This window comes from Xiphophorus maculatus, chromosome 18 (genome assembly GCF_002775205.1).
Source record: "Xiphophorus maculatus strain JP 163 A chromosome 18, X_maculatus-5.0-male, whole genome shotgun sequence".
Classification (NCBI taxonomy): Eukaryota; Metazoa; Chordata; class Actinopteri; order Cyprinodontiformes; family Poeciliidae; genus Xiphophorus; species Xiphophorus maculatus.
The window spans coordinates 28,689,929-28,742,036 of NC_036460.1; the positions used below are offsets into that span (position 1 = coordinate 28,689,929).

The window sequence follows — 52,108 nt, forward strand, 5'->3', positions numbered from 1 at the left end:
CTTGATTAAGAAGCAGCTTTGTTCTTTGTAATTTCTGTCCAGTAAAACTATTAATCTATAAATCAATAGTCAGGTCTATATGAAGATATAATCCATTTTTCTGTCTCATATTTGTATGGCATTAAAAGGGACTTTTGTTTTTCCACTGAAAGCTCTGGTTTGCACAGTAAATGTCATGTGGGTGAAATTTTATGGATGATACTCTGATGTCCCATTCTCCTGAAGGCAGCACAGAGCTGCACCACCAGAAACTCACAGAAACACTGAAGAGAAGAAGATTTATGATTAATGCAGTTGCAGTTCTATACATGTTTTAATGCTCAGTCTTTTGCAAATAGTTCAGAGTTTAAATTGGTATTGTTGTAGATCTTTCATCTGGACATTTTGTGGAATATTTAACAGCTAACAATAGAAAATGGCACAGAACAAGAATACTTATTTCCACTCCGATTGGCTGCTCTACCGATTTTCAGTTGAATGTCCATTCATTGCATTTTTCTTAGACGCCTGTAAAGATAATTTCTATTCACATGGCTTTTTTGTTCTCTGGGAAATTATTTTTGACGATAACTCCAGACACAGCCATAAAAATCTAAACATCAAGAATAGTGATATATTAATATTAAAATAATATTCAGTGCAAAGTAGCCTACATCTTCTTTGATGCGGGGGGCAGTGAGAGACGTGGATAATGGATAAGGGGGGCGCTGGCCCAAAAAAGGTGGAGAAACACTGTTCTAACCAGATACTGCATGAAGTAGAAGAATTCCTAAAACCACCTATTTTTATTGCTTCTATAATTACATTTACGATTTTGCAAGACCGACAGAGGAGGCTCCGGAGCGCCACGTGTGGCTCTGGAGCCGCAGGCTGCAGATCCCTGATCCAGGCTCCTCTGCTCTGTGCCAGCCTACGTCATGCCCTTGGGGCGTTGGACACAATGTTACCTACAGGAATGTCTGGAGTCAAAGGAGAGCGTCTGCAGTGAAAGGCCAGGGCCAAACTCCTTCACCAGGTTCCCTCTGTACACCAATTTATTATTAGACACCAAAAACCCAAAGACAGTTCTACTCAAGAGCCTAGTGGAGATAAAAACTGAATTTAAATCACTTTTTTTTTTAAAGTGATTCATCTAAAATAAATAAAAAAGGAGAAACAGAAAAAAATACTTTTGGAAGACATAATTTAACATAGGTACTATTTTAAACTTGTGTCAACTTGAGCATTTTATTCCCTTTACACAAGACCTATCTTTTTGTGCTGTGTGATATTGTTACAGGTTTATTAAAACCCAAACAAAGACGTTTCTCTAAACAGTTTGGAAAAACTCGCCTTGACCTTGACCAGTGGTACTACTTGTGATAGTGGTGCTAAAAGAAGCTTTAGAAAGCCAAGAGTGAGTAAGGGACCTTTAACATAATAGCCCTTTCTGACTGCAGAGTCAGAAAGAGACTGAACAAGTTTAGATTTCATGGGAAGTTTAAATAAAAGATCAAACATGTTGGCCTGACAAAGATCAGGACTTCTGGACTGACGGTGTTTGGTCAGACGAGTCTAAAACGGAGCACAGATCTGACCTGAACGTTCTCAGGAAGCAGCTTCGGCTTTTCATATTCAACACCTGCTGTCAGCTTACCTTTACCTTGAATTCCTTCATTTGGTGAAGGTAGCATTTCATTTTAAGAAGTGTCTTTTCTGTAAGAGAAAACGTTTCCTATACATTCTGGGAACAGAACATTATGTGGAATGACAAAGTTAAATGCTTTTTTAATAAGACTTTTTTTCCCCCTGATGAATCAAATTCTGGCTCTTCTACCAAATTCTATTAAGCAAATATAATTGAAGCAACTTTTGCTAAATTTCAAGCTTCCTGTTCCACATTTGGCACGAGTTAGTGGAGTCACTCTTCAAAACGGCAAAGCAAAGAAACATGCCGAGCAATAAGAAAGCTTAAGATTCGTGTTGTTAGAGGGCCAACAAAAACTCAAGCGACCATTAAAGTAAGTTAGAGTTCGGAGTCGAACATGAACTCACCTACAAACTAACTGACCTACTAAGAAAAAAAAAAAAAACAAATTTGTAAAATTTGAAGAAGCAGCATCTAGTCTTTATAGAGTAAAATATTAACAAATAACAAATATTGGACATTTTTCATTCATTCCCACTAGATGTTTTTTTTTTTAGAAGTAGAAAATGTATTCTAAATGCTTCTGCTTCAAAAATAAAGATTTGCTGTAACTTTGTTATTCCACGTAATTTTCTGTTCCCAGAATGTATCGGGGAAGTTTTCTTTTATTGAAAGAGAAAAAAGAAAAAAAAAAAACCCGAGATGTTTATGTTTGCACGAGCTACGTAGCAGCTGGAGCCCGCAGTTCAAATTGAACAGGCTGAGGAATAAAACTTTGTGTCGCCCCCTGCTGGCGCTACCTCTTCACTACGACTCAAACTGATCCGATTTGGATTCTTCTTTCACATTTTTCATCAATAGGTAATAAAAATAGCCTTTTTTGTTCGTTATGTTCTCTTACATATGTCAGCTAGATATAAAGTATCTTGAAACCAAAGTCACAAAATGAGTCCTAAGAACACCTGCAAGCACCTGGAGTTGGATTTGAATCTTTGGGCCTGACAAAAGCTAAAATCCATCTGTCTGATGTTTTTGTGACATTTTCATTTTGTGTTTTATGATAAAATCTCAAATTATTTTCATTCAACATCCGATTTTAAATCAATTTGTTTCCCCCCTCGCTTTCTTTTCTAAATAGACATGAAAAATGACAGAAAACATTTCAAAATGGGTTTTATTTCAATCATTTCTGCTGCTATTTCATACGACGGAGTATTTCTTGCTTAAGTACAAGAATACAGAAAACAGGCAGAATTGAACCAAAACATCTTAAATTAAGGGAGAAAAACAAAGTTGATTTGAGAAAGGAGAAAAAAAAAGCTTTGTTGATGAAACAGCTGTGGACTACACAAATTAAAACATGTTTCTGTTGAACTAAATTATTTATGAACATTTCTTTCATTAAGGCTACTTGAACACGTTATTGGCTGCAGCTAGCAAAGCAGCCAATCCCAGCAGCTGAATTCAAGAACAAGACGCTGATTGGCAGCGAAGAGCAGAGATAAGAACGGCTGTAGAAGTTAGCTTCTCTGATGGAAATGAACTCATTTCCTCTAGGGGTGCACCGATGTAACATTTACAGACAAAAACAAATTGGTATTGGCCAATATTGGAATGGGTAGGTCAGGCTTTTTAAATGACGGACTGTAACTGGTTAGTCCAGAAAACTGCAGTCGGTGCACCCCCAGTTTCCACTGTGCATTTTAAGGTATATTTGCTGTTATATTTGCCAAACTAACTAACCAGTTAGTTTGGTTGTTGAAGTTAGTGTGGTCCATCGTGCTGGACTAGACTTGACTTACTCTTCTCAATCTCTGTGACAAGGAAGCATCTCACCAGTGTTGATTCTCATGCGGACGCTCAAATTGCCACAATCCAACTAAAAGCCTTTTCAGCCCTTAGCTGCTGCGTTTCTATCAACATTTGGCTACGTCAAACAAAAGGGTTGCTCTTGGCGTGGACTTTCATGTGGCTCACCAAGTGGTCCCTTCTACTCAGGCCTTTCCCGCAGACGCTGCAGGGAAACGGCTTCACGCCCGAGTGGATCGACTCGTGTCGCTTCAGTCGCGACAAGTGACTGAACTGTTTCCCGCAGGTCTTGCAGACGAGCGGACAGTCACTCTTGGTGTGGTGCAAGAAGCAGCGGTGTCGCGTGAAGTGTTTCCCGCATGTTTGGCAGGAATAGAGCTTCTTGGCCGCGCGGACGGCCCTCCGCTTCATGGCGGGCTGCGGCGGGTCTCGCGGTTTGGCCGAATGGGATTTCGTGTGGGACAGCAGGTGGTCCCTTCGACTGAAGGACTTCCCGCACGCGCCGCAGGCAAACGGCTTCTCTCCCGTGTGGACTCTTGCGTGTCTCTTCAGGATAGAGGGGTAACTGAAGCCTTTCCCACATGTGTTGCAGAGGATTCGCTCAGTCTCGGCGCGAGTTGATAAGCCGGCCTGTGCACCGAGCGGTTTTCCGCCGGAGCCTTTGGTTTTCTTGTGGTGGACCAGCTGGCAGTTCTGGCTGAACGACTTCTTGCCAACGCCGCACCTCAACTTGCTTTTGCGCATGTGGATGCCCACGTGTCGGATCAGTCTGGATCTAAACTGAAAGGTTTTCTCACAAAAGCCACACTGAAAAGACTGCGTGGCCGCCTCAACCGTAGAGCCCGACACCAGAGGGAGGTCTGTGTTTATATCGTCTGCATGTTCACCTTCGCAAGATTCCTCCTTAGGCGCAAACACGGCGAGAGGCTGGATCCGGTCGCCTACGCTGGTTTGAAGAAGAAGACCGGCGCATCGTTCTGACACAGAGCTCTTGCCTTCCTCACAACTAGGAGTCGGCAAGAATCCGTTTGTCTCCTCCTGCGCTTCCAGCTTCCGTTCCTCCTGTTCCTCTTTGATTTGTGGAGGTTCTGGCTCCTCCTTGGCTCCAGTGCAGGTCCTGTCCTGGCCAGAGAGCAGCTGGTCAGTGGGAGCGTTCTCCTCCACGCAGAGCCGTTGCCGTGGGAGGACTGTAGCGACAAAAAGACAAAGCAACTGAAAGACGGAGGAGAATCTGGTGGAAAGGAGTAGTTTCCATTTAAGAATCTTGTCAAATGAAGGAAAAATAATCTGATACTTTGCATTTTCAAGACTTTGATTTTGAAAGTCCTTGTCAGGACCACTGGCACCAGTCTGCGCAGGAAACTGGTGCCACATTCTTTAGGAAAAACCAGCCATACTCTGGATAGAGATGCACTGATAGGATATTAATATCTGTATCGGTGCTGATATCGAAGAAAGTCTAGTTTGTGTATCGGTAACAATGTGCCAGATCTATAATGGCAAATCTATTCAGTCTAGCTCTATGCTTCATGCTCTGATTGACGTCATGCTTTATTATCTATTTGAAGTTCCTAATTGCACTTTCTGAGCCATTTGAAAGAAGGGTTGTTACAGTTTATTTTTTACATGTTGTAGGTAGTCAACTATTGTCATCAGATTCAATTTCTAATAACTATAGTAATAATAATAATAATAATAATAATAATAATACTAACACCCATGTCTATACAGTACAGTATACAGTATACTGTACTGTATATACAGTACAGACCAAAAGTTTGGACACACCTTTTAATTCACTGAGTTTCCTTTATTTTCATGACTATTGACATTGTAGATTCACACTGAAGGCATCAAAACTATGAATAACACATGTGGAAATATGCACTAAACAAAAAAATGTAAAACAACTGAAAATAGCCCTTATATTCTAGTTTCTTCAAAGTAGCAACATTTTGCTGTGATTACTGCTTTGCACACACTCTGCATTTTCTTGATGAGCTTCAAGAGGTCGTCACCTGAAATGGTTTTCACTTCATAGGTCAACCTGCCCTGTCAGGTTAATAAGTGGGATTTCTTGCCTTATAAATAGTCATGAAAATAAAGAAAACCCATTTTAATTAGAAAGGTGTGTCCAAACTTTTGGTCTGTACTGTATATAACAATAAAATTCCGAATATTCAGAATGTGATTGGATAGAACTGGAAATAAAAGAAAAATAGGTCTAAGTTTACATCAGAGTGCAACAAATATCCTCCTATAAGACCTTTTAGTTCAAATATAACAACAGAGACTAACTCTAAATTGTGTTATTTTGTAATTTTCATTTACTTAGATGTTAACCTTTTTTTTTTTTCTAAGTTAAATGTGATTAGAACCAAAATGCATCAAATGCCACTTGCCCCCCTGTGTTAGCTAATCATTCAAATGTTCTGGGGGAAAGTTAGAAACTTATCTGACTGGAAAGAGCATCCAAATACTTAAAAAGAAACTAATAGTCTTGTAATTCTTGCTCATAATCCAGCCAAGGTCAGACTCTAATGCGTGGTTTTGTGCTGTTGTGGTAGTGAAACTTAGTCTCTGTCCTCACTGTAAACCAATCAAGCCTTTACAAATCTGAAAAACTTTTAAGAACGCGGTTCAATATGGTGGAATCAGACAGTGCATAATGTTAAAACATTCTAACTTTAGTCAAGAAATCCAGGAAACTAAAAACTGATAAAAATGATTAAAAAAAAACAAGTGTCCACTAAAAGTATTGAACAGCGTTTCCACAGTAGAAGAGTCATAACGGACTAGTTCGTACTCCCCACCTTCCTCATGACAAGCATGCAGTGTGTGTCTGTGTGTCTCCTCCTTCTGCTCTGCTTCCTCTTCCTCCTGGGCGCTGCGGCAGTCCTCCTCTTCGTGTTTCACCCGTGGTTCCTCGGGGCCCCGGCTGCAGCTCGTCCCCCCGTCACTGGCCAGCTGCCCGGCAGAAACCTCCTCCGCCACGCTGACGTGTTGCTGCGGGAGGCCTGGGAGGAAAAAGACAACGAACGACGACAAAGTTCAAAGGGCAACGACAAAGGAAAAAGTCGGGAGCCTGGAGACGATCAGAACAAAAGTGGGTTTACGTTGTTATCTATATTGAGAAATATCTACCAGTTCCCAGTGTGAAGTGTTCTTTGCCAAATTAAAAGTTTATTGAACTTTGAGAGGGCCAACTTGCATTATTTTTGCCATTATTGTTGGAAGTGAACTCAAAACAACAGTATTATCGTTTGTTGCAATAATTACTGGGACAATTTATCGTCCAGCGGAATTATTGTGACACACTTAGAAGTTTTAAAACAACATGAAATTTCTAAAAGCAACATTTAAATCTTGATTTTATTTATCCGGGGAGGAAAAAAAAAAAAATCCCAATCACACTTCATTGTGTGACAGCAAGTCATTTCTCCTCTTGTTAAATCCTGTTTGGATGGATGAGTTCAGTAAATCACTTCAGCAGAACCCAGAACTGGAAACTACCTGAAGCTTTTCCTGCTGCGCTGAATGCAGCTGAAATTGTCCCTGTGCTGAGCTCACCTGCTTAGCCTTTACCAAAAATGATTCAAATGTTAAACAAGTGACTCAGACATCTTGTGAAAATAGAAGAATATGTCCTTCTGTGTCTGTCAGAGAAGTGCAGAACGCAGTGAAATGCATCTTAAATGATTGCATCCTGAATCACATACAGTACAGACCAAAGGTTTGGACACACCTTTCTAATTAAAATGGGTTTTCTTTATTTTCATGACTATTTATAAGGCAAGAAATCCCACTTATTAACCTGACAGGGCAGGTTGACCTATGAAGTGAAAACCATTTCAGGTGACGACCTCTTGAAGCTCATCAAGAAAATGCAGAGTGTGTGCAAAGCAGTAATCACAGCAAAAGGTTGCTACTTTGAAGAAACTAGAATATAAGGGCTATTTTCAGTTGTGTTACACTTTTTTGTTTAGTGCATATTTCCACATGTGTTATTCATAGTTTTGATGCCTTCAGTGTGAATCTACAATATCAATAGTCATGAAAATAAAGGAAACTCAGTGAATTAAAAGGTCTGTCCAAACTTTTGGTCTGTACTGTATGCAATTTGAATACAACGTACTAAAAAAGAAAAAAAAAATTAAAAATTAATTTAAAAAAAAAAGTGCATTCGAGGTATTGAGAAGCAAATAGTTGTTTTAGATAAAGATGCCACACAGATTCTAGATCAGTTTGTTTTTGTCAGCTCCGCCCACCATAAAGCAATTTACTGAACTTTAAAGAAATTTCGTTCTTTTAGTTTCAAATGTCATTTCTGAAGTACATATCGACACACTATAAAAAACAAAGAACAAACAAACGCCATCATGGCTCTTATTGTGACTCCGGGAGTAAAAGAAATCATCCTCGCCTCCTCGTCACGGAGACTTTCTTACATATTAAAAAAAAAAAAAAAAAAAGCCCTCATCGGGTTAAAAACTCGGTGTCCATACTTAATCTGTGCAGCTTCAACTGCGGTTTCCAGTAGGCATTGAACCGCCTGACCTCTTCCTGATGCCGGATGATGTGCTTTTCAAACTCTGAGAAGATTTCCTCCGCAGCAGCAGCCAGCCTGTCTCTGATGAACTCTCTGAGATCCTGACATGAAGACATTGTTACTACACAACCTGGGATATACGAGAGGGAGGAAATAACACGAGACGCCTCTCACGAAACACCGTCTCCCACCCAAACAACCACTCAGAAGATGCTGCTTCTTCTTCTGTTGTTTTTTAACAGTTCCCTCACTTGTGTTCCCGCACAAGTGAGGGAACAGCGCTTTACCGCCACCTGGTGGTAAAGGTGCGGGGTTCGATCTGGAGCTCGAGTTAATAGAACAACCTGCATTTAAACCCCACCGTGCTTTGGCTTTTAGTTCAAGTTGAAGTTATTTTTCCTGTTTCTACACAACCTTTGATCTTGTCTAGCTATGTTTTATTTGTTTTTCATTGGTTTATTGAAGTTTATATTTTTACTATTATTGTCGTTGTACTTTGTGCAGCACTTTGCCCGGCCGCTCTAAATATGTCAGAAATAAACTATAACTCGCTCCGATTTGAGCTTTGACTCGAAGTTAACTTGTATGATCAGTTTCGATGAACAAATAGCAAAATCAAAAAAAGAAAAAAAAAAAAAACGGTCAATGAAGAGCTTGGAATGCTAAACAAATTCCAGCCAGCTAAACGTTTTGCATAGTTAAGATTTAAGATATCCCAGTCAGGAAAACAACGAGAGTCCACCCTGAATCCGGATGTCTGCCTGGGAAAGTCGCATTTTGTCCATGTCCATATCCAATATGGCTGCCATGCATGATATATGTTGAAATTCTCCTGACTAGACAACTTCTATCAGTTTTTAATCTTATTAAACCACTGACACTCAAGAGGCTGCAAAATATCTATATCTGAAAAACGGACCGTCACCTGAAACTGGGCTTTGGCGTCATGCTGTTCATGCTCTCCCACTTTAGAGGTAAACGGAATGCAGCAAGACTCCATAATCTCAGTTTAACCAACTTTCCTTTTATTCATTTCACTGTTTGGACAGGAAATGGAGAAGGGTATTAGCGCGGTAATAAAGTTTGCGAGCAAAGGTTGGACAGTTGGTGACCTCTGACCTGGCCTAATGTTTAGATTAGGCTCCGGAATCATCTGGGAAAACGAGGATAATATTTTAGTTTGTCACTGAAGTTCGCACATAGGCGTTCTCTCCCTGTCAAAGGTTATAAAAAGGTCAAAACGATTACCACCTTCAGTCCCAAGAAATTATTCTTCTAGAACAAGAAATCTTAAGCTGCGACGGACTGGCGACCTGTCCAGGGTGACCCCGCCTCTCGCCCGAAATGTCTCGCTGGAGATAGGCACCAGCACCCCTGCTGACCCCGCTAAGGTCAAGGGTGTAAGAAAATGGATGGATGGAAGAATTCTTCAGAGTTTAATAACAAGTACCAATGAATGCTAAATTTTTCCGAGTACCACCGTGCTGTCAAGACGTTACAATCTAGTAGAGAAGTTGGGACTTTCTACATTTTAAATTTGAATGAAAACAAAACAGAGGTGATGGTGTTTGGACCCAGTGGCTCCTGTGAGTCCTCCTCTGTTGACCTGGGACCCTTGGAGGTTTATTTTAAACCTGTTATTACAGATCTTGGTTTTAAGGTGGACAGTGATTTTAAATTGGACAGCCAAATCAGAGCCGTGGTTAAGTCCAGCTTTTATCATTTAAGGCGATTGGCGTCAGTGAAATCTTTTCTTTCCAGGCAGCATTTTGAAACAGTGGTCCATGCTTTTATTTCAACTCGGTTGGATTACTGTAACGCACTTTATCTGGGAGTTAGTCAGTCGCTGCTCTCACGTCTGCAGCTAGTACAGAATGCTGCTGCACGACTGCTGACAGGAACTCGAAAGAGGGAACACGTGACCCCTGTCCTGGCCTCACTTCACTGGCTGCCTGTATATTTTAGGATTCATTTTAAAATTCTTATGTTTGTTTTTAAATCACTACATAATCTTGCCCCGGCTTACCTCTCTGAGCTTCTTCGCCCATATATACCTTATCGGTCTCTTAGGTCCGCAGATCAGCTGCTTTTGGAGGTACCGAGATCAAGAAGGAAGCTCAGAGGGGACAGGGCTTTCTCTGTCATGGGCCCCAAATTATGGAACAACGTGCCTTTGCAGGTCAGGGAGGCCCCTTCACTGTCCACTTTTAAAGCTCGTCCTAAAACCCATCTATTTTATTTGGCTTTCAACTCTAGCGGGATCTAGTTTTAAATTGTACGTTTTTGTTTTTAAACTGTAAGTTTTTATTTTATGCTTTTTTATTGTTATGTTGTGTTTTGATGCACAGCACTTTGTATCGGCTGTGGTTGTTTTAAAGTGCTTTATAAATAAAGTTGGTTTGGTTTGGATTTGTTGGGTTTTATCACAAAATGTTGTCCTTCTAACACTAAAACGACTGGTCGCTCGGTACAATAACATAAAAATGTTGCAGATTTTCTAACTTGTATGTAAATAGATACACTCATTTCTCTGATTGGCTGCCAAATTCATCAAGCTGCTATGCTACTCAAGCTAGCGTAGCAAGTGCAAAAGATGGCACTCCTGTCCAACTAAAACCAGAAGAGATGAGGCAGCATTCATGCTAATCTACTGTAGCAACAATGAATAGTGAATTAAAAAAAAACGTTCCAAAAGTTGATGTTTCTTTACATATTTTGTAGCATTGTGTGTGGGGTTTGAAAACAGGGTTCCCCTTTTGATATTTTTTTTTATTATTGTTTGTTCTCTTATCTAATTTGCTGCTTGTTCTTTTGTAGATCAAAACATGTGTTTGATTTTTGTTTTGTGTGCACTAATTGGTGAATTAATACAAATAATTACATTTTTTAAAAAAAAAAAAGGATATGGGGGGGGGGGGGGGTGAGGAGTTCCCCAGCCAGAAGCTGTTGGGTGGGGGGGGAGGAACCCTAACTCCAGACTCTGAATGTTGTAGATGCGGCCCTGCTAAAAACAGCTGAAGACACAGCAGACACTCCTGTCTCAGTTTGTCATGAACGTCTGCAGTCAGCCATTCATTACACTCAGTTATGTTGAACTAAAAAAACATCTAAAACATGAAGGTTACGACTCCTGAAGAATGGACCCCGACCGCTACACTCTTCCTACTTCGCCGCGTTACAAATACAAACTTTTATTTTTTGGAAAACACTGGCACAAAAAAGCAACAGCTTTTACCTTTCAAATCAGACTTTTATTAGTTATAATAAATCGATGAGTTTTACTCATCCCACAGACGTGGTGAACAAACCACGTGAAGCATTAGCGACTGAGTTCGGCAACTCTACGACACTTGCTCAACTGATCGCATCTGAATGTCTCCGATCTGAACCAGAAAAAAAAAAAGAATACAGGGAAAAGGTCATTTAAAATTGTGTAAAGCAGGACAGAAACGACAGGAAAAACAAAACAGAACAAAAACAGTTTCAAAGAAGAATAAACAACCTGCACATGAGGAGGAGCGCTTAGGACGTATACGACAGCGTTAGCGACGTCTAATGCTTCCAGAGCCTGGGGGGGGGAGAGGAGGAAACAAACAAACAGTTTAGTCATTTCAGCTCCGCTGAAGTGAAACAAAATAATCCCACTCGACGGTAGCTGTCGTACTTTATAATAGGAGTAAACTGACGCGGCTTTCTCTGCGTTTTGGCTGTAGAGGCGCGGAGCGAACTCCGTCTCCACTAAACCCGGAGAGATGCACTGCAGAGAGAGAAACGGCGTTGAGCACCACACAGTACACGGCGCGTTCCCCGAACCCCCGCCTGGAGGGGACGAGCGGGGGGCGGGCCGGGGCGGGGTGGCTGGGTTTACAGAGCGTGTGACACTTTGTGGTTAAGCTGATGAATCTGCTTTGGTTTTAATGATGCACTCCCGACTCAATGAGTATAAATCACGGCTTTAAAATCCGCACAGGGAGCGACGGGGCCTTTACTGTGGCTCTGATGTGGGTCTTGGCGTCTCGCAGCTCCTGCCTCAGGCCCTCGGTCAGGGCGGTCACAGCATACTTGGTTCCCGTGTAGAAATGGATATCAGCGTTGGGAAGAACACGGTGTCCGCACATGCTGCAACAGAAGATGGAAGCTTGAGGGGCCAACGTCATTTCAAACAGACAGGAACGGCGGGGCAGCTTTTCATTCGTAACGCAAAAGGTCAGGGTCTTATTTCGGAAAAATATTCTTGTTTGTCTTATTTTTCCACCCCTCGAGTGACAGGGCTGTTTGAAGCAAAAACAATCCAAGTTCCATTGGGATTAGTACATTATTATTATTATTTTTTTTTTATTTTAATTTGAACTAAATTCTGAATGTAATATCTCTGGACTGTGGAATTCCTTGTAAAGTTGAAACGCCTTTTACAATTTTTTCACACTATAACAAAACTTAAATGCATTTTATTGGGATTTATATGTAAAATCAGTAAAAATTATACATGATTGTCAAAAATCTTTGGAAAAACTCTGAAAATGTGGCGTGCAGTTTTAGTCAATCAGAAACACTGACTGCGATCAGAAGTCAGCTAATAACTAGATACTTTTTTCCACTTCCGATACCGATATCTGACACATAAATGTGCTAAACTATAAAGATATTTGATAACTCTACACCAGTAAAGCACACTTAATGACATAAACAGCTTCACAAGTCGGGTCAAACATGTAAAGACAACACAACTTTAATTTGTTCGGTTGGTGTAACCAGGAGTATAACTGTCAACGGAAAATAATTAATGAAGAACCTGAAACTGTCAAAACTGACAACCTTCAAACATGTCAAAAAATAAACAGCAACAAAACTTCTTTCAAATGGTTCAAAAAGTGCAAATAGGAATTCTAAATGTGATGTAAGTCAAATAATAAAGCGTGACGTCGCTCAGAGAATGAAGCATAGAACTAGACTGAACAGATCTGGTCACCTATATTGAATGTTCTTCAATATTGGGGCCGATGCAAATATTAGTATGTCAGATCGGTGCGTCTCTACTAATTAGTAACTTAAACTGTGTGTCATTTGATCTTGGTATAAATCCAGCGGCCCACAAATCTCGCTTTTATAGAGAAGCTGCAAGAAGAGAACCGTTACTGAAGGAAAACCGTGTGAAAGGGAGAAAAGACTCAACAGTGAAGCCGTCTACAAGAAGAGACGCAGCAGACCTCACTTACAGAAGAAGCTAAAGGTCTCCAGTGTTCGGCAAAAAGATGCTGCAGATTGTGTATTGGTTTAGCAGCATCAGAGTAAGTAAAAAAGGCTCAATAACCCCATAAAGAACGCTGAACACAACCAGGCTGATCAGATTTCTTATTTTAAATCATCTTGAAAACGCGTCAATTCTCCTCATCATCCGCTACTTTGAGTTCGATTGAATTCGTTTTATTGCAAACCAGTCATTTCAGTTCACTCACAAACATTCCACGAAAGGTCCAGCAGGATACAGATCAGTTTACTGACGCACGTCTCCGTTTTGGAAGATTATTATCATTACTATCGTTATTAACTAGAAGCTTACCTGTTTAAGTTGATGATGTGTCCGTCGTCAATTTTCCTTTCCTTCATTGACTGGTACGCCTCACGACTGCAGATGCTCAGTGCTACAATGTTAACCTGTGGAATCGTGAAAAAATGTTGTAAAAAAAACTCACAGGTGGAATCAGCAGCCAAACTTCCCTCTGATCCGGGTCGGATCAGAACCGTCCTTACGTCCAGCATGTTCTTCCAGGCGCTGGTTTTGCCGCTCAGCAGAGGCTCGGGGTGAGCCAGGCCGGCGTTGTTGACGCACACGTCCACGCCGCTGTGCTGCGCCTTGATGGCCGCGAACATGGACTGGATCTCGTCCACGCTGGTCAGGTCGCACTTGAACGGGATCAGGACGCCGCCGTAGCCGGCACTCTGACACTCCGCAGCAAGGCTCTGAAAGTCAAAGAAAGAAGAAAAAAAAACGGACAAACAAAAAGATGATCACTTTCAATATTTTACTGCAATGAAACGTCTTTATTTCAGCAACTTCACCGGTGCATTTAAAAGAGCTTCAAAGCCGTGCCATCAGAGGTCAGCTAAAGTCAAGGAAATTTATGCAAGTTTCTCTGGCAGGCTCCTCATACAACATATTGTATACAATAACGTTTGATCTAAAGTGCTGCCTGTGCAAAAAAAAAAAAAAAATAGGGGTTCACCGATCACCAGTTACCAATTTTAAAAAAACCTGACCTGCAGATTCAGATTCTGGCCGTTAAAGATTTTATTGTCTGAAATAGAGTCAAAATCAAAATCAAATACAATTTGAAATGTACAACACATTTCAGGAAATGTGCTGTACATACTTGTGTGATGTGTTTACATCACAAAAACACGGTCATAGAACACACAGTCAACAACTGAATCATTACATTTTGCCGTCATTGCACAACAAATTGTTGATTCTTGCTGCGTATCTCAAGAAAGTCGCTGAGTTGGCAACAGTGGGGTCACTATTGTTATCTGCAAACATGCAGACCTGACCTGGTGGGCCGGTCTGTCAGTCAAACCTCAGCAGTTGATTTTTAGATCTTTGGATCATATCTGCTTCCCATGTAAGCATCGACCGATCGCCGTTCTCCCAAAATGAACGAAACCAGGGGAGTGGGAGGGATTTATCGGCGCACCCATGAAAAAAACGTAAAAAATTGGAAATGCTGTTTTGCATGTTTTCAAAGACAGAAACTGGTGTTTATAAAATCTCAAATCGTGTTGAAAAGAATGTCAAGGCATGAGAATCACACAATCCTTGAGTAGTCACTTCAACACTTTCTTTTTTTTTAACTCTTACTGCAGTCACTTTTTGGCACAACTACTTTTTACTTCAACTTGATAGATATTATTTTTAAGAGATGCTACTCTTACGTGAGTGAAACTGTTGCCCCATCAACCCACTTCTGCATGTACAGGTCAGGTCTGAACAGCCTGACCTGTTCAAACCTGTCTGAAATAAAGTTAAAATCAAAACTTTATTTGATTTTAATGAAGTCAAATGAAATCACTTTCTATTCTGAACAGTCAGAAACTGTCCTTCAGTGGAGAAACGAGGGAAAAACCGATTGCGGTTTTCTGGCCGATCACCGATCTTTGTAAAAGACTGATCTGCCACGTCCAATTTTAAAATTGATTATTTTTGTTTTTGGGTAACTGACAATGTGGCATAAGGAGAGTCATCGCTGATGCCCGGAGAATAAGAAAATCTGAGGTGATTTATCTTTTCCCTAGAGCACAGTTATACACTGGTAAGAATCACGGTCGTATTTTGTACAACACAAAAAGCTATTGAAAACTTGTTCGGCAGAGACACGGATACCATTCATTTTTTATTTGCCCCCAACAGAATGTAGCCCTGGGCAGAGGGCCACATCATCCTCATCAGTAACCGCAGCTGCCTGAGAAAACACAGCCCAGATTTATTATGTTTTCCTATGTTTTCAAAATAGCAAATACTAAAAAACCCCCAGATAAAATCAACTCCAGGGTTTGTATGCACTTAAACTAAGTTCACACAGCCAGCTGCAGGCTCTTCTTTTTATTGTGCAGTAGCAGATTTGAGAAGAACTCAAGATAAATACGGTCACAAGAAAGTCTTGTGATGAAGCTCATGCCAAACTTTAATCCTTAATTTAAAGGGGTTTCTATGCAAACAGTTCACAGCTGGGTTTTAGTGTTTGAAAGAGGGTGAAGAGCGTCAAATTCTGATTAGATTAATAGCTTATGAAAGAGTTATTTAAATGTGTCGTTAATGTAATAAAACTGGAAAACATCGAGAAATTATTTATTAAATATAGAATTAAGCAGTGTTGTATAGTAACGAAGTAAAAATACTTCACTACTTTACTTAAGTATATTTTGGAGTACTTCATACTTTCCTGGAGTATGAAAATTTTTGATGACTTTCACTTTTACTTCACTATATTTCCGAACTTAATTGCGTACTTTTACATTTTCAATGTGTGGTTTAGTTACTCGTTACAAAAAAGCGAGAGAGAAACAAAGTGTTTTGATCCCACCTACTGATTAGCAAGTAGCAAGCAGGCTACCGAACAAAGTCGGTAGCCTACTTGCCTGGGCTTGTTCATCACCTCCAATAGGATACACCTGTTTCGCTTCTCCCATTAAACACAAAGCAAGTCTCGCAATCAGCAGCAGCCACATGGAGGAGGAGACGGAGACCACAACGACTGCAACTACGTCGGACACGGCTCCAGGGGAACCACCAGCTGGTGATGAGAGCCCATGGCCTTATTTAAACACAATATACTCTTTCGTGGGTGTTAAAGATTCGTCGTACTGCATGCAGTTTATGTTATTCCTGCCCGAAGATGTGGAAATTCTATCTTACAAAAACTCCCCGTCCAACTTGAAGAAACACATCGAGGTAACGTCTTATGAAATGGTTATAATCCTCCTGTTTCAGTAACTATAGCTTGGTCACTAGGCACTATTGTGAAATCTTGACCATAAATGAACTTTGTTTGGCATTGTTTCAGTTCCACACTTGGTGTATTTAGCTTAGGCCTAATGTTGACTGTAGCAGGCTACCTAGACTCCTCTGTTCAAGGGGGGACAGAAACCATAGCGATAGCAATTTAGACTAAATTTAACAAATATAGAAAAGGCAAGCAAGTTCAAAACCATTAACATGTGCTACTCTTTAAAACTGGAACAATTTATTAGCAGGTTTAATTTTGCCTGCACTTGGTTGGGTACATTATTTTAAGTGTATTTGACAAGTTTACCAAAATATAAAAAATGTCATTCAAACTGCATTTGCTTTGTTTTACTTTTTACTTGTACTTTTCAACTTGAGTACATCCATTTTTACAGTAATTTCCATACTTAAGTACAAGAAGTTTCAGATACTTTAAGACTTTAACTCAAGTAACATTTCAGTCAGTGACTTGGACTTTTACCAAAGTCGTATTTTGGAGAGGTACTTATACTTTTACTTGACTCTGAGATTTCAGTACTTTATACAACACTGGAATTAAGTTATATGGGTTTCAATTACATGCATTGATTTCATTTTGAAAACGGGACATAATTATGTCATGATTTAATACATTTTTACTTAGACATATTTAATGAAGTTATTGAATGAAACTGCTAGCTTCACCCATCAAAGTCGGGAGGCGGGATTAGGGATGCTTAAATTCTTATTTCCACTAAAAGTGTAGGAATAAATTCAATAAATCTTTGCAATTTATTTGCTACAAATTCTGGCTGAGTAACTCCGGCCTTTATGTTTCTGTTTTGGTCTGAAATATCTCCAACAGGACAACGAGAGAGCTCACTGTGGAGGAAGCTGCCACAGACTTCCAGGCAGGATCAGTGTTAGCTAACACCGGCTAACATTCATAAACGTACTTGTTTATTATAGTATTGAAGTTATTTCTGTACTTCCCGGTGAAGCTATTGACCTCAAAGTCGTAGTAAATGTGGAAGAAGTTCACTTGACTTCCTGTCTGAAGTAGCCAATGAGACGTCTGGCTTCCCCTAATCCCGCCCACTGAGTTTGATGGGTGAAGTTGACCCAGGAACATGGAATATTTTATAAAATCATGAAATAATTACATCTTGTTTTCTTTTTTAATATAAAAATTATACATCTAACTGAGACACATGTACTGGCTTTTGATGTTTTTGATGATGGCACTCGTCAAAATGCAATTTTGTCACTGATTTCTCAATTGTCAACTGTATGTTGTTTTGATGACTTGTGTTTTTTTGATGTAAAGCACTTTGAACTGCCTTGTTGCTGATATTTGCTATTCAAATAACCTCGATTGATTGACTGCTTCACATAATAAATTATTTCCATAATTATTTCTAGTTTTGAAAAATAAATGCCACATGTCAATCATTATTCCACGAGTCATTTATTTATTGGAATTTGGCACTGTTCACTCTCCATACACACAGACCATTAGTTTTTATTGGACCACTGGAGGAAGTTGGGGATTTCTACTTAATTTGTGATCCACTTGACATGCTCACTGTTCACCTTATGTAAGATGGCTAGCGCTGAACAGCGTTACGATAAAGTTGAACTTGAAACAAACCTTTATTTTCTCTACGTCCCTTGCGCAGCCCACCACCTTCATGCCGAACCGGACCAGCTCCTTAGCCGTAGCCGCTCCAATCCCGACCGAAGCTCCGGTCACCAGAGCCACTCTGCCCTTCCAGCGGTCCATCACAGCTTCTCACCGGAACGTTCTTTAGCTAAAAAAAAGGCGACCATAGAGCATGTGACAGGGCAGCGGAGCGACCTGCGAGTTTCTATAGTTACAAACCCGTGAACGCAGCACGCTGCTGGTGACGCAATACGTTGCCTATGTGGCGCGTAAAGACAAAAACGCAGGGAACCGTTGCGAATTGTATGGAGGCCAGTTTCTGCCACTGTCACGAGGAAAAAAATATATAAAAAAAGTAAGAAATATGCGGTCCATGTATGTTGTATCTTATAATACAACATACATAAATATGATCTAATAATGATATTTATGTCGTACTGCTTGACAATTCTGACTGCAATTCTGTACTATTAAGTCATGAAACAGTTTCTCATAATTAAAATAAACAATTTATTTTCTTTAGTACAGCAGTAATAAATTATAGTGGAACCCCAGTACTCATAGGGATTAGGGAACACAAACACCGTGCATAGCAAAAATCTCAGGATACATATGACCCCTTTAAACTGATACGTTTATTTAATTTAAAAAAACAACAAAAAAAAACAATCATACTTTAACATGCCTTAATATGCACAGTGCAAACCATTGTGTCTGGTTTCTTCACTCAACATTGTTAATGTTGTTTGCTAACACTCCTTACCAAACCTCTGGGTCACATAAATTAATATTACTTTCTGTCCCGGTGTCCATTTTGTGTTTTTGATTTGAAACTAAAAGGGAAATATCATAGATCTACACAGTTAAGACAGGGTGCAACACAAATATATACATATACATAAGATTATTAATGTTAATTTAGCATTTATTTAAAAAAAAAAAAAAAACTCCTTAATTTTTAAATTTCATCTTAATTTTTTTGTCATTCAGAGGTGAACTGCTGCATGAGTTTGCAAACTTGGGGATGGACGCTCTATTTCCTGGCAGATTGCATGATTCCTTGAAACATAAAACTATTCAAAGAAATTAGACATTAACCTTGAATAATAAAGAGACATCAATATTACTACATGTAGAAAATAGTGACTTAAAAAGCTTTCTGTCTCTATCAACCTTTATCCACAAAATTGGTTGAATAACTCTTCTCATACACTGCGAATTTCCAATTTCACTCTTGCGGTTTAAAGTTGAACATTTGACACATGTTATCACCGTGATTTATTGTCATGGCTTTTCATGGTGTGCGCTGTCAGAGACAGTGGGTAGACAGACTGTACTCGCTTGGTTCGATCAGGGACCATCCACCCACTAACTATTCAATAAAGATAGTTTTGCGGGTGGATTCTAACATCCAACCTCGACCACAATCCGCCCCCCACCCCATTCCACAGTCCTCATCCTGAAGCTTCTCACCTCACCTCATCACGTAATGACCACATCCGGTCTTGTGAGAAGACTTGTCTCAGAAATATGAACAAATGGGCCTTTTCTTCCGTTACTGCTAAGCTACTTACTAGCATTTATCGTATAAAAAGAAATAAAACTTCTTTTCCCCCTTTTTGTCTGATATTAAACAAAACTAACATCTTTACGTAAAAGTATGTATAATAGAATTGTTATAGATAACAAATAGATTAGCTAACTGAATTTTCCTCTGTAAAAAGTATTGAGTGTATTATTGTGTACTTTTTAAAAATATGCTTACCTTAAGGTGAGAATATGTTTCCTTATCTTTGTCAGGGGTTTCGCTATGGAGACGGCCAGGAGAAATGGACTGAAGAGACAAGAGGACAGTCTGTAAATGTTAGGACGGAAAAAGACACTTAAAGACATCTAAAAACATTGGCCTGAAGCTTTGAAGATCAATTTGAACGTTTTTTTAAAAACTGCAAGAATAATAAGTCGTATTCAGCGGCAAGCCATGCATTTCAAAAACCAATAAATTTGTCATTTCAGAAACAAAGCGCCTTGAGTTATGAACTTTTTTGTCAACAAACACACCTTCACAGGGCTCTGCTACACAAATAGGAATGAAAATATGAAGGATCACCTTAGCCATAAAGGTGCAGTATGTAACTTTTATTATATACTGCTCAAAAAAATAAAGGGAACACTTTAAGTGTGAAACACCTGTTTAAGTGTTCCCTTTATTTTTTTGAGCAGTATATATATATATATATATATATATATATATATATATATATATATATATATATATATATACATATATAGGTTCAAAGGGTTCAAAGCTGTGTTCTTAGGCTGAAGGGAATAGTAGAACGGGAATTTGATTTCTTTGTTGTGTTCACCAGTGTATCCCGTGAGTGTGTTTTTCTTGGTGAGCACCTTGATATATTTATTTATCTTACTTTTTATTTCTCCCCCAATCGGTCTACTTTACTCAAACATTTCCGCTAAGAGGTTCCCAGGGCCAGCATCGTCTTCTGTTTTTAGCTGGGGGGGGGTTTCCCCTGTATAACACAATGTTTATACAGAATATTTATTTATACTCTGATTACACTTTCTCTTAAATCAGGACATTTTTGTACTTTGTGAACAAAATAAAATGTATCTAACTGTTAATTCTTAAACTAATCTGTGTAACGGTCTGGTGAAAGGAGAATTTGAGGTTCTACAACTCACTATACTTAGTGGTAATTGTACCTCAGGTCACAATCTGGCGTTGCTGGAAGGACTGCAAGGCAGTGGGGGTGTGCTTGTAGTAGTTCAAATCTAATTGGTTCATTGAATTGGACAGGGTTAAGATGGAATTTGGTTCCCTTTCTTTCCGTGTAAGGAATTCTCTGCCGAGGAACCATGGGAGATGAGAACTGAAGGATACGAGTCGGCATCTTCAAGAGGAGAATCAGGAATTTAAAAAAAAGCATTTCAGATTGAAACTCTGTACCATCTACTTCTACCAGAAGTAGATCTCCCTTTCTTCAGCAGTCACGGAGCGGCTGTCTTAGATCCAGAGGGAACATAAATGTCCTGTTTTCAGAGGGTTATAGGTTGGATAGAGAAGGTCCGATCTGGTGTACGGGCTGTACATCTATCGCCTCTAGATCTCACATATTTTGTGTATGATCACCTGAAAGATGAAGTTAAAGAGGAGATAAGATATAGACCTGACAAAGAAAGCCCCCCCCCCAACGCATTTTCTCAATTCTGCAAGAACCCTGTGGTTGGTCTAAGTCTTATGTAACTTTGCAGGGGCTTTTTTTGTCTAGAAAACAGGAAGAGGATGAATCATTGCAGGAGTTTTCCCATCCACTGTTTTATTATTGGAAATACTGTTGCTAATGATGCCATGCTTTTGAGAGACCAGTTTGCTGAACATGTTCATGATCCTACCTCATGTAGAAAGTTGCAAAGGCTGATTGGAAACAATCCAGATTTTTACACTTTTGGACATAAGGAAATAAAACAGTCAGGTGGGAACAAGAGGGACACACAGCCAAAGCGAGAAAAAGGAGCTATTCTGTGCCATCATATTGTGCAGTAAAACTTTCCTAAAGAAGCAGGCCAAATTTAGAAGTTGTTCCAAGGGCTTCTGATTCGTCAGAAATAAAGAAAATGCTGTTAAATCAGCAGGAACAGATTAACATGCTCTCTCAAAATCTGTTGATCGTACATCCCTCCTCTAGGTCCCCACAACCGAACAGAACGACCCCTACTGTTTGTAGGCGTTGCCAGAAACCCGCTCACATAGCCAGAAACTGTTGTCAGCCAAGAGGTGAATCATGTCTCGCAGCATCCCATTCTCTTATAAGGAGAGGCTGCAGCTGCATATCAGCAGGCGGGAATCCAGTTCCTTCTGCTTTGTGGAGCCACATTTCAGAAGGGGTAGGTCATGGGTGAAGTGGTCCTGAACTCAAGTGTTTGGATTAACTGCTGATTGACACAGTACATTTTCAAAAGTACCGTGTCTCTCAGTACTTTTGAAAATGAGGGATGTCCCATTTCAGTGCCTTTTGGACGCTGTTTCTAGGGTGTCAGAGTTTCTCTAATCAACATTGTCAGGGGACCTTACATGCCTGCTGCTGGCTTGAGCTTCATGCAGCCTATGAGCTTAGCAAGGTGGCACCTAATCAAAATGCCTCTGTTGTTAAGAACCCCTTGGAATATTCTTCTCAGTCGACAGTAGCAGGTTTATTAGGTATGAAAGTCATTAGAGAATTGTAAAATGAGTTCCTTAAACAACATGGTGTGGCATTGTTTGTGTTACCAGCTGTCAGTCAGGCTTCGTCTTTATGGCACATGGCTTTCCAACATTACCAGAAAGTGCCAGTACAGACAGTCTTTACTGGGTACTGTTTGAGTAAGTGGTCACAGGCCAGTTAGTGTGCCGGGTGACAGTAGAAGGGTTATCACTGCTACATGTCCTGGAGCTGAGCTTTGCCCCACAGAATCTGGGCTATTTAAGCCACTTGCCACTATACTTTGCCTCCCAGCAGGATTGTTGGTGTCACCAGCAGAAGTGACAGTGGTCAGCGGGATCGTGCACATTCCTATTGTTAATGTAAGTAATGTGGATGTGTTGCTTCCACCCTGGACTCCGGCAGGTCCTACTAGCACTGTAAGTCTTCCAGGAGGTGTTGCAGAGGCGGTTCGATCTGGACAGGCAACCATTTCTGCTCAGCTTAGCTCTGCTGCACCTCAGTCAGATTGTCTACCAGATGTAGATTTGCCAACTTTGAACAACATGGAACAAGAGAAAGGTAGCTCTCTGCTGGGAAAATATGTGAGTGTGTTTTCTGCCCATGGGGCCATAAGGCCGACATTCGGGAGCTGTTGGATAGTCAGGTGGTCCGTGAGAATAGAAAGCCCTATGCCTCCTGTGGTGGAAAATTACTACAAGTTAACATCTGCTGATCATGTAATACTAAATGCTTGTGAACTCTCACCAGAAGAACTATTTTGGGTTACATGTACAAGGTTGGAAGTTGTTTTGCTGCAGCTGCAAGGGAACCAGACTCTCTCCCATGTTTTTATTCCTTACCTTGGTTTAAAACCTGTGTGTTGTCTCTGCCTGGAAGAGCTTTTCACCCAGAACTCCTTCATTATTGATTGTGCTCCAAGCTCTCTGTATTGTGCACAATATGTGAATAAACCTGATTGAGTGATTTCGTCTGACAGTGCTTGGTAATAGTTTTTTTTCCCCCCCACAACACTCCCCAGTTGTAGTAGTTAAGAAAGAAGGAAGGGAGTATCCGTCTGTGTTTTGTCAACCACTGAAAGCTCAGCAGTAAGATCCGAGGTGAATTGAGGAATCCTTGGATGTCTGTCAGAAGCCCAGTGGCAGAACCTGATAAGATGAAGACTGCCTTCTGTATGCCCTTTGGGTTGGTTGAATTGAACAGAATGTCATTTGGACCGTGCAATGCCCTGGCGCATTTCAGCGACTAATGAAGTGAATGTCTGGGACTCAGCATTGTCAGTCCCTGTTACTATTTTGGGATGATGTTATGGTTTTCTGTTCTTCAGTCGATGAACACTTGCATCATTTGGAAGCTGTGCTGGGTTGCATGAGGCTCAACAAATGTACTTTCCTGAATAAAGATGGAAAAATACATTGGCCATGTTGTTTCCAGTGACGGAGCAGTTCATTGATTTCCACTTTTATCTTCACACTTTCCACTTTTTAATACCCAGATAGGACACACATTTAACTCCAAACCTTTGAATCATTTGATCGCTTTACAATAACATCTAACTCAACCGAGAACCAAAATGAAGCCTGCTGCAGACATTTACGTCACAAGGCTCAGTACAAACTACAAACAGGTCCCAGTGGGTTTATTTCTGTAAACTGATCTGTGCATCCTATTTCATAATAGAACCTTTGAATATTTACAGGGTTTGTTGGCTTATATTACATTTAAAACACCCCTCGATTCTCCAGGTTATGCAACGATGACATAGCTTAGAGATCACATAAACATGGTGTAATCGCTAATTGAATACATGATGTAAGTTCTCTGAAACTTTTCCTTTATTATACTTTAAATACGTTCCCATCTTATCTCACATTTTTAAAAAAAGAAGGAAAGAAAGAAAGAGAAAGAAAAAGGAAAAGTGTAACAAACCTGAATTTTGTTACACTTCTCGCGCAGTCCACCACCGTCGTGCCGTACTGGACCAGCTCTTTGGCAAAGCTCCGGTCACCAGAGACACTCTGCCCTTCCAGCAGTCCATCACAGCTTCACGGCACTACAGGTAAGGAGGACAAGAGACAGAGGGAGCCGGGAGAACACCGGCTTCTTTATAGTCCGGAGTTCTTCTGCACCATTCTGTGCAGTGCGTTCAAGGCCACTCCTCACACTAGTGATGGATGGACGGACGGACGGACGGACGGACGGATGGATGGATGGATGGATGGATGGAGAGCCTTTTGATAAAGTACGTGAGAGTTGAAAGGGAAGAATTGCATAGTCATTGTAGACTCAACACGTTTTGCTGTTAACAGCCTGGATCTCACGCTCTGCTGGATCCAGAAACAGGATTGTGCAAGTTCCGACTGTAGCAGAACTTTATCAAAGTTCAATCAAGCTAAATCAGGCTTAAAGTCATTAGTCATAACAACAAAAAAGGTATTAGGTAAGAAGTACTGAATAACTGAACATCAGTTATGTAACATGAAAAAATTACATCATCAGACAGACCAAATTGTGAATATCAAAATGGAAATAATTCATATAAATAACGTAATCACTAAACAAAATGAAGCAAAAGATCCCCCCCCTCCTCCCGCCTCCTCCCAAATCAGTTAATTCCAGTATAAAACATACTAAACTTTCACAAAAACTGCAAGTGTGTCTCTGTGGCTCGCTTTCTTTTTTTTTTTAGTTTTTAAAAATACTTGTTCTTCATTCATTGAAATTACTTAAGAGTATCCAGAGATTTTACTCAAGTAAACTAATGCTGCGTCATGACACAACTACTCAAATAAAAGTAAAAAGTGCAGTAAAAATAACCACAAGCTTGAAGCATTTGTAAGCGATTAAAAGATTCACTGAAATCCTTTTTCAGGGAACAACGTGTTCACTTTTATAGCCAAATGAATTTCGAAACATCTATAAGTTTAAGTTCCCCTCCCCCTTTGTTTTCATTTCCTCATAAACATTTGTTGCTTATACAGTGGCTTCATACCCCTTGAACACGTCCATGTTTTGTCGCATTACAACCACAAGGTTAAAAATATTTCATTGACATTCAATGTGAAAGACCATCACAAAGTGTTATACTTGTTGATGCCAACACCATTCCATTGTAGCCCTTGGCTTTAGGTGGTTGTCCTGCTGGAAGGTCAGGCTCTGCCCAGCCTCATGTCTGTCTGCTTCTGGATGATGGGTTGAGCAGTGATGTGTTCGAAGCTAGGGAAATCTTTTTACTGCCTCAGCCTGCTGTAAACTTTTCCACATTGCTGTGTTCCTTGGACTTCATTTGCTCCCTAATATCCTCTGAATAATCATCTGGATTTTGTACTGACATTAGATTACACACAGGTTGGCTTTACTTCATTAGCACTCATCAGGCAACTTCTGAAGACAAATGGTTGCAGTCGGGGAGCTGAATACTTTTGCACTTTTTCCAAAGTTTTCAGTTTTTTATTTGTAAAAATAAGTGTTTTGAATCATGTATCATTTTCTATTTCATTCTTATATGCCATCTTATGTTGCTCTTTCATATTCAAGTCCGATAAAATATATTCATGTTTGTGGTTGCAATGTGACACAAAACGGTATGAATACGTTTTCAAGCCAGTGCATGTTTGAAATCAAGATTTCATTCATTTCAACAAAAGTTATTATAATCTTTTCAAGTTTATTGTTTTAATATGACATAAATGTTGGAAAGATCCAAGGGCAGTGAAGGTTCATCCAAAGCACTTAAAAAAAAACAAAAAAAAACACTCAGCAGCGACCACGTTCCACCTTAAAATCAGACTTTTATTCTTTTAATTGGAGATTAACTTCATTAATTTCACAGATGGAGATCATCTGAAGAGTGAGCGGTGTGTAAATGCAGCCATCACACGGTTCAACATCACATCTGCTGCTCCACAGGTCGCAGCACAACATCTCCCACCTGGAAAACAAGGTGGAGGCGCTCAGACAAAGAAAAGCAAAAGACAATCCTTTAGAACTGAAACATGTAAAGAAAGAAAAACCAACTACCTGAACATGAGGCGGGGCACTCAGGACATAAACCACGGCATTAGCAACGTCTATCGCCTCCAAAGGCTGTTAAATAAGATAAAGGCTTTACTGCATTCCTCTGTAAAAAGTATCGAGTGTATTATTGTGTACTTTTTAAAAATATGCTTACCTTAATGTGAGAATATGTTTCCTTTGCTTTGTCAGGGGCTTCGCTGTAGAAACGATGAGCAAATTCAGTCTCTACTATGCCAGGAGAAATGGACTGGAGAGACAAGAGAACAGCCAGTTAACGTCGGGACGTAAAAAGACGTCTGTCCTATCAGAGCCGGTCGGACCCGAATCTTTGAGGATCGATTCCAAAAACTGCTGCATGAACGGAAAGATTAATAAGTCGAATTCAGCAGCAAGTCGTGCATTGCGAGCGCCAACAAATGTGTCAAGAGACAAAGCGGCTCGAGTCGTGAACTCTTTTGTCAACAAACACACCTTCGCAGGGCCGCGCCACATAAATAGGAATGAAAAGATGACGGATCGCCTCGGCTTTAAACCTGTTCACCGCTACGATGTTCCCAGAGAGTTCGTTATTGGGCGTGGTGGATCTATCATCATAATCTGACTCATTGGAGGCTTACTGTATGCAAAAGGTGTGTTTTCAGTAGTGGTGGGACACGACTCAGATTTTTTTATCGAGTTAAATATAATTAATAGCACTTTAATCAAAACCATAATGAGACAAAATAAGCTAAATTTTCAATTTAAAATACTTTTGAGCTATAAAAATAAAGATATTTATTATGTAATTATATAACATGTTATTTAGGTTATTCAACCATCAGATTGGTACAAAATGATGTTATACAAAGTCAGTGTTTTAAGTACCTCTCTGATCATACAGGTAAGTTCTTTCAAAAGTCTTTTAGAAATGCAGAATGTGGACGACGAAATTACCATTGGGAACGTCTGTGGTGCTGCTACATGATTAGCATTCAGATGCTACGTTAGGCTGGAACAGCTTCGTTGATTAGTTAGCTCCTTTTAGCACAACTCGAACACAACAGACTTTTCTATGTTCCATCTTACCGAAATTTTTTTTGTGTGTTTTTTTTTTTTTAGATGGAGAAATTAACCTTGAGTTGGTTAAGACAAGCAGCTTTGTTGTTTGTGGATGTCGCTTGTGTCAGATTTACGGGCGTACCAGAAACACGTGAATACAAAAGGTTCCGACTGGAACCTTCCCACGCTAAGCTAATCACGTTATAATTTACACGTTACAATCGACAAAATCAATTTATCGAAGTTAAAGCGTGAAAGTCCCAGCCCCAGTTTCTAAATGAAAGGCACTGAAACCTCACTGTGGCTCTGATGTGAGTCTTGGCCTCTCTGAGCTCCTGCCTCAGGCCTTCGGTCAGGGCGGACACGGCGTACTTGGTGGCCGTGTAGAAATGGATATCGCCGCTGTTAATCACAATGTGTCCACAGATGCTGGAACAGAAGGGGAGGGGGGATATTTGAGGGTTACGCGAGTCAAACACGTACAAAGAACTACTGATATATCCCCACCACAAAAGTAACAAAACCAGCCCAATAAAATGACTGAACAGAGTCAGACATTCTGTGCCAGAAGACACTCATTTTACTCAGCAGTGTTTTCATAAGCAACCAAATGCTTGGATTTTGTTTGCTGTGCTTGTTCATCAAAACATTTCCTGTTGCTGCCATTAACTGTGGGAGGTTGTGATTTCCCATAGAAAGTAGTCTTCATCGGTGCTTTTGGGTTTAGCTCCGTTGTTCTTCTGGCAGAACAAACGATGGCATTAACTTCATACGGACTATTTGTTTGTCTTTTCTATTAAATGTACACCTGACTTAGTGCTTCCCTGTTGAACTCTGTACCTTTTCTGTTTTTTTTGTCCAAATTTTTAAAATCAATTTTCCATTTTAATGAACCTACATTTTTAAACACATCAGTTTGACACTCAAAAAGGGACAGAAACAAAAACATCCACCTCCGCGCCCTAAAGCAGATCTACAGCACATCTATTATATAAAGTGAAATATTAATAGCAATTCCAGTCTGAGCACCATAATAACACCATCATGCATCAGAAGTCATCCACTACATCTCTGATTCCACTAAGCAATAATAATAATAGTCCAGCCGTGGAATTGATTATATAAATCTTTCAAAATTCTCCAACTTTTTCCTTTTTCCGTGTTATTCAGTTTTAGCATGTCTCTTCTAAACAAAAAAACATTGGTAGAGTTATCACTGCTATTAACTTTATTTACTTCCTTTGATTTTATTTGCCCTTGAACTTAATATTAATTCAGTACTGCTATTAACTATTAGCTATTTAACTATAACTGTACTCTTTTTTTGTTTTCCTTCCTCATGTAAAGTATTCTTATCTCACTCTTTGCTCTCCACTGCAAAAGACCCGGTCAGTTATTATCATCGTCTGCAAGGCAAAGAAAACAGATGAGTAAAATGAAAGCGTACCTGTTCAGGTTGATGATGTGCCCATCATCAATGTTCCGTTCTTTCATCGACTGGTACGCTTCACGAGTGCAGATGCTCAGAGCCATAATGTTCACCTGCAAAACAACAGGCGTACGACGGTTATTGCAGACCATCTCGTTTTAGGTTTGGTAGAGTTATCAAAATTATTTCTATTTACCAAATGCCAAAAAACTAGGCAAGAACATTCTTAGATTTATTTATTTACTTTTTTGTATCTCCGTTTGGTGTTACTGCATCGCAGCAGGTAAGGAAAGGTACGGTAATTATATCTGCATGGCACATTTTCAGCAACAAAGTGCTTTACGTGAATTAGAATGAAATGCGACAAAACAACAAACCAAAGGAAAGAGCAAAAGAAAAAAAAAGGATAAAATTACAAATTAGTTCCCCATGTTCAAGAATAAGTAGTCTGTAATTTTGTTGTGGATCTCCGGAGGACTGGAGGAGGTTCCTGCGGCCTTCTCCACCAGGGGGCGTTCAGGAACATCGTGGTGGGCGTGGTCGGCGGATCCTACCGGCACACCTGCTGCCACTTACCTTGTTGGGAGGAGTATTTCAGGAGGACATCGTCAACACTCTTGTGCCAGAGTGTTAGCTCGTAAATGGTAGATCCAGTTTTATTGCTGACCTCAGACCACCTGCTCTGTTCTAAAATTCTGCTCTTGTGGCCTCGCCTCAGGTTTCGTTGCCGCGGAGCTGCCGGCATTTCTGTCCGTCTGGATTCCCTGTGGCCGGAAGAATCATCGAGACCACACGACCTGATCCTCCTTGTTTCCCGAAGACCCTGTCTCACCTGTCCGCCCTCCAACGCCGCCGTCGCCCGTCCTCTCTGCTCCAACCCCTGATCCACCGTGCTGCCTATCCCTCTCAGCTCCGCTTTATCCACCAGCAAGTAAGGCCTCGAACCGCTAAACTTCCGTTTCCCTCCCGTCACTCTGTTCTCACTTCTGTGTTCCTCTTCAGGAAGACCATTGGTCTGGTTCCGCCCTCCCGAGTGTCCCATCCTGGATGTTTTTTCACATTTTGCACCGTGTTTATAATAAATCACTGATCTTACTTTGGTCTCTCTAGTGTGTTCTGCGCATGTGGGTTAATCAAGTAAACCAAAACATGACAAATTTAGGGGTTTCTCTGGATTCTTGTACTGATAAAACTTAATGGTACTTTCTAAGTTTGTTCTAGATTTGTAAACTAACAGGAGTTTCTCTGGGTCTTGCTCTGTTATGAAAAGTTTAATACTAAATGCTGAATGAGTAGTTTCTCTAGAGAAACTAACAAGAGTTTCTCTGGATTCTAATCTTGTTCTCATTCCTGCTCTGGGCTCAGTGAAGTATCCTCTGGCCTCACTAACTTAGCTTAACGACCTCTAACCTCTTTAAACTAAAAATAATTAAATCATTAAAGTGGTTAACCTCTGGTAGATGAACTAGCCCATCTTAACCTCTGCTTATTTCGCCCTTCTCCTCCTCATTCTCAGACATAAAATATTTTAACTGTCCCTGAAAGCCTCAAAACAATGTTTCATCAGATTTTCTGAGCCACGGTGAATCCTTACGTCCAGCATGTTCTTCCAGGCGCTGGTTTTGCCGCTCAGCAGAGAGTCGGGGTGAGCCAGGCCGGCGTTGTTGATGCAAACGTCCACGCCTTTGTGCTGCGCTTTGATGGCTGCGAACATGGACTGGATGTCCTCCGCGTTGGTCAGGTCGCACTTCATCGGGATCAGGACGCCACTGTGGCCCGCGCTCTTACACTCTGCAGCCAGGGCCTAAAACGAAGAAGTAGTTTGGTGAAAACATTTGACTGAAGCTTCTGACAATGTGATGACTGAAAATCTTCTTGTGCTTAAGACACTTTTTTTCAGTTTTATTTAAGGATGGAAGTTTAAATCCAAGATGGCTCCATAAAGGACGTGGGAAGGCTACACACATCTAATGTGTAAATCTGCTTCCTTAGTTTCCAATGTGGTCAATTCTGGCTTTTTCAAAGATTAGGCTAATATTTGGATTAGCTAATGTTGAGTCACATGTGGAAGCTAATGTTTGGTGAACAGGATCTGATTATACGGATCAATGAACTCCAACGTTAACAGCAGCCTCACTTAAAGACATAAATGTAAAATGTAAAAAAAAACCCAAAAAACAAACCCAGTCATTAAATAAATAAACATATATACACATCTATGCTTTGAACGCAATTAATAAAAGCATATTTATTTTATATGCAGAGGTTTTCTCTGACTCAGAACATCTACTGGCATCATTTTACTATTTTACCACAATGTCATATAGTCAATCTGAATGTGTTACAACATATTCAAAAATGAGCAGATGGGTTTAAATGTTTGGTTTTGGGGCAGTTTTTTATTTTTATTTTGTTTTTTTAGATTTGCATAACAAAACAGATTCTTATTGAAACAAATTGCAAATCAACCCCCACACCTCCACAGAAAAAAGAATAAAATATGAAAAATTGCAATTAAAATAATTTCTTACTTTAATGATTTATTTCTTTTTAGTTTGAAGATTAAAAAATATATTTTTTAATCTTATTTTGGCAGATTTTTAAAATGTATCTTTTTAACTGTAAAATATGTTACCCAGACTTTTAGAGAATGAACAACTTTATAGTATTATGAGTGAATAATTAACTATATTTAAACAGTTTAATCTCAAGAGGACTTTAACCTTTATAGGAAATTACTCTGTGTGTTGGGGTGACATGCAGTTTCTCTTTTGTCTTCACAATTTGCTAGTTTTAACACAGAGACCTAACATATTCCACATTTAATTTCAAGCTTCTGGAGCGTGCTCCAGAAGCTTTTTGAATCATTTGACAATTTTCCAACGACACCCAACTCAATAAAGACCCTGCATGTAGCCTGCTGCAGACATTTACATTATTGTGTAACTCATGAGGCTCTGCGGAACTCCCAGTTTTCTACAAACCAGTCCCGGTGGATTTTAACTGTAAACCGATCTGCTTATTCTATTGCATAACAGGACCATTGTATATCTACAAGGTTTTGTTAGCTTATATTACGTTTAAAACGCCCCTCTGTTCTCCAGCTTATGCAATCACGACACAGGCGAAAGAAATCTTAAACATAAATCCGACTCTATACATATATAAATATTTTTGTTATTACTAATTTCATGAATAATCTAAGCTCTCTCCAACTTTTATTTATTACTATTATTATTATTATGTAAAAGTATTCTCATTTGTTTTGATAAAGTTGCGTAAAGTTCGAACTTTATATCAAATTGCTCATAATTTTTTATTTTATTTTATTATTTTTTTTTATTTTATTTATTTATTTTTTTTATCAAAGTGTAACAAACCTGAATTTTGTCCAGGCTTCTCGCGCAGCCCACCACCGTCATGCCGAGCCGGACCAGCTCTTTGGCGATGGTCGCTCCTATCCCGACCGAAGCTCCGGTCACCAGAGCCACTCTGCCCTTCCAGCGGTCCATCACAGCTTCACGGCAGGTTTTCACTACAGGTCAGAGGACAAGAGACAGAGACAGAGGGAGCCGGGAGAACACCGGCTTCTTTATAGTCCGGAGTTCTGCGGAGACGCCCCATTCTGCGCGGTGCGTTCAAGGCCACTCCTCGCACTAATGATGGACGGATGGATGGAGAGCCTTTTGATAAAGTACGTGAGAGTTGAAAGGGAAGAATTGCATAGTCATTGTAGACTCAACACGTTTTGCTGTTAACAGCCTGGATCTCACGCTCTGCTGGATCCAGAAACAGGATTGTGCAAGTTCCGACTGTAGCAGAACTTTATCAAAGTTCAATCAAGCTAAATCAGGCTTAAAGTCATTAGTCATAACAGTAAAAAAAAAAAAAAAGTATTAGGTAAGAAGTACTGAATAACCTAACTGTGGGAGGTTGTGATTTCCCATAGAAAGTAGTCTTCATCGGTGCTTTTGGGTTTAGCTCCGTTGTTCTTCTGGCAGAACAAACGATGGCATTAACTTCATACGGACTATTTGTTTGTCTTTTCTATTAAATGTACACCTGACTTAGTGCTTCCCTGTTGAACTCTGTACCTTTTCTGTTGTTTTTGTCCAAATTTTTAAAATCAATTTTCCATTTTAATGAACCTACATTTTTAAACACATCAGTTTGACACTCAAAAAGGGACAGAAACAAAAACATCCACCTCCGCGCCCTAAAGCAGATCTACAGCACATCTATTATATAAAGTGAAATATTAATAGCAATTCCAGTCTGAGCACCATAATAACACCATCATGCATCAGAAGTCATCCACTACATCTCTGATTCCACTAAGCAATAATAATAATAGTCCAGCCGTGGAATTGATTATATAAATCTTTCAAAATTCTCCAACTTTTTCCTTTTTCCGTGTTATTCAGTTTAAGCATGTCTCTTCTAAACAAAAAAACATTGGTAGAGTTATCACTGCTATTAACTTTATTTACTTCCTTTGATTTTATTTGCCCTTGAACTTAATATTAATTCAGTACTGCTATTAACTATTAGCTATTTAACTATAACTGTACTCTTTTTTTGTTTTCCTTCCTCATGTAAAGTATTCTTATCTGACTCATTCTGTGCTTATTGAGGCTTGTGGATTGTGCAAGTTCTGACTTTAGCAGAACTTTAGCAAAGTTCAATCAAGCTAAATCAGGCTTGAAGTCATTAGTCATAACAGTAAAAAGGTATTAGGTAAGAAGTACTGAATAACTGAAGAAAACATCAGTCATGTAATATGTAAAAATGACATCATCAGACGGAGCGAAATATGAGTTATGTGGACAATTTTGGTATTTTGAATGTCAAAATGAAAATAATTCACATAACATAATCACAAACTAACAAAATTAAGGAAAATCCAGGTGTGTGTCCATGTCTGTCCAATTTTAACAAGCTTGTTCTTCATTCAGTGAAGTTACTTAAGAGTATCCAGAGAGTAACAATATCGGTGCTTCAAGATAAAATTACTCCAGTAAAAAGTACAGCGTAGTAAAAACTGTCATGTTGGGATCTAATTTCTTTGCCCACATGCAGAACAACACAGGAGAACAGAAAATCAGTTAAAGGTTTTTTATTGAAATACAAAGACAAGATGGATGGAGAGGGTATGGTCCCTGGGGAAGGCTCAATACGGAACAGCAAAAAGAGATGGTGAGTTTTTGGTAATCAGAAACGGGAGCTGTGAGACTAATTTGACTGATTTTACTTGCAGTGAGAGAGCCTTCATCTTACTGAAAACAGGCGCCAAATCGTGGTATTCAGGCAGAATGGAGGGCAGGTCGGGATGGTCTGCTTCCTGTGGTTCTGCCAGTGACGGACCTGGGGGAATTACTGAACAGGGACAAGATGAGTGACAGAAAGTGGACCAGGATTCAATATGCTTATCTGACCAGTTGATGTGTGGATTATGTTGTTGCAACCATTTAAAACCTAAGATTATGGAGGAGCTGGCTGTGGGAAACACAAAAAATGAGATTAGTTCGCTATGGTTACCAGAAATGATTAAATGCAACGGCCTGTTCTGACAGGTGATTTGAGGAAGGGCTTTTCCATCTAAGGTGGAAACACGAAGAGGGACAGTTAGTGGGATAGTTTCGATGGACATCTGATGGACGAATGCTGAGTCTATGAGATTTTGTTCACAGCCAGAGTCAATGAGGACAGACAAAGGGACAGATTGATTATTGTTGACCAAAGTAGCAGGTAAGTGAAGGCGAGGAGAATCTTCCCTCCGTAGATGGTCCGCCAGCCTCCTCGCTTCTACTGGCGGACCTGGGGGTTCAACCGAACCGGGCAGTGAGCAATAAAATGACCTGGAGACCCGCAGTACAACCAGAGGCGGGAGGTCATTCTTTTATGTCGTTCTTCTGGTGTGAGACGAGTATGACCAATTTGCTCAGGATCCGTTGGACTTGTTAAAAATGTTGGAGTAGGTGTGGGGACTGAATATGCTCTCACTGGTGGGTCTCTTCGGTTTCTTTCTTTTGTTTGGGAACGGATCCTATTGTCGAGACGAATGGTCAGATTTATTAGCCCTTCTAGAGTTTCAGGTTCATCCAATGTGGCTAGTTTTGTCCTTGATTGATTCATTTAATGCATGAAAATAGGCGGTTCTTTAATGCAGCATGGTTCCAGTTAGATGCAGCGGGTTTTACTCTGAAATCTATTGTGAAATCGGCTACAGTTCGCTGGCCCTGTTTGATTTTCCATAACTCGCGTGAATTAAATGTTTTATCCGGGTCTTGACTGAAAACCTGCTTGAATTCCTTGAAAAAGTCATCAAATGTGCACCCAAAACTGGCGGGAGTGGGAACTCTGGCCTCAGCCCAATCAAAAGCTCGACCCGACAGCAGGGAAAGGACATAAGCGATCTTAGCGCCGTCATGGGAAAAACTTTGGGGTGAGTGATTAAAAATGATCGAACACTGTAAAATGAAACCTTTGCACTTGCTTATATCTCCGGAGAATTTTTCAGGTGTTGGGGGTCGGATCTCCGAAAACGTGGAACGGACTGGCGGAATCGGGTCAGGGGCCGGTGCAGGATCTGGAGATGTAGTCTGCTGGACAGAGTTTTGTAAAAGGTTTGTTAGTTCTGCTAAGCGCTGGTTAGTCTCGGCTTGACCGGTGAAATCACAGAGAGCTAGCTCCGGGGGGCTCAGTACCATTGCTGGCATTGAAGTACTGGCAGTCAGCTCCTCTTGAGCTCCAGGAATAATGAGATGATCAGACACAGGTGCACTGAACCATGAGCACGCCCCTCCAGGAAGCAGCCTCTGACGCTATCTGGTGGATGAATGGTGAAGCAGCAAGAGAAGAAAAAACACAAAGAAAACCAAAACCCGGGTTCCCAACAAAAAAATACTTCTGAAAGTACACTTTTTTCTAAAAGTTACTCAATTAAATGTAACTAGCTAGTACCCAACTCTTGTTCACCAGACATCACCATTGGAAAATATTAAGCTCAATGCACAATGGGTTTGTGTATTTGTCTAATCTTACATTGTGTTTTTATGTCTCCCATAGAGCTGATTTTTCCTAATGCTTTCTTGTCAGTTTGTTAAATGACAATGTCTGAAGTGTAGTTGCTCAATATTAGAATGTTTTTATCTGTGTGTTCTCTCATGGGTTGTTTTTTTTGTGTAAAAATATCTCATAAAACATCTGGTCGAGCGTCTCAACCCAGAGTCTGTGTTGTGCTTTTTGGAAGCTACGTTGCCATGCAAAAACACTCTGAACCTTTCCATGCTAAAATGTGACAGGCAAAACTGTTTCCATCTCAGTTTTGCAAAGTAAACTGATTTTTATATGGTCTAAAAAAAACACACCGCATCGTATCACCAAAAAGTTTTATCAAGAATTTTTTTTTTTTTTTTTTAATTGCCGTTTTTCCATTAGGCAAATTTATTTTCAAAATGTCACATTGCTCAATTATGTGGTCAAACCCAATTATTTGCTGCATTTCCATTGTGCAAAACTTTGACACAATGGCACTAATGCCAAAAAAAAAAACCACACAAAAAAAACAATTTCACAATTGTGGCTTTTCCATTAAATGAAAATCACAATTCATATCATATGTGAATAAGAAAGTTAATGCTATGAATTATTAAAAACCTCCAACTACCTCAGTCTGGATGTAGAATCGTGTGTTTCCATTGCAGTTTTGTGGAACAAATCAACTTTGATAAAGACAGAAAAACCCACTTCATCCTTGGTGTCAAATCTTTGTACAAAAAAAAAAAAAACGAGTTTTTTTTTAAATTGGTGTGATTCCATTAAGCAAATTTGCTTTCAAAATATCAAATTGCACAATTACATGATCAACAGAAATACAGCCAGTGAACCTTACAGCTGCTTTCCTGATTAATGCTCTCCTTCCTGCTTTAAACTTCTTCATAATTGTTTCTGTTGGTCTTCATGATGCTGTTTGTCTGACAAACCTCTGAGGTCCTTCAGAGATTAGCTGGATTTACTATATTACACATAGTTGACCCACAAATATTAATCAATATTACTCCTATGGACTTAACTGACTCGAAAGGAGTGGAACAAAAATGCAAGTGACATCTCATAGATTTTTCTTTCAAAATTAAAACCTTGACTCCTTTCCATTGCTTTGGGACGTCAAAAGTGATAAAATCTGAAATCTGTGGCTGAAACACGGGAAAACGTGGAAACGTTCAAGGTGTGTGGATACCCATGGAAAGAACTGTAGCTGCATTTCTGAAGTGATTAAGTTTCTTTCTTGTAAAGTTCAGGTAGAGTCCTGCGGTTATTGAATTAGTGCCATAGTTCAGCATTGACTATCAAAGGCAGATATTGTTGTGGAGTAAAAAGCTAATGATTAATTTGCCGTCGCTTTCAGCTGCGCCATGTTCAAGCAGTAGCCCAAAGAGGGTGTACTAGTCTATTCATCCTAATTAAATAAAACCCTTTTACAAGCTGTCCCTCGTTATGTAACCGGAGGGGGAAAAAAACACATAATGCAGTGCACTCTTTCATTTCAAAATCCATTGGAAACGTGCTGCGCGCAGAGATTTGGATCAGTTATTTGAAGAAACGTTTTAGTTTATATTTTAGCTGCATGATAGAAGAAATAAAAGGGGCTTGACATCCCTTCAGCGACGACCTGGATGCACTCCGGGGTTGGAAAAAGTCCTGTGAGGCGCATGCAGAACACCGCAGGCACAAACGATTAGGTACGGCTGAAGTTAACAAGCTTTTAGATGTTTTATGTGCAGAGAGGAGGAGCCATGTAGGCTACAGCTGATAAAATGGTGTCTCTTGTTGCCTGACGTATTTACCATGTGAAGCACTTTTAACTGCATTGTTGCTGAAATGGCCTGTGCAAATAAACTCGACTACTAAGAAAAGCACAAAAAGATAGTCGTAGCAGTTGCGCACGAAATACAGCACGATTTCCATTCATTGCCTTTTGAGCGGTTTAATCCTTCTGTTCACGTTGTCCTGGCCCGGCTTGGTGTTTCTTAGAAAAACCAGAATGTGCGTTAGATAACCTGAGCAATGGATCTTGCAAATCTACTGTACGACTCTGTTCTGTTTGGGTACGAGACAACCTACAAGAGGTAAAAAGAAAAACAAATCGAATCATAATAACATCTCAACCTTGTGTTGCATCACAGGAAACGTCTACAAATGAAACCAGAAGTTTATGCACTTTCACTAAAGACAAAAAAATCCTCATTTGTTCCCTCAGTCTGAAGTTAAATCAAACCAAACTTTTATAAAACATTAAACTCTTTGGCTGTATGTTGAGGGTTATTGTCCATTAAGAAGACTAATCAACACCAAGGCTCTTCCTTTCTAGTTGATATTGTTGCTTCAATATTTCTACACACTGTTTGCTCCTAATCATGCAGTCTAGTTTATGAAGTGCACCAGTTCCTCAGAACAGCCCCACTGCATGATGCAGCCACCGCCATTCTTCACAGTTGGGATGTAAAGCGTCCCATTTTTTTCCTCCAAATGTATTGATGGTCATTAACTAATCAGTTCCACTTCAGTTTGATCAGATCACAGAACGTGTCTCTAAAAATGAAGATCTTTGTCCCTGTGTGCATCTGCAAACTGCAAATATGAGGTTTTGGGTTTTAGTTCTGGGGTCCATTTCTGACCAAAATAAGTCAATCTCTGGCTCCAATTAGCTCAAATGTGCGAGTTAACCACATCATCATCTCTCTTTCCCTCATTGCATGTAAACATCTGCTTCTTTTTTAAAACTTTTCTCTAACAATTGTGTCATTAAGCAAATAAAAATACATTTAGTAAATGTAACCTAAGTTTGGTCTCATTAAAGTTCAGACAGTGAAAGACAAAAAGTGTTTGCAATTTTTTACTCACTGTGTGAAAACGTCTGGTTTTAACCGTAGAGCCTGGCCTTAGGACAAAATATTGATAACCTAATTTTGCATGAAGTTTCCAACATTTGCCTTAATATCTTCTTGCTTTACATAGGCAATTTTCTTAAAAAAAAGTCTTATTGTAAGACTAAAAGTAGATGATTTTTTGTACATTTGAAGTAGTTGGTCCATAAAACTGCATCACCCCGACATCTTGCTATAAATCTGTGGTTAAAAGACAATGATGTAGACATAATAGCACAAAAAAAGTTGTTTTTGCGTCTGCAGCATAACATAATGTGCAACTCGGAGAAATGTTAGTCTGTTCAATTGGCTTTTTATCTACCTTTTCCGATACTCCTGCTGTATTTGACCTAAGTCATCTACTGTATGTTCTCAATTTGCCACAGAAACGAATTGCTGATCACTGAAAACATTTTATTCAAAAAACGCATAATCATTTTCAGAAACGCATGTAGCAAAACAACATCACACCCACACACACACACACACACACACACACAAATTATTGTGCAAAGACATGCTGTGAAGTGAGCTTGTACAGAACGTTCAAATAAAAATCAGTGCAGCTGTCTAGTAAATGTTAATAATGTGATGGGTTGAAGTATCTTGGCTGTCATTCAGCAGTACATCTCTGTGAAAGTTGTTGAAACTTGTGCTGGGATGATGTTGGTACCGTGAGGCTGGGTTAGCCATTCTGGATATCATTTCCCTGATTAAGGAAGATTACTGCCGCACTGAGTGTCCTAAAACATTGTGGTGAGGAGATTCAACTTCTAAACTCGGGCTTTGCTAGCTTCACAGGCCTCTCATCTTATCTCACCATCAAAAGCTCTTCAGCTGTTGCGGCCTCATCTTTTCTTCCTGGTGAAATTCCTTTAAAATGGCCCACATCCCCTTTTGTCGTTCCCTCGGGTTTCATCATTCTTCTTTTGTTTTGTGGGATGGCGGTGGAAATCAGGAAAAGAGCTAGATTTTGACAAGCGGCACGAAGAGAAAATGGGTCATTGCATAAGACTTTTCACCTGATCTGTCCTGATCCTTCTCATTATCCTTAAAAGCGCAGGTCTTCATGGAGGCTTAGCCTTTTCAGGCAAAGGCGCCTTCTGCGTTTTAAGTTTTGGGACAACCTCAGTACTGCTCAATAAAGCAACGTGATTGGCTGAGAAGGTCATCTCTCAAATTGCATAGTACATGTCCGAATAGGGCCACACCATGTTTTGTTGTACACTCTGTCCATTGTGGACTTGATAAAACGTCTTGCAGAGATTTTTCCAATATCGCTGGTTTAGTCATACTTGGTTTTTCCCCTTCCTTCAGCCCGGGGTTAGATCATCAAAGATCTAGTTGCGTGACAGGAGGCTATAAAGCCAGTTCCAGCAAAGTTACTCGCTTTCTCTGAGCTTGATTTGTTTTGTGAAAAGGTTTATGAGATGATTTTATTATAAGAGACTCCTAGCGAGGATTTCAGAGCACGCATGTGTTCATAAATTTTATCTTTTCCATTCTTTTCTTTGGTTCACTTGATTTACGTTCTCACAGCAAGGAAACCTCGATCCGCATTTTCAGGCGGACCAAGATTTGTGTTCTTGGACTGCAGCAGAGTTCGGATGAGCATTTTGTCCTGCCAGAACAAAGTGGACTATCCAAGGAAAACACCTCTGGTTCATTTAAAGTAGACTGAGTGGAGTAAACTGATCTGGTGTGAAAGGCTCCTAATGATCATCTTCACTGAAAAAGGGATTGGTCAGAGGTCATAAAACAGTAGGAACAATGCAAGGCAATCAACCAAAAATGTATGAACCTAAATTCTAAACCCAGCAAATTGTCAGCATCAATCAATCAATCAATCAATCAATCAATCAATCAATCAATCAATCAATCAATCAATCAATCAATCAATCAATCAATCTGCTCATCCAGAGTCAGGTTGCCAGGCAGCAGTCTATGCAGAGAGACCCAGACTGGCGTCTTAGGCTAGGCCCTCTGGGGAAATCCCAGGCCAGCCGACAAACATAGTCTTTCAGCATATCTTTGGTCGTCCTCTGGGTCTCCTCCTGGTGGGATGTGCCCAGAACTCCTCACAATGAAGGCATTAAGGAGGTATCGTAACCACATGCCTGAGTCACCTCGACTGGTCTTGTGTTTTGTGGACTGGCTGAGTTTCTCAGTCTATCTCTAAGATAGAGCCTGGGGAACCCGTGGAGGAAACTGATTTTGGTTGTTGTGTCTGTGACCTCCTTTTTGGTATTTAGCCATAGCTCCTGATCATAGATGAGGGTAGGAATGTAGGTCCACTGGTAAATCAAGAGCTTTTCCTATTGGCTCAGCTCTCTCTTCACCATGACAGACCGGTGCAACGTCCGCTATACCGTAGACGCTGCACCAATCCATCCATCGAGCTCCTGCACCAATAACCAATATTCTTTAATTCGTGAACAAGTCCTTAAGATACTTAAACTCCCCCACTCGGGGCAAAATCTCTTCTTCAACCCATAGAAGGCACTCTACACTGGCTCAAGAACATGACTTCAGATTTGGAGGGACTGTTTCTCATCCCTGCCGCTTCACACTTAGCTGAGAACTTCTCCAGTAAAAGCTGGAGATCACAACCAGATGAAGCCAACAGAACCACATCATCTGCAAAGAGCAGAGATGCAATCCAAAGGACATAAAAATGAATCCCCTCAACAGCTTGGCTTCATCTAGAAATTCTATCCATAAAGGAACCGAATCGGTGACAAAGTGCAACCTTGGCAGAGTCCAACTCCCACCAGAAACGAGTCCGACTTACTGCCGGCAATGTGGACCAAGCACTGGCACCAGTCATACAGGGACCTAACAGCTCCTATCTGGTACCCCATACCCCCAGACTACCCCAAGAGACACAGTCGAACTTCTTCTCCAAGTCCACACATATAAACTGGATGGACGAACCCTCCAGAACCCTGCTTTGGGTGTATAACTCATCCAGTATTTCACGACCGGGACAATAACCACACTGCTCTCCCTATATCTCATAGACCCTCCTCTCCATAACCTCTCAGCTTGTACTCCTCTTATACAAAGACAAGCTGGGGAGTGTTACTGGGGGAACACTCCCAAGGCTGCATCCTTGCAGCCTGACCTTATGGCTGGTCAGACAAAACTCTTCAACTTTTTCAGTGATAGATTTTTTAAATTAAAGTTTTGTGGATGTTACTGATCAGTCCTACCAGAAATCACAACTTTTAATGCAAATCTGCTCAAACTTTTGCGCAGACTTGCAATTTTCCACCAATCCGACCCATTAGCTTAAGCTTAACATTTTTGTATATTTCCTTTTTTTCTGACCAATCACAGCAACTCGGCTGAATTTTGACCAATCCCCTTAGCTTCGTTCTAAATTAGCTGTTTCACAACATCTCTTAAAAGCTGAACATGCAAAATGAAAGCATGTGTGACATTAAACAGTAGCATTTGCCATTAAAATACATTTAGGATGTTCTGTAGGATTTGTTTACACTATGTGAACATTTCATGTTAACTTGAATGACCAATATGGAATTCTTCTTTTGCACTTTGACAACTCCTCAGGCCATAATAAAGACACTTGAAAATGTTATTTTCACTTTAAATATTTACCATGTTAAAATCCTATCTTTTTAGGTTTGGTTATGTGCAGCAATTCCAATCTTTTTTCAAAACCGTGTTATGGCAAAAATGAAGCGTAAAAAAAAAGAGCAACTTTGACTTCAACTTTTTCAAAAAGGTCAATAATTTTGGGCTGCAGCAATCACAAAAAAACATCCTGAAGGGACCGACTGATGCTGTGTTATGTTTGCAGTTTGAGGATGGAATATCTAAAAAAAATATGTAAAATTGACTCAGTGAGTTAAAAAATGTTCATCAAACCAAAGTCCAGCATGACTGAGCTCTGGAGTAATAAACTCTTTGTTTGAACTTCAGATGGTTTGGTTCGTTAAAGTAGTCACGCATTACATCGTAAACCTGTTTGCAGGCATAAAATGACGAGAAATCACCATCATCCGCTGTTGACATTAATTTAGTTACTGAGCAGAACAAAGGGATTTAAGGTCAACGCATTCAGGTGAAACTTGACAGAATTGTTGAATCTAAACTCTATCAGTCAAGGTAAGTGAAAAATGGACAGGACTATACCTACTTATTTTAAAAAGTCTTGCAGATTTGAATGGTTGAAAGAGCTTAACACTTAAGATGCTCGATAAAAGTTGGAAAAGTATTAAAAAAAAACTACAAATATGGCATTATTGCAGAAAATTCTTCCATCAAATGAGGCTGTGAGTATTGAGAGTGAAGGTGAAATCACTAAAACATCGGGCAGAATCAGCAGAATGTCGATAATTGCAACTAAGCATTGGAAGCAAATCTGCTCTCAGTCTAAATTACAATAGGGTTAAAACATTTGATATCATGTTTATTTCTTTATATAGCTCTATATTTTATTCCATGTGGAAAAAAGCCAGGTAAGAGATAAGGAATTATTATTACTTTAATCTCTGTTTTTATTAAGTTGATGACAGTCAGCATTTTCTTGTCATTATCTCTCCTGAGATATCACCAATCCAGATGGATAGCAAATCATTCATTTTGGGAGGGGTTGATAGGTGGACCTACCTGACCTATAATAGACCGCTGGACATCCCGTCGAATGTTTCACCTCCACAGCAGTCAGAAAACGCAGACAGACGTAAAGTGGGTTTCCACCATGCAGCTCACCTGGGTTTTAATTTGCTTTGCTTTGTCCGTCTCAGCTGAAGGTATGTCCTGCAAAGAGTCACATGAACGAGTTCAGATCTTTAAAATTAGACAGACTGCGCCTTTTCAGGTCTGCGCAATGTTTTATGTTAATGAATTTGTTACGCCTTCATCAATCTTTGGAGTTAGGGTTAGGGTTTATTTACTAAATTTAATCTTGAAAAATTGTGCCTTCTTCGATTCACAAAGACCCGGCACAAGACTAGTCACTAAATCAACTGAAGAGTATTGACATTTGGATGTTTTCAGTGCAAAATGTGTTGATGATCTGCACACCATCATCAGTGTGTCTTTCTTCCAGAATGGTGCTACCAGTCACAGGTTAACGGCAACAGCACCTGTTCAGGTAAACCCAGCTTCAGTCCAGTCACATGAAAGGTTTTAACAGGTAAACTTGTTGTTTTACTAGCCTTCTTGTCATCTTCTCCTCACAGGTCCAGATGCGTGGAAGACAATTGTTCCACAATGCGGTGGCAGATCTCAGTCTCCAGTGAACATCGTGACGAAGAAATCGGTCAAAGACGAGCGCCTTACCCCGCTTCAGTATGACGGCTACCAGGAGGCGTCTGACGTCCTGCTCAAAAACAACGGTCACACCGGTAGGTCTCAGGGCAAATTACCTTTACGCTGGAAAAAACGGTAAATAATGAGGAGATCACAAAGGTGGAGTGGGAGTAAAAATGCTCAGAAGGTAATGTTTGGCTGTAAGCTATAAAGATAAGGATGACAAAAGGAGTCGGAAAAAGAGCTTGAAGGGAAAAGGGCAGAGCTGAGAGGAGTTTGGTGGACATTAGGAAATTCAAATAAAGCAAAGATTTTTTGAAGAGGGGAGTGTTGACTGTTTCTGATTTCTCAACTTGTTTTATCTTCATGATCAAATTCCCTCTAAAATATTTATTTTTATCCTTGAATTTGAATTGTTTTTGTTTTGTTTTTTATATTTATTATTGAATATTGTCCAGTAGACGGCCAGGATAATGACAAATACTGTTGGCTTGAAGAGTTTAATATTGTACTTCTTGTTTCTTGCTTAGTTGGTTACTTTGTTGGTTCCTTCGTTCCTTATTGCCAAAGACAGAAGAAAGGCAATAGCTCTAATTCTTGGAGATACGACGAATATATCAAGAATTTGTCTTTGTTTTCATGTTCTTTCATAAACTTTGACTGACAACATCTTGTTTCTTGATTGGTTGGTTGGTTTGTTGGTCTGATGGCTCGTTGGTTCCTTCCTTCTTGCTAGTGACAGAAGGAAGGCAATATCTCAGATTCTTGAGATATGACACACATCTGAAGAATTTGTCACTGTTTTCAAGTTATTTGTAAAATTTGACTGACATAACATCTTGTTTCTTGGTTGGTTGGTTGGTTGGTTCATTTGTTGTTTGGTTCGTTAGTTGGTCTGATGGCTCGTTGGTTCCTTCCTTATTTCTTGCCGGTGACAGAAGGAAGGCAATATCTCAGATTTTTGTCATTGCTTTCAAAGGTTCTTTGTAAACTTTGAGTGACATAACATTTCAACATTTAAAAAAGAATACTTCATTTCAAAAATGTATTTAAAAATATGTGTACAAAGATGTATATTTTGCTTAGGCTGTATAGATTTTTTTCAATAGTATATGTTTATAAATATATATTTCTTTTTCTTTTTTTAGTTCAGCTGGACTTGCCTCCTGGTATCGTGATCAGTGGAGGACAGTTGGCTGCAAATTACAAAGCCCTTCAGCTCCATCTGCACTGGGGCAAGGACGGCTCACCTGGATCCGAACACACGATTGATGGAGAGCAGTTTCCCATGGAGGTAATGCATGCAACAGGAGCATATTTAACTTTTTTATGACCTTTGTTTAAATACAATAAACCTCACCTCAGGAAAACAAAACAAAAAAAACCCCAATAAAAATACAAGTATATCTTTCATCTAACCTGTAGATGCACATTGTCCACATCAAAGCAAATTACAACTCATTGTCCGAGGCTACAGGGGACCCCAGTGGAATTGCAGTTCTTGGATTTTTCTTTGAGGTAACTTTACTTCTTTTTATTTCATCAACAATCTGAATCGAGGGTTAATGTGACGCCAGCCACCAACATGTAAAAAGCAATGAGGGAAACTTTTCATCTGAGGAAAACCTTCACGTGCCGTTGCATGCTACATCTATTATAATGCAGCATGCATTATACCTATTAACTTTAAGGTTAAGGCTATTTAAGGCTATTACTTTACCTTAAAGTAATAGGTAGCTTTAAGGTAGTTAAAGGTGAGGTGTTGCCATTATTGCTTTTGGGAAACTTTTTTTTTTGTAGAGGGGAAACACGGTCTTAAAACTGGGAAGAGCTATAACAGTAGCGTGTAATTAAACTTTGAGGACATTACGACATAAAAGCAGGCCTTATATTGCGCTCAGTAAAGCCTCAGTCAGTGGCAGGTATGAAGTGGCGACATAAATCTGTCCATAAATATTGTTTGAAGACTCTTCAAAGAGCTATGAGTGTCATTTCAGTGTGACCAATTCATCATCGTTATCCTGAATTTTCCCACATTTTCAGCTTCCTCGGTTGCATCAAATGACCGATCATATATCTTCGTTTTTCTTTGTTTTTTTATCTTCACCACCTGATGAGCAAAACTCATCTGCTGTGTGCATCACCAGTCTTTATATAATCCTGATTTTATTTCCAGACACTTTCTTTCTTCATTTCAGGAGTCTGCGTCTGAGAATAAGAAGTACTCTTCCCTAGTTGATGCTCTGAAGCGGATCGTTAGACCCTGTAAGTTATTGCAGATTTCATGGATTAAGAACATAATCCAACCCCATTTTCTGCATGCTGATGTGTGTTACGGCTAAACAACTTTTCTCTGAACCTCACAATAAATGGACTGAACCTATTGTTCCTCATCCGTCTGTTTTGAACCCCCAGCCAGTAACGCCACGCTGCCAGGCATCTCTCTGGAAATGCTTATTCCCCCTCAGAGCAGCTTGGAGAAATACTTCCGCTACGACGGCTCCCTCACGACTCCTGGCTGCGCTGAAGCCGTCGTCTGGACGCTGTTTGAAAGCACCATTCCTCTGAGCGGCAGTCAGGTGATTGGGACATTTTGTTCAGCGTTGTGACACTTTGTTGATAGCAGCTGTGTTTGAATTAGCTGTAGAATTGCACAAATTGAAATCTCCAAAAATAAATCCACCAACTGGAAATAAGGCAATTTTGAAAAAACTCACGTTTTTTCCCGGTAGGATCAGGTGATTTTTTTTTTTTCTTCCAGCCATATCGAAATGGCTGCATTTCGCAAAACTGCAACTGAGACACTTTTTTCACATTGCGGGTCACGTGATCAACAGTTGGACGTTGCTACTTACGAAAGCGACAAAGAAGACAACGGGAAGTAGTAGGATGACAATGGGGTTATTTTGTCTGTTTTTGACAATGTACAGCCGGATCCACCAGAGCTCTCACAGCGTCACACGGTTTACGAAAAGCTGTGTGTCATTCAAACATGTCGAATCCATAGCTCTTCTGTGAAAACACCTACTTACTCCAAAACGCCACATAGGTGGCCATTCCCGAGTTTAAGCGGCTTGTCACCAAAGCGCCTGAATATGACACCAATGACTGATGAGTGTCATGGCTGGAATATGAATATATCTGTTGCTGCCATGATTTTTACTGACCTAAAGCGTGAACAAGTTTATTCACATTATTTTAATTTCATTTCTTTATTTAATGGACAAACCGCAATTGCAAAATTGTGTTGTTGTTTTTTTTCCAACATTAGCAGAATATAGATAGACGAAGATTTGCACACATTTGTAGTGGAAACGCAGCTGCTGTTGGCTGAATCTTCCTTAGATTTGTAAAGATTAAAGGTTTAATCTGATTTTTTCAGGGATCGTCTCTCCCTGGAAAAATTTTCTTCAGGGAGATCACAAGTGTTTGATTGGAATTATACGCAAAAGTGGCGACAATAAGTCAAACCCAGTGCTTTACTTGACTCACTGTAAAGCACTTGGCTCTAAAAAAACCAAATGAAGATTTAAATGGGGCAAATTAGGCAAAACTGCAGCCTCCAGCTTAGCCACCGCCCTACAGAGCACCTCTCCCCCCGCAGCTCCACCCACTCAGCTCCTTCAGACTAACCAGCACCTGGTGGAACTACACATCAGCTGAGCTCATTATAGGAACTACTTCACAGTGCAACAATCCTGAGAACCATTTATAATGACACAATGAGAAAGTTTGGTAAGACTTGATTTGACGGGTTGTGAATAATTCTGTCATGACGCCGTCATAAACATGACATAGAACCTGCCATGAACATGAGTAAGTCTTCATGAATATTTATGACTGTTGTCATAAAGTGTCATTCCGTAAATCGTGACACTTTTAATACAAAGTTGACATCATTCAAAATGTCTTTGTTATGACAACTTGACATTAACCAAGAAATCATGATCTGACATAAATTTGTTATAAAAGTATTAAACTTGAGCTTTAATAACATAAAGCTACATGATTTTTAAAGTTAAAGCGTTAAATTGCAAAGTGAAAATTTTTAAAGTCATATTTGTCATATTTTTATAACAACTGAATGTATCACAGGTTCTTGACTGTGGTATAAAATGGAACTATGGGCCTATAAAATACATAATACCAACACTTTATTAAATAATATTCATCACCACCTGCCTTTTTGAGCACTCGTCTCATTTCTTATATTTACATTAATTACTGTTTTGTTGTGCAGCACTGATATTTAACCTCTCGTTGTGATTTTTGTCTCCACTGCAGCTCTCTGCATTCTGGCAGCTTCAGTTTCCCGAAGGGGAAGAAATGGTTCAGAACTACCGGCCAGTGCAGCCTTTGAACAGCAGGCGTGTGCTCTACTCTAAAGGAAGCGCTGTCCTGGTCAGCTGGGTGCTGCTGGTCACGTCGCTGCTGCTTCCCACTGTCTGACGGACAAAAAGCTCTGTTTCACGCAGACTCCGTTGAGAAATGTGGTGAATGTTTGACTGTTAAAAACATGTAGAGAAACTGAACAGACTATATATTAAGGCTGAAAGCTTTTGTTTTGTTTAAATATTTACTGACATTTTCAGAAATCAGAGTGTGATCGTGGTTGTAAAGTTACATCATTATTTAAGTTTCAAAGATTACGGTGATTTATTTAAAAGGTGTCTTTGATTTTTTTTTTTTTTTGTGCCTCTAAGCAAATATTTTGTCTGTCTTAAGTTAAGCTCGAGTTATTTTTGAATTTGTAACTATTCACATCAAAATGTAACCAAAAATAAAGAGAGATTTTAAAAGAAATTAAGAGCAGAAATTGCTGTTGGATATCAGGGGGAAAAAAATTGTTTCTTAGGTCAAAGCTTTGTGGAACGCCGTCATAAAATGATTCTCCAGCCCTAAATGTGGATGAAGGCTGCAGATAAAGGAGGAGAATCAAAGTGCACAGAGACAGGAGAACGGGACGGTTATATGAGTCATGATTTAATGACTGAAGTCCAAACAATTACAAAAACTGGAAACCAGAACATTAGACGGGGAGCAACAGTGACATGAAGTAACAGAGCAAATGAGTCTGAGAGGTAGATATACAAAGGAGGGGACGGAGAGGACAAAGGGTCTAATTAGAGGAACTGACTGCAGCTGGAGCAGTGAGGCTAGATGAGGTAAGTATCTAACAGCCGGGGAAGGAAACGGCAAAGAGACTCAGGCAGAAACAGAGGAAGCTAAATAATGACAAAAATAATTAATGTATCTTATAAAATTACTCCATCACCTAAAAAGAGAAACTAAACTAACAGAAGGAGTAAACTACAACGAGAACATGATACTAAGTGCAAAGCAAATCAAAAACAGTAAAGAAGAAACTGAAAGAACAAACTAGGCTCGGGGAAAAAATAATGAAAATATGAACCTATATGATGAAACAACACAAGAAGAAGTCCACTACTGGAAAGTAAATGACACTAAATAGTCATTTGTTCTACTGATCACAGCTGAAAATCTTAACATGTGACTGTGACTCCAACACTCGGCTCCTTCAGACTAGCCAGCAATAATTAGCAAACACCTGGTGGAACTGAGCATCAGCTGAGCTCATTAAATGAGATACTTCTCAGTGTAAAGCTGGTAAAAACGTTAAAGACTTAATAGAGGAGCCATGTTGTGATGACTTCCTGAAGGCGGAGTTTCAGAAAGAGCGGGAGTTTCTTAAAGAGACGGCGGCCTGATTTTACGATTTTACATAAAGTAAAATTTCTTTAAAGTTATAGTTGAAACATTTTCATAACAGCTGAAGGAAACATAATAACCTGAGTATAAGATAAAATCCATAATACTGCCCTATTAATATTCATGACATTTGATAATACACTCTTCCTTTCTCACAACAGATTTTGCTTTTAATTCCTTTTACATCCACCAGGTGGAAGCACCATACAAATGCGATCAAATTACTGATCTCTCTTTAAATACATTCGGATCAGTGAAGGTTTAATGTTTCAGCCGTTGCATGATGACACAGTTTACGGAGCAGAAGAAGGAGTTTTGTGTTGGGATTAAACGTCCGTCCAGTTTGTAGAAAACTTTTCATCTTCCTTAAACGTCACCACAGTCCGTCACAGAACAACAATACACATAAATGCATTTGTTTTTCTTCTTTCGGCTGATAGAAAACCGGTAAGTGGTGGTGGCAGCATCATGCTGTGGTGACTCTCTACTTCTGCAGGAACAATAAAGTAGGAGTTAGGAGAGGATGGATGGAAGGAAAGCTTGTTAGCATCACAATCTATTGGGTGTTTTTAGTTTATGTTGGATCTGTTTATTGTTATTTATGTTCTACAAGTCTCGCCATATTCACTCTTCTCCGTGTTTATTATTGTTGTTAAGGTGTTGCCATATATTAGCTCAATCTTTCCTGTTTAGTTTCATGGTTTACTCTCGTGCTCCGTCTCTTGTATACTTGTGTTTCTTTTTCTTTAGACAACAGTCAGGCTGTTTCTGGTTCCTTCAGTCTCCTTCCCTCAGTCTGTCTGTGTTTCTCATTTAGTCCTAAAAGCCTCTCGGTTTTTACCGTCCCCTGCTGTGTTATTCCGTTCCCATGCCTGTTTCTCCGTTTCCATGCTCCGTCTTCCATACTCCATGTCATTTTTTCTCCTTTTTTGTCCATTGGAGACCTGTAAGGTTTTGATCTTCATCACTAAATCTTCTAAACATGCCTCGTTTGAGCACCTTGGATCTGTCTCGACCCGTTTTGCTTCTTTGACAGATAGAGCCTGTAAAAGACCTGCAGGGGGCAGAGAGGCGCTTTTCAGCAGGACAGCAATCCAAAGTGCAGCTGGAGCCATGGAAGGGTTTTCATCAAATCACCTTCATGTCGAAGACTGGCCCAGTCAAAGTGCAGACCTGAATTCATTTGACAACCCTTTTCTTTTTGTTCACAGACATTTTCTATCGAATCTCACTGAAATTTTCTTCTGTGAGTAATACAACTCTTAGAGACAGTAAGTATCCATTTAGTATAAATAAATGAATACAAAAAATAAAAGAAATAAAATGAACCAAACTTGGTTTTTTTTCCTTCCACGATTATGTTTTACCTTCTTTATTACTTTTTTTTTTGTCTAAACCAAAATCTGTGTTTTCCCCTTAAGAATTAATTTATACAATTTTAACAATTTCTTCCCAGAGTTTTTCCACCTGCAGCCTCTGCAGCCACTAGGTGGCAGCACTTTACAAGCATGTTTGTGCAGATTGGTTGGTGACGGCCCTCAAACTGTATAACTGAGCTAAGATGAGCCGGGAAAAATATGCTTCCCATATTTATATGTTTTGGAGAACAGCAAATATTAATCTACCGTGTTTTTGACCTAATGATAAGCTACTCTTCTGATAAGAAAGTGGGAGAAAAATTAGTTTTAAATAGCTTTGGGGGATCAGATGTAGATCCTGCACCAGAAGCATTCACATGGCTCCCTACCTATTTACTTATGTACTTTTTCACATTTTGTTACATCAGTTTCAGATTATTTGGGTTTTGTCCACTAGACAAAGTAGCACATCGTTGTAAAGTGAAGGCAAAACGAGAAATGGTTTTCAAAACCTTTAATGTGAAAAAAAAGTCACATTTTGGGAAGGCAGCATCATGCTTTTCTTCAATAAAAACAGTACAGCTTCCAACTGATGGTAGGAATCTGCACATCCAGATAAAACTGCACTGGAAAGTTTTAGATCATGATAGCTCTAGCATATATTTGTGTCAGAATGGCCAAGTCAAAGCCATCCATCCATCCATTTTCTGTATACCTTTGTGAGGTCAGGAGGTGCTGGTGTCTATCTCCAGCTAATGTTCTGGGCGAGAGGCGGGGTCACCTTGGACAGGTCGCCAGTCTGTCGCAGGGCGACACAGAGACAGACAGGACACACAACCATGCACACACACACACTCACACCTAGGGAGAATTTAGAGAGACCAATGTACCGAACAGTCATGTTTTTGGACTGTGGGAGGAAGCCGGAGTACCCAGACAGAACCCACCATGCACAGGGAGAACATGCAAACTCCGTGCAG

At 39.8% G+C, this 52,108-nt stretch overlaps 4 protein-coding genes across 4 annotated transcripts; 1 reads left to right on the top strand and 3 right to left on the bottom strand.

Annotated features, from left to right (window-relative positions):
- Positions 1-2,783: 2,783 nt before the first annotated feature.
- LOC102218224 (zinc finger protein 3 homolog) lies at positions 2,784-10,138 on the bottom strand. The gene is made up of 3 exons (XM_023350725.1): positions 7,942-10,138; positions 6,250-6,453; positions 2,784-4,623 (listed from the first exon to the last, which is right to left on the bottom strand). Exons 1-3 carry the CDS (start codon positions 8,099-8,101, stop codon positions 3,560-3,562), a joined length of 1,428 nt encoding a protein of 475 aa, XP_023206493.1. The 5' UTR covers positions 8,102-10,138; the 3' UTR covers positions 2,784-3,559.
- Positions 10,139-11,214: 1,076 nt separating this feature from the next.
- On the bottom strand, positions 11,215-18,372 carry LOC102238341 (dehydrogenase/reductase SDR family member 11-like). The gene is made up of 7 exons (XM_023350882.1): positions 18,116-18,372; positions 13,737-13,946; positions 13,546-13,640; positions 11,975-12,104; positions 11,650-11,742; positions 11,488-11,553; positions 11,215-11,368 (listed from the first exon to the last, which is right to left on the bottom strand). The coding sequence occupies exons 1-7, from the start codon at positions 18,245-18,247 to the stop codon at positions 11,327-11,329; spliced, it is 768 nt and encodes a 255-aa protein (XP_023206650.1). The 5' UTR covers positions 18,248-18,372; the 3' UTR covers positions 11,215-11,326.
- A 7,746-nt stretch (positions 18,373-26,118) lies between these two features.
- LOC102238369 (dehydrogenase/reductase SDR family member 11-like) lies at positions 26,119-32,403 on the bottom strand. Its single transcript, XM_023351541.1, has 7 exons — positions 32,212-32,403; positions 30,426-30,635; positions 28,850-28,944; positions 27,702-27,831; positions 26,519-26,611; positions 26,368-26,433; positions 26,119-26,278 (listed from the first exon to the last, which is right to left on the bottom strand). Exons 1-7 carry the CDS (start codon positions 32,341-32,343, stop codon positions 26,237-26,239), a joined length of 768 nt encoding a protein of 255 aa, XP_023207309.1. The 5' UTR covers positions 32,344-32,403; the 3' UTR covers positions 26,119-26,236.
- An 11,002-nt stretch (positions 32,404-43,405) lies between these two features.
- Positions 43,406-48,835, top strand: LOC102216690 (carbonic anhydrase 4-like). Its single transcript, XM_005810972.3, has 8 exons — positions 43,406-43,538; positions 43,838-43,882; positions 43,971-44,135; positions 45,189-45,334; positions 45,466-45,558; positions 46,239-46,305; positions 46,456-46,619; positions 48,325-48,835. The coding sequence occupies exons 1-8, from the start codon at positions 43,430-43,432 to the stop codon at positions 48,487-48,489; spliced, it is 954 nt and encodes a 317-aa protein (XP_005811029.2). The 5' UTR covers positions 43,406-43,429; the 3' UTR covers positions 48,490-48,835.
- The last annotated feature ends 3,273 nt before the right edge of the window (positions 48,836-52,108 follow it).

What these genes read in the sequence shown, in the direction of transcription:
- LOC102218224 (XM_023350725.1), bottom strand. Translation starts at nt 8,101, where the DNA reads ATGTCTTCATGTCAGGATCTCAGAGAGTTCATCAGAGACAGGCTGGCT. An exon ending in GTTGAAGCTGCACAGATTAA is followed by an intron (nt 6,454 to 7,941) that starts GTATGGACACCG and finishes TTTTCCTCCCAG; the next exon opens with GCCTCCCGCAGCAACACGTC. An exon ending in GCATGCTTGTCATGAGGAAG is followed by an intron (nt 4,624 to 6,249) that starts GTGGGGAGTACG and finishes TTGTCGCTACAG; the next exon opens with TCCTCCCACGGCAACGGCTC.
- LOC102238341 (XM_023350882.1), bottom strand. Translation starts at nt 18,247, where the DNA reads ATGGACCGCTGGAAGGGCAGAGTGGCTCTGGTGACCGGAGCTTCGGTC. An exon ending in GGGACGTAGAGAAAATAAAG is followed by an intron (nt 13,947 to 18,115) that starts GTTTGTTTCAAG and finishes TTTGACTTTCAG; the next exon opens with AGCCTTGCTGCGGAGTGTCA. An exon ending in GCGCTCCTCCTCATGTGCAG is followed by an intron (nt 11,369 to 11,487) that starts GTTGTTTATTCT and finishes TTTCTGGTTCAG; the next exon opens with ATCGGAGACATTCAGATGCG.
- LOC102238369 (XM_023351541.1), bottom strand. Translation starts at nt 32,343, where the DNA reads ATGGACCGCTGGAAGGGCAGAGTGGCTCTGGTGACCGGAGCTTCGGTC. An exon ending in CACATCATCAACCTGAACAG is followed by an intron (nt 27,832 to 28,849) that starts GTACGCTTTCAT and finishes CTTCTGTTCCAG; the next exon opens with CATCTGTGGACACATTGTGA. An exon ending in AGACTCACATCAGAGCCACA is followed by an intron (nt 26,612 to 27,701) that starts GTGAGGTTTCAG and finishes TTGTCTCTCCAG; the next exon opens with TCCATTTCTCCTGGCATAGT.
- LOC102216690 (XM_005810972.3), top strand. Translation starts at nt 43,430, where the DNA reads ATGTTTCACCTCCACAGCAGTCAGAAAACGCAGACAGACGTAAAGTGG. An exon ending in GAGAGCAGTTTCCCATGGAG is followed by an intron (nt 45,335 to 45,465) that starts GTAATGCATGCA and finishes TCTAACCTGTAG; the next exon opens with ATGCACATTGTCCACATCAA. An exon ending in TTCTTGGATTTTTCTTTGAG is followed by an intron (nt 45,559 to 46,238) that starts GTAACTTTACTT and finishes TCTTCATTTCAG; the next exon opens with GAGTCTGCGTCTGAGAATAA.